At 37.2% G+C, this 72,089-nt stretch overlaps 2 protein-coding genes across 2 annotated transcripts; one reads left to right on the forward strand and one right to left on the reverse strand.

The window, feature by feature from the left end:
• Positions 1-41,271: 41,271 nt before the first annotated feature.
• Positions 41,272-53,258, forward strand: LOC120775985 (cytochrome P450 306a1). Its single transcript, XM_040106416.1, has 7 exons — positions 41,272-41,444; positions 47,848-48,163; positions 48,494-48,642; positions 48,988-49,193; positions 49,263-49,614; positions 49,680-49,989; positions 52,982-53,258. Exons 1-7 carry the CDS (start codon positions 41,406-41,408, stop codon positions 53,245-53,247), a joined length of 1,638 nt encoding a protein of 545 aa, XP_039962350.1. The 5' UTR covers positions 41,272-41,405; the 3' UTR covers positions 53,248-53,258.
• A 1,747-nt stretch (positions 53,259-55,005) lies between these two features.
• Positions 55,006-64,246, reverse strand: LOC120775880 (cytochrome P450 18a1). The gene is made up of 5 exons (XM_040106257.1): positions 63,846-64,246; positions 59,991-60,112; positions 58,870-59,299; positions 58,473-58,737; positions 55,006-55,545 (listed from the first exon to the last, which is right to left on the reverse strand). The coding sequence occupies exons 1-5, from the start codon at positions 64,225-64,227 to the stop codon at positions 55,128-55,130; spliced, it is 1,617 nt and encodes a 538-aa protein (XP_039962191.1). The 5' UTR covers positions 64,228-64,246; the 3' UTR covers positions 55,006-55,127.
• Between the last annotated feature and the right edge of the window lie 7,843 nt (positions 64,247-72,089).

Here is a 72,089-nt window from a genome sequence, read left to right on the forward strand (position 1 = left end):
CAGTCGTTTCTTCTTTTCGCTACGTGGCGCCAATTGGATATTCCAAGCGAAGCCAGGTCCTTCTCCACTTGGTCCTTCCCACGGAGTGGAGGTCTTCCTCTTCCTCTGCTTCCCCGGGACGGGGGATTTTATTGTACATAAAATCACATTTATTTCTTACAGCATCTGATCAAATTTGACCTGGACAAACCAAAAAGCTACATTTTCAGGTATTTTAGTACAAGACTTTATTATCACCTTCGATTAGCTCCTGAGCCAGCAATATATGCGTATGTATGTATATTATATACCGAAATTTTACTTAACACCCACACACACGCAAATTTGCAATAATTACAGATAAGAAATCAATTGCGGATATGCTCGTGCACACAAAAATATAAATGTTTGCATGTTTGTACAAATGTTGAGCAAAGCGTAAGCGCCAAAAGTGTACCCATATCAAGCGCTGCGCTGTGTCAGCAGCGAATTAAAATGTAAAGTCCGTTTGCAAGCGTCAAACCATTACCCACCCTAACAAAAGCGGGATCAAAAGTCAACAACCTCCTACCCGAACGCCGAACGGCACTTAGCGATTGACCGATTACAAGCATAACTTTCACGTTTCAACTCTTGAGAGGGTCGGAAACTTTCAACGCATTTGCATTTGCCGAAAGAAGCAACCCACAAACGCACAGGAAGAGCAGAGGGAGGCATGAGAGCAGGAAGTGACTCAATAACTGACTGAAAACAACAACAAAAGAAACACATAAAACGAATGGCTCGAAAAGCGATCTACTAAAAGTGCTAAGAGCGTGCGAAATCGCCCAACAACAAGCAGCGCCGAAAAAGAGTCAATCAACTCGCGTCACTTTTGTCACAAATATACATACATACATATACGAAGTGTTTGTGTGTGTGTGTGAGCGTTTTAATAAAATTATTACATAACAACAATACCAGCTGATCGTAACGGCAATGACAACAGTAGCCGTAAAGTTTGTCAACCCCCGGCTTTGAAGTGACGCGTCGACAACAACAGCTACAACAGCAACACCAGCAGCTGAGCAGCTGTGCTGAGCGGCATAAATGTCAGGAAAGGCAAGACATTAAATTTTCGACGCTTAATCGTGTGAAGTGTGCATGCTTCTCCAATAAATTTATTTTTAAAACACATTTTTGCTCAACGCTTCTGATTGCCATTTGTATTTTTTGTATTTTGGCTTTGTTTTTTGTTTTTGTTGTGTTTGTGTATTTTCGACTCAAGCATATTGTAATTTTTTTCCGGTTGGCGCGTCCGGAAGAATGCCAAATATAAACTAAACGGTACTCTAAAAATAGTGTAACTACTTCCACAACAACAACAACAACAACAATAAGAATTATTTCAATACAACAATAAAATTTTGTTATCATTTCCTCTTGCCTTGTTGTCGCCTTATCATTGATTGTATTTAATTTAGTTGTTGTTATTATTTTCGTTGTTGTTGTTGTTTTTGCTGTTTTTTTTCTTAGGTATATCCTCGCTAAACATAAACAAACTTTTAGTTAGTTCATTGCTCTCGCACTCAAGAGTGCTGAGCAGCACACGCGCAAAAATACTACAATCCCAACAACAACACACATAACATTGGCTGCTACCACAACTACCAACGCACGGCAATCAGCTGCTGCAGAATTCTGTTTTATTGTCTTTCAATTCATACTTTATTTATATTCATCAAAAGCAGCAGCATAAAGCTTTTGTTGTTGTTGTTTTTGGTGCAAGTAGTAACTGCTTTTGTTAACAAACCCATTCGCATACGTATGTATGTGTATGTACATGTGTACAAGTGTTTGTTTTTGTTATTGTGCTTGTTTGATGACACGTTCGTTGATAAGTTTTAATCCAAGCTTGGTTAGAATACGTTGAACCCGAGCGCGTAGTTCCGCCTTCGTCTTCTGCAGTTTTGAACGATTTCGTTTGCGTTGAGTGCAAAGAACTCGGTAGCGCACAAACATAATTTTTAATGAGTAATAAATGAATTACTTATTGAGAGAACACCCCAAGCAATTAAACAGTTTTGATTGAGGTGAGCAGCATACGTCATAAAGATAGTCTTTAATGGGGGTATTCCAGGCTGGAAATTTAAAAAATCGAATTTGTTGTTATACTATTTCGAAAGTTTAGAAATTCAAAAATGGTATTTCCCTAAAAGAAGATTCGATCCTCTAAGCTAGAATATCTTTTGCTCTACACTTGTGGAAGGCCTCTATCGCTATAACCCATAACAGGGCAATTGAAAAGCCCCCGACCTACCATAGTAAAACACATTCGGCAAAATTCGTTTTTTTTATATTTAATATGCCATAGTTCCCTTCCCCTCTAGGGTGATATATTGATCATAACGAGTCCGCAATTTTTTGATTTTTGTGTAGTATTTGCACTTTGTTTCAAAATAGGTCTCAGTTTCGACGATCGCCTGTTCATTCAATGCAAATTTTCTCCCAATGAGTTTTGTTTTGAGATCTGAGGACAGCAGATAGTGACCGGTGCATAGTCTTGACACAACAGCACTTTCTTTTTCTTCAAATGCGACCATTTTTCGGCGATTTCGTCTTTCACACCGTTCAATAATGCTATGCAGTCCATGTAAGGGTCTTTCAAGTGAGGAAAAGATGTGTTCAAAATTTCTGGTTTATATTTCAAACACTGAGCGATTGACATGACTAAATCGGCTCAATTCATCACTGTGATCAGTTATACATACTACATATGTATAATACAATATATATGTATACTGTGCCCAAAAAGGTGACATTGTATTTATTTTGAAAATTCTTTATTTATTCTTCCAAATCAATTTCATCCCCTTCAAAGTAATCCCCTCCCGATGCAATGCACTTATGCCAACGGATTTTCCAATCTTCGAAACACTGGTTGTAGTCACTTTCCGGGACGGCCTTCAGTTCCGTCTTCGCTGCGGCTTGAATCTCCTCTATCGTATAAAAACGGTGTCCCAAGAGCGGTCTTTTAAGCTTAGTGAACAGCCAGAAGTCGCACGGCGCCAGATCACGTGAATATGGTGGTTGCGGAACGATATGGGTTGAGTTTTTGGCGAAATGATCACGAATTACGAGGGCAGTATGGGATGGTGCATTATCGTGGTGTAAAAACCAAGAATTGTCTTTCCACAATTCCGGCCTTTTTAGGCGGATAGCGTTACGCAAACGACGCATAATGTTGAAATAATATTCCTTGATGACTTTTTGACCGGTTGGAAGCAATTCATTATGCACAACACCACGATAATCGAAGAAAACAGTCAACATGACCTTGATTTTTGAGCGACTTTGGCGCGATTTTTTTGGTCTCGGCTCTCTTTTGGCACGATATTCGCTCGATTGATCGGTTGTTTCGAGGTCGTAAGCATAGATCCAAGTCTCATCGCCAGTTACAATGCGTTTCATAACACCCTGGTAGTCGAAAAGCATCGTTTAACACTCTTCAACGCGACGCCTTTTTCCAAAAAATTCAATGTTTTCGGTACCAGTCGAGATTTGATGCGCTTGAGGCACAAAACATCCTTCAAAATGGCATTGTCTGAGCCTTTCGATATGCCAACTTCATCAGCAAGGTCTCTAATTGTTAATCGACGGTTTTTCAACACCAAATCTTTGATTTGTTGAACGTGAGCTTTTGTCGGTTGAGGTTGATGGTCGCCCTGGACGCTCTTCGTCTTCGACACGTTCACGGCCGTCTTGGAACTCACTATACCACTTGTTAACATTTTTCACACAGCCTCATCACCAAAAGCTTTCCTCAACGTATCCGCATCAGAAAATTGGTTCTGTAAACAAAACGACACGTATCTCAAACACTAATGAATATTTTGACATGAAATTTGACATAAATGTGACTGACAGTACTACCAACCTAAAAAAAAAAAATAATTCTCCAAATCCTTCGACGCGGGCAGTTAAAATTCAAATGTCACCTTATTCTTATATCATCTACATCAGAAAATTAAATGGAATACAAAGAGCAGCAGGTGTTACTGGTGCAATCAAGTCATGTCCGACTGACGCGTTAAATGTGGTCCTGCATCAACTACCCATAAACAAATATTAACAAAATAGTAGCAAGTTCTCCCAATGCTGGATTTCAATAGATACTTCCAGGTGAGAATACCTTCTAGACGGGAATGGAGAAGAAGCATAACAGGGGAGGAAGATACTATATCAGTCTATACCGACGGGTCCAAAGGCACGGGCGTATATTCCGATGATCTGGACATTTCTCTCTCTATTCGACCAACGAACTCGGCTAGCATCTTCCAAGCGGAAGTACTGGGAATAGAGAAGGTCTGCGAAGCTGTATTGAATAACTACGAGAGGATACATAAAAAGAAATATACACGGATAGCCAGACGGCGCTTCTGGCCCTGTCGTCGTCCATGACTAATTCCAGCATAGTTCTTGACTGCTAGAAAGCATTGAGCTCACTAGAAGACAAACTGCAACTAGATTCGATATCGGCTCCCGGCCACAGGAGCATTTTCGGCAATGAAAAATCAGACGAGTTGGCAAAGGCAAGAGCTTTCCTAAACGAAACCGAGGCAGAGAAATACCAAGCGCGCTAGGATCAATCAGGCTCAATATACAATTTCAACAAGTTGCAAATAGCATATGGAAATATATGGAAATGCGTCCAAAATGGGTATGCCCTACAACAACATCTGCCGAGGCTGAGAACTAGTAGGGAATAAGGAAATAATTTTCCACTTTCTCTGTGAATGCCCAACCCTATCGCAGATCCGACACAGAATATTTGGAATCCATCAAACACCAAACCTTGAATGGATGTCTACAAAAAGCATATTGGACATTAGTAACTTCCTCGAAACCACAAAATGGTTTACAAGAGAAGGTGAAACATGGTAGGAATAATAAAAAGGTTTGCGACTACTGCACCAAAATGGCACAGCTAGTGCTAATTGGGCCCGAAATACAACAGGACTGCACTCCTACCTACCTATCTTATAGGGTCTCCAATGTTTTCTTTTGGGTGTTACAAACATATTGTCAAATTTAATTTAATAAAAATAGTTACTGCAAGTCAAGATCATGTAAAAATAATTATCTCAAAAATGGTTCACAAATATCTCGCTTTGCGAAATCTCCGTGAAGGATGAGGCCATGAGGGCTGTCAATCGACCAATTCAATCTGTCACTGATGAATGAAAATGATTGTGAAGTGCGAGTGTTTTTCGGATCAGGCATTCAGCGCCTTCTTTCTATTCTCTGACTGCATTTTCAAGCCAAGTACCAATCGCACTATAAAGGTGGCATCGAAAAGCTTAAAGATCGCTATAACCGGTGTTTCGTAATATAAAAGTATGAAATAATTGAAATGAAAATTAAAAAATAATTTTCTCTTATTGATTAAATCTTTAAAGATTGTCATCAATTAAGCTAAATTTGAAAATTAATATTTTTTCGTTTCGCAACTAATGCAGAAATCTTCAATAGCAAAACCTGTGCCTTACAATTTGTGTGAATACTTATATTGGTCGAAAGTTTAAAGAAAATTTTAAATCATCAAAATTAGTTTTCCTCAAGCAAAAGTATAAAAAAACATATCGTCAGTTGGCCCTCTCAAAGTTCATCAGCTGACGCGATGTCTGCCGTGTGAGTGCCTCCAAAAGTACACTTCACCTCTATCTACTCACTCAATTTGAACAGAAATCTTTAAAATATATTTTGTGTGTATTTCCCCATTTCGTGTTCCACCGTTAAACGTGTTCGTTAATCTAGTATTTGATCAAGTTGCTGTTAATAATTTGGTATTTGTGTATTTTTTTTGTTGCTTCATTTTTTTATGAATTCTTTTCTACGCTCATTTTAGTTTGGCATACAAATTTATGAAGTCACGTTTTAGTTCAACTTATTATAATGTTCGACGTGGTTATTGTTGTTGTTGTTATTGGCACTTAAGTTTATTTTAAGTTAGTAAGTATAAATTATTATTATCACCGCTTTGTGTGCTCTTCGATAATGTTGGTTCCTGGTTGCATATTTGGCCGTACAAGTCGACGCACTCGGCGAGCAACTTCGACGGTCAATGAACTCCAACTCAAACTCAAACTTGGAGTCAGACTCGGAGTCAGAATCAACGAAAAGCATACAAATATATGTAGATACTATAGGCGTATGTAGTTATGCTGGTATAACTGATTTTAAAGTTAGTTTTTCGCTGAACAAATGATCATATGATGCTTTTTTGAGTAAAATAATTGATTACCGTTGCGTATACGGCATAATGTAGTAAGTATGTACATGTGAGTATGTTTTTCGAATTGTTAGAGCGAGTTCCTTAGATTTTTCATTCCAAGAAACAAAGTCCTTCATCTAACAGTACCAGAGCTCCGAAACCAATAAGTCACCAAACCTAATATCTATCAAATCTGATCAAATTTGATCCGGACTGATCTGATAAATTTGCAAGAACTTACATATTTTCTAACCTAACCTAATTTTTGAAATTTCTAATACATAAAACAAAATTATTTTTTACACCACCTGATCAAAATTGACCCGGACTGATCTGATAAATTTACAAAAACTTTAAATCTTTCTCACTTAACCAAATATTTGATATTTCAAGTACATAAGAGCACAATTGTTTTTACACCATCTGATCAAATTTGACCCGGACTGGCCTGATAAATTTGCAAGAACTTACATTTTTTTCTAACCTAACTTAATTTTTGAAATTTCTAATATATATTTTTTACACCACCTGATCAAAAATGACCCGGACTGGCCTGATAAAGTTGCAAAATCTTTAAATTTTTTCTAACCTAACCAAATTTTTAAAGTTTCAAACACATAAAATCAAACTTATTTGATATACCATCTGATCAAATTTGAACCGGACAGACCAAAATCCACATTTCATGTATTTTAGTTCAAACCTTTATAACAAATAAGTCGCCAACATATGCTTGTCGAACACAGTTTAAGAAGTGTGAATTTGTCAAATAATAACGGGCAGCCAAGGCCCATATATTGTATAATCAGTTAGTATCTCCTGAACCTAAGAACGAAAATTGTCTTTTTAAAGATCATTGCTCCAAATGACCATTAGAAGTATCAACTTTATATTTGGAATGATTGTCAAGGTCCAACCCAGCAGAATTACTAGAGTAAGATATACCATACAATATACTCGTGGTCTCCTTAATAACTCTAGAGTTCTACTTAGAGACCTCTAGTTATTAAAAACTGCTTTTTGTGAGAAAATACCTTCGAACAGAGAGCGTTATCTGTGAATTTAAAATACGTGCCGTCGAGTGGCGCATCGAGCAAACAACTACCTTAAATTAAAGAGACTTTTGATACAAAAACTTTTTTTTTACGGTCAATTTGCATGGTTTATGCTATTGTGTTCCGGTTTGAAACATTTTTTCACATATTGTACCGTTGTCTTTAGCAATAATCCATTTCTAATTTGTGAAACTATCTCGTCAAATCAACGTTCCATACAAAGATTTCATTTGATCGTTTAGTTTGTACGGAGGCTATATGCTTAAGTGGTCCAATATCGGCGGTTCCGACAAATAAATGGTTTCTTGGGAAGCAAACGATGTGTGCAATATTTGGAGTGATGTATCAAAAACTTAGAAATCAGGGACTGATATGTATATAAATCATATGGATAAATCGGGTCAGCTAGTTACCAGCTCATTTTATAGAGTCTTCGACGTTCCCCTATTTGTGCTACGAATTTCGTGACAAGCTTCATTAGCCTAACAGATTTGTTATAGATTCTGGACGTTTTTGACGATAGCTGAGATCGAAATGCAGGGGCTTTTTTTCGTTTGGCTTCATAAAGGAATGACCATAAGAGTATACATATCTATCAGTGATCACCCGCCACGTTGAGGCATCAATCATATTACCTAACCAACATAATACATATACATATGGTACTCTGTACATGGCACAACTGGAAATTGGAGGGTACAATTCTGGTATATTTGGTATTTGTTGTAGAGTTGGGGGTGAAAAATTCCAAAAAATGGTCTCAGATGAAGAGAACTTAACTATACGCTTAATCACATCTCTTTTAGCTAACGGACCTTATGTAAAAAGTATTTTCGTGAGACTAGGTTTGATATAATATAATCTTATTTGATTCGATCAATCCACACAATTACATTTAAGGTACCAGTCTTTTGTTAAAATAACTAATTTACAGCGTTTCCTTGCCTTGAGCACAGAAGCACATAACTTAACGGATTCCCACGAGAGTCTGAAGCGAAAATTGTACAAATCTTATTACCGAATAACTGCTTTTATGCTGTTATTGACGCTTTTATTTTACCATCTTTTGGGCATTTGGACTTGCGTACCTTTTCTTTGAGCTAAAAGCGTTAAAACGTTTGTTGCTAATACGATTTTGTTGTTGTTGTCGCTGCCACTACCGCATATTGCTTGCATACAACAACACTTCCGTCAACAATGGCCAACACGACGTCAACGAACGCGCCGCGTACACACCTCTGAACGGCATTCCCGTTATCGCTGTGTGTTGCGTGTGTGTGTTTGGGCAACACTCAGTTAACTTTCAAATATTATACCGTTCTGTGTGTGTGTGCTTGTGTGTGAATGAGTGATCGCGCATTGCATGCATTGCCTACCTCGGTGGCTCGCGAGTGTGCGAGCCATGAGTGAGTGTGCGTGTGCGTATGCGCGTGTGTGAATGCCGCGCGCAAAACCCGATCGTGCGTTGGTATATGTAGGTCTACGTCCGATTTTGCTTTCACTTTCAAAGGTGTACGAACTTTTCTGTTTACAAGCGACGGTTCAAATCGCTCGTTGCGAGCTCTTCTTGCGCTTAACGCTCTTTCGCGCTCTCCTGCTGCTTACTTTCTTTCTCTCTGTAAGTTTGAAAATTTTTCTTCTACAATTTCTTACACATTGCTTTTGTTTTTGGTTTTGTTTCGGCCTTTGCCTCTGCCATAGTTTTGGGGAATGATTGCTTAGCTGTTTGGCTGAGTAATATTTGGTATTGTTGTTGCTCTGGTTGCTAGCTGAAATGAAGTCCGGATTGCATGGCGGGAATGTGAGCGAGCTTACGCTGAATTTTCGGGCTATTTTCAAGCGTAAGCTTCATAATGAGGCGCGCAACGCTTGTGCTAATGAGTATAAATTGGCTGGATGCAAAATTTTTAGTGCGCTAAGCGGTGGCAATATCTTTTGGATACCAAAATCGGTTATTGGCAATTTACAATAACAACAAATTTCTCATAAAATTTCTTTATAATTATTATTTTTATACATATTTCTTTCAAGTTGCGGCAAACGTTATCAGCGAAATTCCTCCAACGCCTACACAACCCAATAATTCCAACACACACACACACCATACATACCTACACACAAACCTACATATAATCGTAAGCCAAGTGAACAAGCGTTTTGCCATGACTGACTCTTGACATAATCACTGCGGCAGCGCGTTTGGCGCTTTGGGCTTTAAGGTTTTCCAAGTCTGCGCTCTCGCGTTAGTTATTTTGGAGCGCTTGTACATACATACATATATATGTACATATTTATATTTTTATGAATTTATGTATGCACATACATACTTACATGCGAGCAATATTTTAGTCGGTCGGTCAATGACCGTTGCTGCGGCACATTGGAGACTGCACGGCTGCGTTTGCTGTTCGCCGTCGTGTTGGCTGTGACCGTTAGCGCTGACGTTAACGCCAAATCCGAAGCGGTTCATGCAGTTTTTTCGATATTATGCAGCAATTAATTGTTGTTGCTGTTGGCATGTTGCATTCATGACAACGACTTTGATTTTATTTTATTGCTCTACTACCGTTACATACCTCATTTGCATAAGCATACATTGAAAATCGCTTACGATCTGTCAGTGTACGAATTTAGCGTTCTTTTAGTGGATCGGATTATAGAGTTGTAAAATCGATTGTGATAAATATTTAAGATATATTTTAGATATCATTATAAACTATTTTAAGGCATGTAGAATATCGTGAAATACGCCAAATATTAGTGAGAAAGTAAGAAAGATAGAAAATAATTGATGTTTTTGCACTGTGACCTATAATCTATTGTGCCCTCTCCTATATCGCATATGGTCACAAAGGTACAGCAATCTAAATAATTCCAGGAGCTTGTTGGGTGCGACTGAGTTGATGTGATTCTGCTTCTACAAACTGGTAGAATCAGGTGTTCTGGAGTTTCCTATTCCATGTCGCAAAACCGGCAGTTTGCGTAAGAGACTATAGACCCTGAATAGAGCGAGACAAGGAGACAGAATTTGACTCGACGGAGGTTTAGCATATCTCTAAACCTTGCCCTATATCCTCCGAGAAGTGGATTGGCGTAGGGCATTCTTGTTGCCTGCTGCCAGTGACATTCTCTACCTACTCTCTCCTCCGTGAGAAGTAACTTGATCGCATCATCCTGGAAGCCTGAGAACAATAACTTGTATTTTACTTCGCTTTAAATGAAGGCAATACTCATTTAAATTTTTTAAATTTGATGTGATTATTAGCAATTATTATAAGTCTACTTATACATTGGAGACCAAACAACGAGCTAAAACAGGCCCTGCTTTCTTTTTGAAAATTTTACTGTATCCAGTTAAATTATTTTAACAGAGTACGTGTATATGTTGTCTTCTATTTCAATCTTTGAATAACTTAACGAGGTTTGTGTTCGATTCGCCACCATATTGAAATACTTTTATCAAATTTAATGTAATTCAAGTTAAAGTTTCGATTTTCGAACTTTCAAAGCTGGAGTGTTTTCATTTATACGTACGACATGGCCTAGCCTGCACAGCCGCTCTCTCTTAATTCGCTGAACTTTGTCAATCTCGTCGTATATCTCGGACAGCTAATCGTCCCAGCGAGTGCGATATTCGCCGTGGGCAATGCCCAAAGGACCATAAATCTTCCGCAAAACCTTTCTCTCGAAAAATCGCATCGCCGACTAATCAGATGCTGTCATCGTTCCTGCCTCTGCACCATATAGCTGGACGAAGATGATGAGTAATTTGTAGAGTTTGGTCTTTGTTCGTCGAGAGAGGACTTTACTTCTCAATTACCTACTCAATCCGAAGTGGCACCTGTAGACAAGAGTTATTCTGCGTTGGATTTCGAGGCCGACGTTGTTGTTGGTGTTAATGCCGGTTCCAAGATAGACGAAATTATCTACGACTTTACGAAGTTATGATTGTCAACAGTGAGGAGGGAGAGTGCGACGACTGTTTGTTTGATGACAGGAGATATTTCGTCTTGCCCTCGTTCAGTCCCAGATCCTTTTGCTTTTCTTCTTTCTCCAACCTAAGATTGCCAACCGAAGATTGCTTCTTCTCTATTCAACTCTAAAGCTCATATATTGTTGTCCAGCATTAGATTAAAGAAGTCACACAATGGAGAGTCTCCTGGTTTGAAACCTCGCTTGGTATTGAACGACTCGGAAAGCTCCTTCCCGATCCGGACGAAGCGTTTGGTATTGCTCAATGTCAGTTTACACAGCCGTATTACTTTTACGGGGATAACAAATTCAGAAATAGCGATATAAAGGCAGCGTCTTTTCGTGCTGTCAAAAGCAGTTTTGAAATCTGCAAAGAGATGGTGTGTGTCGATCCTCTTTTCATCTGGTCAGTTGTTAATTTTCCAGTCCTGGAGCCACACTAATAAGGTCCAATCAATTTGTTGACGGCGTGCTTGAGTCTTTCGCGCACTACGATCGATAGAACCTTATATGCGATATTGTGGGGGCTTATTCTACGATAGTAGGTGTGGATCGGGCAGAATTCCAATCGTCAGGCATGCTTTCGTCTGACCATATTCTGCAAAGAAGCTTATGCATACTGCTTATCAGTTTTTCGCCCCGTATTAGAATAGCTCGGTCGGCAATCCATCGGTCCCCGCCCGCTTTGCTGTTCTTCAGACGGGTAATTGCTATTCGAACTTCATCATGGTCGGGCAATGGAACGTCTGCTCCATCTTCATCGATTTGTAAATCGGGTCCACCATCTTCTGTTGTTATGCTCTCACAGTCATTTAGCAGGCAGGAAAAGTGTTCCATCCACAATTTAAGAATGCTCTGGGCATCATTCACTAGATCTCCTCCGGTGGTTTTACAAGAGTATGCTCTGGTCTTGAAACCTTCTGTTAGATGTCGCATCTTTTCGTAGAATTTTTTAGCATAATCCCTGTCGGCTAACTTTTCAATCTCTTCGTACTCACCCATTTCGGCTTCTCTCTTTTTTGTCTGCAAATGTGTCTCGCTTCTCTCTTCATCTCTCGGTATCCATCTCATCCCGCACGTGTTGTGGTCGATTGTAACTTCCCTAACTGGAGAATCATGTACTTAGTAGTATTCAAACATAGGGTGTCATTTATTTTTCAATGAAACTATGCAAATTTCAGTGACGACATTCAGCTCTTTTTTGCATCATTTATCATTTTTCCTATCAATTTTAGTCCCAAGCAGCCAACTTCAAGTTGTAACGAAATAGCTTTGGCGTGACGATTATGATACAAAGTTTAGGACTGATTTTCTTCCGCCGCGACTGTACTTTGGAGCGTGCGCGCACCGACTGGATTCGATAAAGGTTCCTAGTTAACGATCGAGTGGCTGGTCAGTTGTCTCCGAGCACGTGGAGAGTCAGAACAAACATTTTCGCGCGACGTGTTTCTGTGAGTGGTGCAAGCCGAAAATGATATACATATTAATGAGATCTTAAATTTATCAAAATCTGTGAAGCGCAAGGTGTGCGCGAAGATGGTCCCAAAAGTGTTCACTGACGAACAGAAATCGCGGCGAGTGGAAGTAAGCCCAGAACATTTGAACATGTGTGAAAGTGAGTCCCGATTTTTGAATAACTTAATCACAGGTTACGAGTCATGGATCTTTGAGTATGATCCCGAGACAAAGAGTCAATCTTCCGAGTGGCACATGCCGGCAGAGGAGATCTAAGCAGCATGCACTTCGACCCTTAAGGCTATGCCGGAGAATGCCTTTCATGACGCCTTCAATGATTGGAAATAGTGATGGCAGCGCTGCAACGACGCAGAGGGAGCCTATTTTGAAAGTTTTGAATGATTTGTAACGATTGGTTCAATACATTTTTTTAATCGACTCAGTCCTATTACTTTCCGGCAAACCCTGTATATATATTTGTGAAGCGCTCTTCATTACTGTGAGAGGTAAATTGAGAAGGAAAAATTTTCAAAGAGGTTTTAACATTGGTTATTGTAGAATATATCCCACATATTATACTTAGTGGGTTTTTACAGCATAATTTTACTTTTTTGTAAAATTTGTCTTTGGCAGTTTCAACATTTTTAATTTTTTCGTTGAAACTATTTCACATTTTGTACATTAATTAAAATCGGAAAATTCTTAGAAATTGCGCTGTAAAATTCTAGCAAGACAAACTTGTTGCTGTAGATAAATCAAGACATTTACACGCGAAATAATTGCATTTATTTTTGGAATACCAGCGCAAATTGGTTTGCTCCTGCTAATCTAATCAATTCGGTAGTTGATTGACTTGGTCTAAGTGTCACGCGGCGGCATGAATGAGATGACAGCGTTGCAACAGCACAGGCGCACAGCGCGCGAAGTGCAGTGAGTCGGCTACTAATGCTCAGCTAACAGCCATTAGTGACAACTATTGCTGTTGTTGTTGGTGTAACTACAATGTTGTTGACTTAAGTACGCGGCCTCGATTAGCCAAAGTTGTTTGTGAACAAAGGCGCGCCACTGGTTTGCATGCACATAAATACCAGCGTAAATGTTGTGTGCATATGTGTACATGTTGTTGTTGTTGTTGTTGTTGTTTTCATAACTGCCTTGCTGTTGCTGCTTGCCGGCGCATTTGTCAAGCTTCTCGACAAGTTGCCGCTGCCAACGCCAAGACGCAAACGACACTGAGCCGAGCTGGGCTGGGCTGGGTAGACGTGGAGGCTTGCCTGCGCGCAGTAATCGAAGTCAATGAACTTTAAGCCACAGCGCCAGCCTCTTAGTCGCTACACGCTACGTACATATGTGCATATGTAGCACATGTATCAACAACGCGCTACACGTGCGCTCCAGTGGCACAGACACACACGCGCGCACGCACAAGCAAGTGAAGGCACATAAATGAGCATAAGCGCACTCACGACACTGTTCGCCAAATAAACAGAGGTTTAAGCCAACAAAGCAAGTTGCAAGTGGGGTGTGTGGGACTTCCACGCTGCGTCCACGTCGACGCCGACGCCGACGCCGACGTCGACAGGAAAGTGCGGCGCGGCGGCTTTGATTAGTTTAAGGTTTTCCACAGCGCTGGCTTGGCGAGAGGCTTGCGCGCAGGCGTCGCTGCCTCAAGCCACACACACACACACACATGCACGCAAAAAGCGTTGCAGTAACAGCTTAGAGTGAGCACCATTGGTGCTTGGACACTCTTGCTGCTGCAAATACTCAAACAGCGCTAGGCGTAAAAGAGCATTTGAATAGTGTAACAAATATACTCGATTTTGCGTGTGCTTGTGTGTGTGTGTGTGTGTGAATTGTGGTGGCGCGTAAAGTGCATTGACTTCTGCATGGCCATGTTGGGCTGGCGGTGAGGCGACGCTCGGCACAGTTGGCACAGTGACTTAATGACTGACTTTCTGTTGATGACGTTTTTCCACTTGACTATTTCCTTTTTTTTGTTGTTGCCGTTGATGAAATTGCATGCAGCACACTTTTCATGCGCGCTCTCTCATGCTCTCCTGCATTTCTCTCTCACTCTCTTCTATGCGGCTTTAGTTCGCTATTTAGATCCATACTATCATCATGTGCATCGATCGGGATGAGCAATCGCTGCATCTCTTGCATTTCACAGAGCTGAGAGGGATTGTGCGGGTGTGTGTGAATACCTGTGCATTCAAAGATAAGTATTAATCACTACACGGAATTAGAAGCGGATAGGAGTTTATCGGCCTTATTATTTATTTGCCGCAAAATATTTACTTGGGCTTAGACTTAATAGTCTTCAGTGCCTAAAGGTCGTGCCAAGGTCTTTTTTCGCTCATTGCATAAAATATTATTATAGAGTAAGCTACAGGTTTTTATATAAGGTTTTGTAGTCAACCACACTCGTAGGGCTTTTAGATGAAAAGTCATGTATCTCCTTTGCAACATGCCGTGAAAATTTTTTTAATTCGGCGATCGGATATATCGGATTTAATCCTTATGGTCAAAATTCGATGAAATGTTCCATCAAGTTGAAATAGTGCAAAGGCCATGCGGAAAGCGGTAGATGAAAAATGCACAAAGTTCCTGCTCATTCTTGATAGAAGAACCGGTAAGAACATCTTTCTTTTACTCACTGGTAACATTCTAGTTGTTGTTGTTGTAAAGGGTAGCTAATACTCTTATGATGGTAGGATTAAATAAATTGTCGTTGACGTCTTTCAATGGTAGGACCAGAAAACGTGCTGTTTCGATAGGGTCGGACCAAAGGAAGAAGGATGTCAGGTGAGTAGGGTTAGCAAGGCATGCAAAGAGGGGGCCAGTGTAATGCGGGGATCTGCTTGGAGAGGAATTCATTATTCCTTAACTGGGAGCATACTGTCGTAGTTCGGAGTGCAATGTTATGACAAGCTTGGAGCTTCCTCGTCTCCGTTTCACTCCATCTAAGCGACGATATTGGTGCGGCGTAGATAAGATAACATTCTAGTAGCGGCACACGCCTGCAGAATGGGACTGATGGAGATGATGCAGAAAACGGAAAAATCAAGGCACCATGTAAGCAATAGAGCATCTCTAGTCTACATGTCCCCCAGTAGCAAGCCATCGTTTCAAACATTTGGGGAAGGAAAAGGTGATGGTCGTGCCTCAAAGCCTTTTAAAATTCCCGTCAAGCGAACTGTCGAAAACTGGTCCATGCGTAGATTACGAGCCTACCAGATCAACCTAACCTAAGTCTGTTGTTTCCTAAGTTCCGCGCCTTATTTAATCAGGAACTAACCTAAGGCTCTGGTCTCTTATTACCAAAGTTTCGCACCTCATTTTATCAAGTTTTTTTTTTTAATCGCTACACCGCTTACAATGAATGCAATTTATAGGTGATCATTGCCTGACTAATCGTTTATTAGGTGCAGTTAATGAATGTCTTGCGATATATGCAAGACAGATCTGAGCACCGAATATTATATGGCATTATCGTGCTCCTACCATTATCCTTGAAAAGATCGCTTTCTATGAGAGCACAATTCCGCTACTCGCTCTAAAATGTGATCTTATAATCTGAGGGAACTGTTGTGAAATCTAACAATCTAAACATCGCCTGCAAATAAAGCACACCGTTGACAAGATGATTAACATAGTATGGTTTTAAACCATACAGGAAGTAAACAACTGACCAAATCAAAAAAACGTATGCGGTTAAAAAATGAATATTGAGAAACACCGACGATAGTAGCGGTAGATCTACTGCTCCGTAGCGCAGTCTCTTTCAGAGTAGGGCGTCGATAACGATTTCGGGTTATTTCTTGATTAAACTGTTATGGGCGCCTGACCATTTCGGAATTGCAGGAAACAGCAAGGCTCATGAGCTTCATAAGCCAGGTGCCACTGTTCCACTAGCTGCATATTGTGAACGGTCTATCTTCTTGTCAACTATCGCATGGTTGGACATCATGACATTAAGTACCTTACAGATGTGATAGGTTTAAGACGTTTTGTCGAGAATTAATACTCAAATTAAGGAGTATTTTATGTAGCTTCACAAAGTGCTGTTTTTCGTATACATATGTATATAGTATGTACAACAAGTTTCGAATCGAAAAGTCGACTGGTGTGTTTCTGTGAAATCACTTAGAACATTACAAACGATTCAAGATGAATCGCGGCAAATTTGATGAAAAAGGCCTATATACATTTTACTCATTAATTACTTTAATGGAAAAAAAATATTTTTTCTAAAAAAAAATTTTATTTTCAACAAATTTTTTTTCTTTTATTTTTTTCTGGTCATTATGAAAACTAAAACCAAAAATTTTAAACTTCTTCAAAAAAAAAAATTTTTTTTCACAATTTCAAAATTTCAAAATTTTTTTTTCAAAATTTTTTTTTTCAAAATTTTATTTTTTTTCAAAATGATCGTTATAAAAACTAAAACCACCAAACTAAAAGAAAAGAAGTAAGGTAAAATTGTTTTTTTTTTATTTTTTTTTTAATTTTTTTTCTGGTCATTATGAAAACTAAAACCAAAAAATTTAAAATTTCTGAAAATTTTTTTTTTCAAAATAATCATTATGAAAACTAAAAACCACCACAATGAAAGAAAAGAAGTCAGGTAAAATTGTTTTCAGTCCCATTGCTTCTGCTGCAACATGAGTGTATGTTTATGTACATATGTACATATACATATATGCTACAAGCATATAACCATCGTAAAGTGCATTATTTTACAGCGTCACGCTGCACATAAAATGGCAATTACATTAACTTAAACGTATTAAGGTCGCAAAAAATACAAAAACAAAAAAAACAAAAACAAATTGTGAAAAAATATGAAAGCTGTGGCAAGCAGAAATAAAAGCACAACAACAGACGGATTAAATTCTATATGAATGCACTTACTTGCGTACAGACCATAAAAAGCGGCATATAAGTATGTAAGTAACTAAGTAAAAGTGCATATGTAAATTTGTATTTAATTATGTTGCACATTTGGCTTAACGGCAACTAGCGTGGAGCACGGCGTGGCTCAGCGCTCCTCCACATCAGCCAACAACGGCAAAGCGAGTTCTGGGAGCGCTCCTTGCTGCTGATTCCTCGCCAGCAGAATCAGCAACGGAGGCTTTGATTGCCACATTTCACTACGCGCCTGCACTTTCGCAAGCAATTGACATCATTTCGCATTTGCAGTGTATGTTGCACGTGATTTTGAGATGCTTTCTTTCTTGTGGCACTCCTTTAGTTGGAGGGGTTCTTATAAAAAATGCACACTCAAGCACATGGTTACATTACAGTTTTACAGTTTTTTGTGGTAACAATAAAATGTTGCAATAAAAACCACAGACACTAAAGTTGGTACTAAAGTACTTTTTGCCAAAAAACCGAAAATCATAAACAGCTCCATTCAAACAAAAAAAAAAGAAAAAGCGTTTCTCAAAATATCTTCAAAAATAAGCGACCGTGACTCTTCAAATATGAGAATTTTCGCTCACACACTCGCGCATAGCAAACGAATACATACATATTTAAATATTTAATGTTATGACTGCTTCGTCGATAGTTTGGTGAAATGCAGCACTTTGGTGGGGCGCAAGCTGTTGCCGTCTGCCGCCTTCATTTGTCATTACATCTGCTTGCTGCCCCGCTGCGGCGCATTTTCAAATTACTTATGGCAGTTGCCACTAGTCCTGGGGCCACTGCCAGCGTCGTACCACCGCTAGCTGATGAATTGGTGAAACACAATTATGTTGCGTGTTGGTGTTAATGTGGCGCATCTGATGGCTTGCCACGGCAGTGGCGGTTAATGGTGTCACTGAATTGCCAAATAACGGTACCAAGTCGTTTTTCGTCTCGTTTTTATGTGGCAATTGCAGCTGTTCTTTACAGCCTTGCGTTGCAGCGGTTCATTAAGCGCATACAGCTGACAGCGGCATTCACAAATTTTCGGAATTACAAAAAAAAAAAAAAAAATATATGAAAAAGTCCTAAAATAAAAATGAAATAAGCAATAATAATAAAATATGTAAGAGCGTCTTAAATGTAGGTGCGTCCAAATAAATAAAATTCTCAGCAAGACCAAGAGTGGTCGGCCTATAATTCCGACCTCTTTTACGAATATCGACGCATAACACTCAAGTAGTATTCCTTGTTGACATTTTGGTCGATCGGAAGAAATTTAGAGTGCACCACACCTCGTTAATCGAAGAAAACTGGCAACATAGCCTTGAATTTTGAATTGGTTTTTTCGGCTTCGGCTTACCTTTGCCACGGAATTCGGTCCAAAATGGGCTTTCAAAATGGTTTTCATCTATTCTTACGATTTTCATTGATGCTAGTAAGATCTCCGACTGTTTATCCAGTACCAATTCTTTTATTTATATTGAGGTGTTGATCATTATCAGTTGATATTGATGGCCGTCCTGAACGTAGTTCGTCCGCCGTGTTCTCGACCCTCTTTAAATAATTTGGTCCAACCAAAAATACTTGCTCGCGACAAGTAACTATCACGGAAGACCTTTTACAACATTCTGAATTTCTGATGCCGAGAAATTTGATTCCGCACACAAAATTTAATGGAACTTCTTTGTTGAATAATTTGACACATCTAAAAAATCGCCGAATGCACTTTATGTACGTCAGAAAGACAAGCGGATACTAAACACTAATGATTATTTTGATCTGATAATTGGCACAGGTTTCACTGACAGTCATAGCAACCTAAATAATTCAACGAATGGGTTTTCCCATGAAATTTATATCAAAAGGTCTCACTATTTTTTTGCCCACAGTAGCACCTCGCGGTCTGGCTGATATGTACAATATACAGCAGTTCAAAGAGTGTAAACTTTAACATTGTGGATATGGGGATATGAAAAAGCGTTCACCGACTTCATTATTTACTGGCACCAGACCAAAATATGCTGAAAGCTACTTTCATCTCAGTTAAAATACACTCCACATTTGTAAATAGACGCAGTTTGAAGCAATATCCTTCATTCATGAAAACCATTTTGAAACAACATTTGGGACCGAATATCGTGGTAAAGGTAAGCCGAAGCCGAAAAAACCAATTCAAAAATCAAGGCTATGTTGACAGTTTTCTTCGATTATCGAGGTGTGGTGCACTTCAAATTTCTTCCGATCGACAAAAATGTCAACAAGGAATTCTACTTGAGTGTTATGCGTCGATATTCGTAAAAAGAGTTCGGAATTATAGGCCGACAACTCTTGGTCTTGCTGAGAATTTTTTATATTTCGACGCACTTACATAATTTATTACTTTAATAAAGGTTTGTGAAACAAAATTTCGTTATTAAAGTATTAGAATAAGTTTAGTTAGGCCATTGATACTAATCAGTGGATCTTACTTGAACCGATACGGACACGTCCTTTGTGTATATGCTCTTAAAGTAGATCACCAGATTCTCAAAGATGTGTCTACCAAAATATTTCCATCTTTGCCTGACGAAAGCCGAGCAATCACCTTCCTCCATACAGCAAAGGGCATCTGACACAAATATACCATAGTAGCGAGATTGACTGAGGCAAGAGCAAGTGTTTCGGAGAGCATCTTATTGCTCACTCTGTACCTGAAGTATCTCGCAATCGCACCAGCTCGGCTTGTTGGCCAGCGCTTACCGTGTTCACTACAGATCGTAGGTCCAGCGCTAGAACTCAAGAGCAATTCGGTAAACCAACTCACTTCCAATGCGATGTAATTGGTATAAAATGCCCTCCTAAGTAAGTCCGGTCGTATTTTTAGATACAAGTATAAGATGGAAAAAACTTGAACCTATTGCTAACGGGTCATGAACTCCTCGGTTAATTTAGAAGTACACATTCATCGAGCTCAAAGCCGGTAGTAGTCACTGCACATCTTTTCCAACGACTTCGCTCCGCCCACAGATCCCTCGCAGGATTGTGAGCAGTGAAGGCACAGCCAGAAGAAGGTTCCACAGATCCCTCGCAGAAGTGTGAGCAGTGAATGCACCGCCAGAAGAAGGTTCCACAATGCAGTGGTCTAGATTTTAAGGAATAAAAACGAAGTAGCGTGGAATTTCGGTGTCTTTCTGGCCGGAGCTCCTCATATACCCAGCTTCCCTGAGAAACTACTTTAATATTATTTTTATGAATCATCTCTCGAAAAAATTAGTTTAGTTCAGTACCCAGCCGAGTACTGTAGATCTACTGGAAGTCTGAAATCATTATAAAAAAAATCCAAAAACACGAAACTTGTAAACCCGGTTAATATGTCTAATGAAAACAACGACCACGATAACATATAAAGAAAATTGAGACCAAAACATATCTCGTGTTGACTTCGCACTGCTTTATATGGCATCATATGATGGGAACATTATGTCACATAATATCATTTGTGGCTTCAACTCGTTATGTTTCAGAATGTTTGGTTTTTAAAATAGAACAAAAAATGTTTGATATTGTATCACACACATTATATCGCATGATGTTACATCGCGTGATGTGACGTGCATGCTTATTTTAGAATGCCAATTGTTGAATTTCCCCACAACACTAGAAATAATTTTTCGGAAATTCTTAATTGAACCACCAATCAACATTTTCCAACATTATTTAAGCAAACAAATTGTAAAATTTCCCACTAAAATGGTATTTCCATAGCTCAGCTCAAAAATCGTGACATCACAAGCAAGTAAATTCGAGTAACAGCCCCTCCACCCTTATCCAGCAAGACGAAACTAAAGTCGCGCTGGCCTCGCACCAACAGCTAACTGGGCGTCGTCAAACGCTAAACGCTGCCCAGCCGCACTTCGCGCTCATGCACGCTCGTAGCTATTGCGCAGCCGGCAAAGCGACGGAACGTAGTTCAATGGCTTTTGCACCACTTGGAGATCAATGCACCTGAGTGGCAACCAGCGAGTACGTTGCGGTCGCAGCAGCCGCCGCCACACGGCGAATAAACAAATAAAACACCAACAACAACAGCAGGCGCAAAACATTGCAATTCGTCGGCGTGTGGCGACTTGACAGCGCCAGTTATGCAGCTCAGCCGCTCAGCGTTGGCATTGCGTCAAAAGCGTTGCACTGCGATAGCGTTTAGCACTTTGCGACTTTGTTTACTTATTGGCTCGTTCGGATTTTGGACAAATCTAGTTTTCGCGTAAACATTAGAATGGAATTTGGCGTTGCAAGTATTTTTTTTTTTCGCACTTTTTTTTTAAATTTTTGTAATCTCACATTTGGTTGTTGCTGCAACGCGCCCATTTAACTGTTGTCGCTGCGCAAAATGTGACTTTTTGAAGGTAGCAATAGCGGTTGCGTTTGATTGGCAATAGCAATAACAATAACAACAACGGCAACGACAATCAACAAACAAACAACATTCGAATCACAACGACACTGTGCGCTCAGATCGGGTTGCAGTCGATGCCATGGCAGCAGAAACCTTGCGCATGAACGATTCCATGGACATCGTGCGGCAGCCACGCGCTGCTACAAGTAACAACAACCCCACGCGCCCGCTAACGAAGCGAATGCCGCTGCGCGCCACCGCAGCAACGCTCGGCGCTGCAAGCTGCAATCATTTGTGTGCGCGGCTGTCTATTTTTGCGTGTGAATTACATACGGTTGTGAGGGGATTTTGATCGCCAACTTTTTGGCGCTTTTGAGGAACAAAACAAATAGTTGTTGGCAGCTATTTCTTGTAGTTTTTCGTTGGTAATCGAAAATTGAAAATCGAGTTTTGTTTACAAATTTGGATTTTCCATTAGGCGCCCACTCCGCTTGCCTGCCTAAGTTATTAGAACGTTCTGAGTAATGAGTTTGTGTAGTTTACAAGCAAGTATTGCAGTGCAGTGCTTAGCTCACCCGCAGCTAAGTGTCTGTGAGTTGGCCGCGTGCCGGTGAATTGGCCGGCCGGCCGGTTTGTGAAGTCATTAGCGCGAACTGGCATTTTGAAATGCGCGCCAACATGATTGCGACACCTGCCGCAGTGGGTTGACTATCGATTTCGTCATGCACTTAGTATTCATGTAAGACATTATGTGCTTATTGCATAATTTGTTGAGATTGTTCTGCCGATTCGTGGAAGACATGATAGTGTCATGAAATATATACTTATTACAAGTTGTCTTGGAAAGATAGATAATTGAATGGTTGGTTCAATTAGCACTTGATTTTACAGGCCAAAAGTTTTAGGCAATAAATAAATAATTAGGAAGCGCTGTCATACAGGGTTCGTCCGGAAAGTAATAGGACTGAGTCGATTTCAAAAAAGGTACATGCTGCTTGGATGCCCTCTGTCGTCTCAAAATGCTTGACTTTCATCCGCATCATACTCAATGATCCATGACTGATCACCTGTGATAACGTTATTCCAAAATTGAGGGTCACTTTCACACATCTTGAAATTTTCTTGCCACACTTCCACTCGCCGCAATTTCTGGTCGTCAGTGAGCACTTTTAGGATCATCTTCGCGCACACTTTGCGCATGTTCAAGTGCTTCGACACGATGTCATGAACCACACATTGTGATACATTTAACATCTGGGCAATTAAACGAATACTTAGTCGACGGTCTGAGTTCAAAACTTTCTTGCTAAAGCAACATCTAGGTAAGCCTGCTTGATCATATCAAACGGCTCTGCCGCAGATTTACCGAGCTTAACACAGAATTTAATCGCGTACCTCTGCCCTAACGAACGCCGCATTTTCGGCTTGCACCACTCACAGAAACATGTCGAAAATGTTTGTCCTGACTCTCCAGATGCTCAGAAACAACTGACCGGCCTCTCGTTCGTTAGCTAGGAACGCCCTCTACTGAATCCAGTCGGTGTACGCACGCTCCAAAGTTCAGTTCAGGCGGAAGAAAATCAGTCCTATTACTTTCCTGACAAATCCCGTGACTATCTTTCCAGGTCTCCAATAATAAGTTAGGAAGCTTAATAAAACTTGAATCAGAGGAGTTATGTTATGTTTGGTCAAAACAAACGAGGCTGCGGTTGATTTCAGAATCGAGAGCTCTTCCTACATATTTGACAAGAACCTCATTGTGGATTAAGATCTGGTACTACAGTAGTGAAAACTTTACGGTTATCTACATCCTGTAGAATTCTTACAAAGCCGCATGTGAAATTATTACGACGTTTCGAAGCTCTTTTCTCTTTCGCCGAAAATCCAATCACTATTTTTGACAAGAAGTAATAGAAAACTAGTACTGGAATTACCAGGGTCCCTACGTAGCGTTGTTGTTGTAGCGGCATAAAATGTAGGAAAAAGGGTTTTAAGGATTTCTGCCTAATTGATACCACTTGATCGCAGTAGCTCGGCTACCTGAACGTCGTCTGAACCATGTAGTTGTTGTTGTTGTTGTTGCACCATTTATCCAGTACGTTAACTGTCTCAAATCATTTAACAGTAGGCCCAGAAACGAGCTGTTACAACAGGTTCGGACCAAAGGGAGGGGGAGTTACCAAAAGTGAGTTCGTTTGTGTATCCGTTGCATGCAGAACATAGGTTTTGTAAGTCAGGATCTAATCTGGATTAGTAGGATTTAAACCTGCTATAATACCCTGAACAAAGTTGATCAAGGGTCACTCTGGTTTCACGCTGCAATTCGAGTTCTTGTTCTACTAAGGGTCGTGTTTGAACTCCAAGTGCGCCATTCACTGAGAGAAAGTCAATGAACGTGTAATAGCGCCACTGTGAATAATGTTCAGTACCTGTCGGAAGTGGGCCGCGTGCGAAATTTGGTGGTCGACATGTTGGAGGAATGTTCTCCTTATATTCCTATGAGGCGGCTCCGCTGCAAGCAGGTGACTGCAGGGATGGTGTCTGCCAAAGCCAACGATTAAAAACAGCTTAGAAGGGAAAGGAAAGGGGGAAAAATGTATTATTATGCTTAACTGGGAGCATGCGTGCCTTGCTATGAAGATTTTCGAAGAGCGACATCGGGGGATATCCTGTTGTAGTGCAGAGTGCCTTGTTTTGGCACGTCTCCATCATCCATCTACAACCTGTGGCATTCAGGTGACCATTTTCGGGAGGCGTAGTTTATGACCAGCTGTGCGATTGCCTTGTATGTTTCCAACAATGTCTCTTTGTGCTTGCGCTAAGTGCTGCGCCCAGAGACTTGAGAATATTGTAGCCGGCAATTGTTCTCACGTTCGTTTAAATCGAAACTTCTACTAGAGAAAATCGTTGTCCTCTGCGATGACATTCATCATATAATATGCAAAAATACTTAATGAAATTGATTTTCATTTTTGAGTAAGAAATTAATGCAGCTTTCATATAAATGAAAATAATTAATAAATAAAACTAATTTAATTTATAAAACTTAAAAATATTTAATGAGAAAATTAACTGAAGACACTTATGTAGCTTAGGGGCATCATTATATGGTACGAGCAAACAATTAATTGCATTTAACAGGTTTTCTTGTTCATATAACTGAAACTGAACTTTGTGTCCACACATTCATACATACAAACAGACATATAGTATACCGCATGTCGACGCTTTTGCCCGCTCTGCGCAAAGCATAATTATAACTTCGTTTCTTTTGTCCATTCAATTTTGGCATTTGAACTCGTTTGATCGCTAAATCTGCACCGTTTGCTTTGTTGCTGCATCGCACCGATTAGCTGCCATTATGCGTTGCTGGTTATTCTCTGCAGCTAATGGATGTTGTTGCTACATTTTGAATTCCCTTTGTCTTTCGAGTGCGTTTTACCGTCGCTTTGGGACGGGTTTAATGAACGCTTGCTATGACTATGAAAGATGTCAAGGTATTTAAAAGTGCTTATACAAGCTTATACATAAATGCATGTCTGTATGTATACTCTATCGCTTGTATGTCGATATGGATTATTTTCAGTTATGAACGCAAATCTCTGCGTCATTTAACAAACTAAAAAGACAAAATTAATTTACAACAGCTTACTAGGGTCAAGTGCCAGTCAACTGCCATAGATAAAGACCGTATGGGAAATATTTTGCACTGAAAATGAAACAATTTTTAGTTGGTAATTTTTGACTTGGACTTGCTATATATTTAAAAACATGTTGTACTCTAGTATTTAAATACATTTTCTGCTCTATTTTGTAACACTTCTTTCTACTCCATTTAGGGGAAACTCTAACTAGTTTTTCTCGTCTTAGGGCAATCTCTTGTAGAAATGACTGACCTTGAGGAACTCTCTCCTTTTACAAAACTGAGCTATAGACCTTTCTCAGTCTCAACTGAATGCATAAATATTTCCGCGTATCTCTGTCAGTTCCGGTGTATTTTATCTCGGTAGCATTCTGGAAATTTATTTAGAAAGACTTTGGTCTGAATTCATTCCGCCTAAGGCCTTGAAACCTTGATACATTCATTCCAAGAACAAGAGTTATTAAAATCAATGGATCCCAGAAAAACCACAAGAATTATACTGTTGCGGGAGAAGGATTTGGTCATTGTGTCACATATCATTGATTTGCACTGATGTGCAATGTGTCTAATGGAAAAATGGTCGACCAAAATGATATGCATTTGTTTATTTATTTATTAGTATAAATATAACCAAAAATAAGTTGAAATTTGATTAGAAATACGAAAAGACTTTTTCGACTACCCAATATTTTAACACAAATTTTTATTATCGTCTACAAAACAGGCTCCTGAGACTATACAAGCATGCCAACGTTTAATACTATTTTCCACACACTTGTTGTTGTTGTTGAAGAGGCAGAATTTTGTCGACATCAAGTCTTTGACCTGATAAAAAATTCGAGTCCGTTTCAGTTACATAGACCCGACTGTCGTGGGAACGTTGTAAGCCACGGCTTGGATAGCATTCAGGGCCTTCAATTTTTGGAGGGCCACTCATAGATTGTTGGACAGTTCCAACGTCATATTCATAAACCCACGTCTCGTCACTAATAACGATGCGTTCGATGAATGTAGACTTCTCAGCTACGTTGTCAAACATCGCTTTATTGATCTCTATTCGACGTGGTTTTTGCAAAATAATCAGGCCTTTTTGTACGAATTGACACGCTTCACACCCAAAACCTTAACCAAATTATGTTGAGTCGATCTAAAGGGTTTTTCAATAGCGGTGCTACAAAAGTAAACCAATAGGAACAGCAAACGACGCCATATTTTTCTCGTTCTTTCGACATTTATATTCAGAAAAATTTGCTATTTCATGATGCTGAAATATACGATTCAACAACGAGTCGAAATTAAACATAACATATATGTAATATTTACTATCGAAATTCGAAATCAGTGACCTCAACTCTAAGAGCGCTATGTCCAACTTATGGTCGTCATAATAGTCCTGTCAGATCAACAATTGCGTGTCTAGTAGAAAAATTTTAATCCGCAGTCACAGTACAAAATGTTCCCGTACAAGAGAGACACAAGAGTGCCCATAGTGTCGAGAATATTACTGCCGCTAGAGCATCAATTGAGGAAGTCCGAAAGCAGTCTCTGTGTCATCGTTGTGGCAAATTTTGCGAAAATATCATGGCCTACATCCCTACAAGATCCATTTGACGCAAAAACTAAAGCCGCTTGACCACCAGAACCTCGTATGTTCGTGAATTGGGCTAAGTAACAACTTGGAAATGATCCAGATATTCATCGAAAAATCATCTTCAGCGATGAGGCTCATTTCTGGCAAAATGGCCTCGTCAATAAGTAAATTATGCCACGTTACTGTGAATAAGAATCACTACCGTTCAATGAAAACCGAATATTTGTGGCCCGAATTGAGTGATATGGATTTGGATAATATGTAGTACTAACAGGACGGCGCCACAAGCCATGCAGCGAATGTCACGATCGATTTATTGAAAACCATGCGATTTGACGCCGTGAACGTACCCTGTGAGGCTACGTCAAGTCTATGATCTATGCCAACAAGCCAACGACGATTGTTGAACTTCGTACGAATATCGAACTTGAAATTGCAGCAGTATTGGCCGATTTATGCTTCAAAACTATCGAAAAATGGGTTCAGCGTCTGGACTTCTGCAAGCGTGCCCGTGGTGACCATGCAAAGGAAGTCGAGTTCAATACATAATGGCATCGAATGTACTTTCACAGGAATAAAGAATTTCATTGATACTCCAAACCGTTTTGTAGCCCTTTTATTGAAACACCCGTTATTAGAGATTCTGAGATCTTATGCTACCTCTCTGATGTCAACAACGATTTTATCATCATTGTTAAATTTTCGATGACTTTCTGAAGGAGGTCTTAAGTTCATGACAGACTGCAAACTCATTGTTACATCGTCATCGTTAAATCGTGAGAGAAACCTTTAGCGTCGTAAACAAAAAGCTGCCAAATACACGAATTGAATTTTGGAGATCACACGAACATAAAAAAGATTGTACCAATCGCATAGGAAATGTATCGATTCAACTTTGTTCTGTTCAGATGGTAGATAAACAATTTGCTTTGTCATTTATAACATCTATGCTAGGCGCCTAGGAAGTCTATCAAAACTTGTAACCGAAGAAGTATTTGTAATAGTGGAAAACCACAAAATATTATATAATTTAGACATAAAAAATATGACATTTCCTTGCAAATAATTTTGGTGGCGCCAACCAATTAACTAATATGTATTCTAATAGACGGCGCCAAATGGACGAAATTTACTTTTTTTTTTCTTCAAACTAGATGTTGATGTAAGCAGACAAAGATTTTATCTATGAAATTTAAATATTTTACACAAATTGTTATTTATTAATAAATATGCAGCCAAAGTCAAGTAAATTCAAGTAAAATAAATGCTTGTTTACCAAAAGCTAATTTTAATATATTAAATAAAATTGAATATGATACTAAAAAACAAAACAGAATTGAACTTGTAAAGGCCTTGACACTATAAAAACTTCTAAAAATTGGTTTAAAAATTAACTTGTTGCCGACAAGGACTAAAAACCAAAAAAAACTGCATTAACTGGGTTGAGTTGACAAGATCTACAAACTGTTACAAGGTGATCGGAAGTCCAAATACTACAAACATATAAATATTGCTATAAATAAGTATTTCTATGAATAAATATTTGCTCATATTACATATACATATTTATATTGAATATTTATGTGTATGTCCAGCCTCAATGCATACGTCTCAAAGATAACAAGTCGAAATTCTATTAATTACATGTCATTTGTAAACAAATTACAAATTACAAAACCCACAACAAAGCACCGTTCATTGACCGTCCTTCGATTTGGTTGTGTAACAACCTTCATTCACTCGACACAATTTCCATATGAACTTCATAGTTTTTTCAGTACGATGGACTATGGCCCTTTTGTGGCGTTGAAACAATAAATAATTACTTTCAAATTACAGATTGTATACAAGTGTGCGTGGCTACATATATAAAACATATGTATGTGTTCTGTTAGGTCACTATTTGTTGAGAGCAATGATCTGCAAAGGGCTTAGACCGATTAAAGTTCGATTACAGAATTCATAAATATACTGATGTCTATTTATTTTTTATACTCTTGCAATATGTTGCTACAGAGTATTATAGTTTTGTTCTCCTAACGATTGTACCGATCACCTAAAAGTAATCGAGATATAGTATTATATATAAATAAATGATGAGGATGAAGAGACGAATTGAAATCCGGTGACTGTCTCTTTGTCCGTCCGTCCATGCAAACTGTAACTTGAATAAAAATTGAGATTTCTCTGATGAAACTTGGAATGTGCCATGAAAAAATATACGAGTTCGGCATAATCGGAGCACTGCCACGCCCACAAATCTTCTTCTTCTTCTTAATTGGCGTAGACACCGCTTACGCGATTAAAGCCGAGCTAACAACAGCGCGCCAGTCGTTTCTTCTTTTCGCTACGTGGCGCCAATTGGATATTCCAAGCGAAGCCAGGTCCTTCTCCTTCCAACGGAGTGGAGGTCTTCCTCTTCCTCTGCTTCACCCGGCGGGTATTGCGTCGAATACTTTCAGAGCTGGAGTGTTTTCATCCATTCGGACAACTTGACCTGGCCAGCGTAGCCGCTGTCTTTTAATTCGCTGAACTATGTCAATGTCGTCGTATATCTCGTACAGCTCATCGCTCGATCGAATGCGATATTCGTCGTGGCCAATGCGCAAAGGACCATAAATCTTTCGCAGAATTTTTCTCTCTAAAACTCGTAACGTCGACTGATCGGTTGCTGTCATCGCCCAAGCCTCTGTGACGACTGTTTGTTTGATGACAGGAGATATTTCGTTTTGCCCTCGTTCACTGCCATACCCATTTTCTGTGCTTCCTTGTCCAGCCTGGAGAAAGCAGAACTAACGTCGCGGGTGTTGAGGCCGACGTTATCAATATCATCGGCATACGCCGATAGAAGATGGTACCTTCTCTATTTAGTTCTGCAGCTCGAACTATTTTCTCCAGAAGCAGGTTGTAGAAGTCGCCCGATAGGGAGTCGCCTTGTCTGAAACCTCGTTTGGTATCAAACGGCTCGGAGAGGTCCTTCCCGATCCTGACGGAGCTTTTGGTGTTACTCAACGTCAGCTTGCACAGCCGTATTAGTTTTGCGGGGATACCAAATTCAGACATCGCGGCATAACGGCAGCTCCTTTTCGTGCTGTCGAAAGCAGCTTTGAAATCGACGAAGAGGTGGTGTGTGTCGATTCTTCTTTCACGGGTCTTTTCCAAGATTTGGCGCCCACAAATCACCATTGACCTAAAACCAATAAAGTGCCATACCTAAGCACTCAATTAAGATATAAAACTCAAATTTGGCACTGGTGATCGCAGAAGCAAGGAGCATCTATAGGAACAAAAATTGGAAAAGTGGGAGTGGCCCTGCCCTCAAATATGTTTTATGTAAATATCGTCTAAACAACTAAAGCTACAAAAACCATATTTGCTAGGCATAAATACTACAAGAATTCTTACCGACAGTGTGAAAATAGATGAAATCAGAAGATAAACCCGCTCACTCCGCATTGACCGTTTCTGTTCCAAACTACTAAAAGCGCTATAAATCAAGAGCAAATTACGACAGAGTCATTAAATTTCATTTCTTAGAAGATATGAGAGGGCTTTATGTGAGCTAATGTGAAAATTGGCCGATGGGTGTGGCACCGCCTACTCTTTGGTGAAATCACATATATCACTTCACTAAATTTAGTACGTAACTTTCTTCTTGTATTCCTATGTCACAGTCCAAAAATTGGCGAAATCGGACTCCAACCACGCTATTTGATTCTTTTACTTTCCAGTACTCAAATCAAGAATTTATTAATATAACGGGATAAACTTTTGCATTATTAAATTCTTTAAAGTATGCCACCTTATAACCAAAAATTGCCCAAATCCAACCACAACTGCTCAAGGCTCTAGATACCAAATATGCTGACCCCAGTATCTATAGTTGACTTTTGACCGAAAATACTTGTATGTGTGAGATATACAATTGAAATTTAGATGGAATAGTTTCCTGACAATAGTATTTCTGTGTGTCAAAAATAGGTTGAATCGGATAAATATTTCCCTGAGCCCTATATTCCTAATATAAAGATTTTCGAACAACCGGCTGACTTTGCTCCTTGTGATTGGTGAGTGAATGTGAGGTAACTTAGTGAAACACAGTGAACTTTTTTAGTATGTGGCATGATAATAGTTAATAGAAAAATCGGATCGGTACTACTCCAATATACTACCTATATACTACATCTTTTGATTTTCGTTTTTCTAACAAACCTTATGCTGAATATGTCGGTCAGTTTAGATTCCGATCCTCTGGTTGACGTTTTACATCTTAAGATATTTCCCTGGTTTTAATTTCTGTAAGTTGCAAGAGTATTAAAAGTTCGGCTGCACTCGAATTCAGCCCTCTATTTGTTGCACTATGCAAAGCAGATATTTTCTAAATAATGCATTTTATATGTAAGGGTTCACTAATAGACATTTTTTAATAAAAACAACAATATATTCCATAGCAATCAGATTTGCATAACGAAAATTGCAAAAAAAAAACTATATAATGGTTAGGGTAAAAAGGTTAGTCTAGAAGGGAATCTCCGGTGATATTTCAAGAAACCGACTTTGATCTTTAAGCATCAAGACACAAACACCCGTGGCTCAAATCAATTTTTAATCTTGATAAACGATACTGAAAATAAAGTATCCGTGGCATGTACATAATGTATAACTATAAAGTACAATATAATTTCATTTGAATCGCTACATTTGCTTGGTGTGATCCACACCATACTTTTGTGCAAATAAAAGTAAAAACATTTGTTTATTGTGTTCTGTTTCAATTTCATTTTGTCTAGTGAGTTTTTCTGCGCTCCTAGACTAAGAAAATATAGCGCACCCATTTATATTGATTTTGCGTCTAGTATTCTTGCATATCAATTTACTTTACCTTATCTATAAAGCAAACATGGCGGAAGTTACTTCAAAGTGATTTTATTTTCGTTAACAAATAAAATTCATAAATTTACGGAATTTGAAATGCAATGGATTCAATTCATAGTTATTATGGGTATAGCAAAACTTTGGGTTAGCTGTATAGAACTATAGAATGCTATAAGTACAAGTATTTCTTAGCTGAATGAAAATCCATTAAAGATTTCGAATGCGCTCGGTCTTATAGAATAGATTAATGGTTCTTCCATTCATCTTCAAACCAACCCAATCCACGAATTTCAAATATTTCAATTCTTACTACAATTGCTAAATACAACAGCAAATCGTAACTGGTGCCTAATGGAGGTATAAGGGGTTACATGGGTTCACCTCTTTTAAAAAAATCGAACTTTTTTATTATCTTATTAAATAATACAACACCTATAGAATATTGTCCTAAATTTTCAAGTTAATCCAAGTAATAGTTTCGGAGATACAGTCTTGAGACCTTGTGCGTTCGAGGCTAGCTATACTAAGTGCGCCGTCTTTAAACGCGTTTTTCTCGAAACTATGTTTTTGAAGTCGGTTGGCAAGATTTCTCGAGAACTACTAAGCCGATCTTCATGAAATTTTACACAGAACCTTGAGATACAATACTTAAAGAGAATTTTCTTTCGTTTACAACTATTTAAAACAAAAAAAGTCGAAAACTTTCACTGAAATTTTAATTTTTTTGTAAAAATATCCAAAAATTAAGCTTAGTTTTTTTCTTCCGTCCAGGTTCTAAGTTAAAGTTTTAGCTAAAACACATATTTATTTCACTTTAGATAATCTTAAATAAGAAGTTAACCTGCCAACGCGGCGCATCTTCTTTCCGAGGGGTCACCGAAAATGACGTCGCAATGGGAGAGTTTAAATATTTTTTTCCAAAAGTTTCAGGATTTATTTGTTAATAGTATAATAATTAATTTTAGTAAAATATTTCATTTTATATGAGAAGAAAATGTTCAAAAAAGCCTGTTTTTTAACCGATGAAACCCATATAACCCCTTTCGAAAATATTTAAAGCTGACATTGAACTCTGATACCTAAACATTTCCACTTTGCCTTCAGATACAAAGGGTGTTTTTTAACGTGTGGTTTTCAATGAGGTAATACTTTTTCCGAATCAGTCATTTTGACAGCTGTCACTTGATTTACACTCAGTTCAACTTGCCATTTCATAATGGGCAGATTTCCTCTGGAACAACGTTTGCATCTCGTGAATTTATTACCAATATAATGAAACAAAATTGTCACATTTGTAGTGATGATTATGCAGAGGCCATTGTTGAGACGACGTTACATGCTCAAGAAACCACTGTTTGGAGCGGGTTTATAAACGTGGCTATGACTATGAAAAATGTTAAGGGGGGGTAAGACTTGAAAGGCAAAAAAAATGATGTATTTATTTTTTTTTTTTTGCGGCTATATGAGTAATATAATTTTATTAAGTTTATTGTACAACTTTTGAAGTATATTAGAAAAAAATATTATTAAATAGCCTGTGACGGTGAATCTCCAAAAGCGCCTTGAAAAAAGTGGTTTAGGGGTGAACATTATAACTCGTTACCGGATCATCTGAAACAAAAACATCGATATGTGTTTTAAAGGTGATGTATTACTCAAGTTAAAAAATATATGTTTTTTCTATATTTTGCAGCACTTGGAAGTAAAAAATAGAAAAAAAATCCATCCATCGATTACCTGTTGATTTATGTGAAGAAGTAATATTCAAATTTTCAAAAGGATCGGTTTAGTAGATTTTGAATTCTAATGTTCACGAACTTCAAAAATAACGTTTTCGGGAGAATCGATTTGAAGTTTTTTATACATCAAAGTCAGGTATCACGGCCGGTCGCTTATTTAAACATATATCAAAAGGCACTGTTTGGTGTGATACATGCACAGAGAGAACATTGAACCATATTTCTTTGAAAATGAAGCCGGTCATAATACTGTAGTCAATGGGGAATGATATATGATCATGATTAAAGAGTTTTTCATGTCTGAATTGGAGCATAGACGACCTTTGGTTCCAAACAACCATTCCACATACCAAATACCCTATGAAACAATCAACTAGTTGAAGGGAACTTTTGGTGAACCCATTATCTCGCGTTGTGGTTCTGCGGCGTGGCCTTCAAGCTCCTGCGATGTAACACCGCTAAACAATTTTTATAGTGTTATGTCAAGTCACTTATCTGTGCAGATAAGCCTGAAACGATTGACGCCTTACAAAAGAATATTCGGCGCGTTTTTGTTGACATTCGACTCGCATTGCCGCGAAACGTGGTCGAAAATTGAGTCTCTCGGATAAAATATTTTCGATCATGTCGATCACTTGCCCGAAATCATTTTTAAAGCATAATAACAAACCCCTATCTTTATAATAAAGCTAAATTCTTGGCCACAATATTAAATTATATGCGTTTTATTTCGTGCGGAAACCTGTGCTAACAAATTTATTATTTAGTAGTCCATTTAAGTGCTTCCAATCGGGATAACCTATAAAATAACCAATGAGCCGTGTGTGCCTGCAGCTTAGCGCATACATATGTAAGAACGAAGATTGCATGACTTAAATCAAATTTAGTAGCTACCATCATAACGCTGCAAGTCAATTAATAGCACACGCTGCAAGTTTGTTCTGCGCAAGCGCGCCTCACACATCCTGTACAGTTTGTTAACGTATACATAGGTATATGTATGTGCGAGCCTGCGCACATGTAATGTAGTGGAAATCTCACAGTTTATTGACCACAAATTACCAGAACGCCCTTTATTAATACCTCAGCAGCACACACACACACTACACACGTGATCGCAACAACTTGTCATCGCACAACAATGCAGTAGCATCCAGCGTTCGAAAGCGAAAGAATTAATAATACATTAATTGTATATTAACGCGCTGTGATAAAAATAAAACCGATCTTATTCTGATAAAAATAATCCACCATAAACGCAGTTCGGAGAAAAAACGTCAGCAGAATGCATTGAACCCAGCAGTTGGGTAGCAGTAGTGGAAGTAAAGTACATTGACAGCTAGCAGAAGTGCAAACCCGTCTTATTAGTTGGCTGCAGGTCCATGTCCTTTGGACTGCCTATTAACCGCTGCTTGGCAACAGCAAAACGTCGCGCTGGCGAATGTAAGTATGTAGCCGACATAGTGCCAATAATAGCAGCGCTAGCTGCCGGACGACTCTGCACAGCGCTACGCAGGCGCATGCGCGAACCTCAGTGAGGGGCTATTGAACTTGACATATTTCAAGAACGTTCAATGATCCTGCGAAGCGGCAGTAAAAGCTAAAACCACAACGACCGCTTAAATGATGAGGTGATGCGCCGGCTCACAAGCACAGCCGTTCGGCTAGACACTGGCGCAATCGCGCACGAAATGCGCAGACGACAATTGGCGGGGGGCGACGCACGAACAAAGGGATGCCAAGTGAGACGCAAATATACAGACATGCAGCATGTGAACACAAGTTGAGCGGAAAGTCATTGACTTTGCGGCGCATGCGCGTGTGCGATTAGAAGGAATGTACGGCTAAGATATTTTTTAGGCAGACACGCAGGATGTGGTACCTGCTGGTACGAGTCATGTGTTGCTAAACAGTTCACTAACTTCGTTGGTCAGCTTCAACGACCGACTACGACCGTGTTTTGTGAACGAATCAAGCTCAGCGGGGCTGCTAAATACTGTTGCTTGCTTAACGTTTTATTTGATGCTATATTTTGCGGAGCTGTTTAAAGTTTTTTAGTCACAACTTTTTGCTATAGTACAAATCAGAGGGATTTTGGAAAAGCAGATTTTTAAGATTTTTTACACTTTCGACTTAGTTTCTTGGGATTCTGTAGCCAAGTCTTCTTTTATAATAAGATAAGTCCACAACCTCGTTTAGCCTTAATTTTTTGTATTCGATACCCTGGTCTTCTTTTATACAGGATTTGTCCGGAAAGTTATAGGACGGAGTCGATTTAAAAAAACCAATCCTTATATTTCTTTAAAAACTTTCAAAATAGGCTCCTTCTGCGTCGAAGCAGCGCTGCCAGCGCGATTTCCAAGCATTGAAGGCATGACGGAAGGTATTCTCAGGAATAGCCTTGAGAGCCGAGGTGCATGCAGCTTGGATCCCCTCTGTTATCTCAACATGCTTGCGTTTCATCGGCCTTTTCTGGCAAGGAAACAAAAAAAGTCCGGTCGGCCACATCTGGGCTGTAGGGCTGCTGCGGAAGCGTTGAGTTGTCGGCCGTGGTTAGGTAGCTGTTCACATGAAAGGCGGTATGAGCCGAAGCGTTGTCGTGGTGCAACTTCCAATCTCTTGAGGACTTCAACGTAAAACTTGGCGTTGATGGTTTGTTAAGGAGGAACAGATTCATGGTGGATGATGCCTTTGATGTCAAAAAAGACACTGAACATCGTTTTCACTTTGGATTTGCTCGTTCATCAATCACCTCTTCCCGACCCTCCCTGGCCTAGTGCCACGGAAACACACCACTTCTTGCTAAAGCAACATCTGAGTCTGTTTGATCATATCAAACGTCTCTGTCGCAGATTTACCAAGTTTCCCACAGAATTTCGCGTCCCTAACGAACGCTGCATTTTCGGCTTGCACCACTCACAGAAACACGTCCGAGAAAATTTTTGTCCTGACTCTCCAAGTGCGCGAAGACAACTGACCAGCCGCTCGTTCGTTAGCTAGGAACGCCCTCTACAGAATCCAGTCGCGAAGTACAGTCGCGGCTGAAGAAAATCAGTCCTATTACTTTCTGGACAAGCCCTGTAGGATAAGTTTGTCGAAGCTCCAACTCCGCTAACCCATTTGTCCGCCGGTCCGGTTGTCCGCGGTTACCCAGGACCTCGTAGTGGCTGAGTTGGAGCTTCGGTGGATCAATTGGAAGGAGCTAAAAGTAAACTATGTTGAGAAAGAAATCGTAATTTTTCCAAGCTTTTCGTTTTTCGTTTCCGACTAAGAACTTTCCGGACCGCCCAATTCACGTCAACGCGATTTTTATGTTTTTAAAGGAGTTGCCACTTGTCTGAATAGTATTATTTAAGTTAAAATAATACTTTTTTTTTTGAAAGTGTCACACTGGTATAGCCCCTTAAGGTAAATAATATAAGTTTTGAAAAATATCACAATCACATCCAATTGCTGCACAATGAATACCGAATAAAAAATATAAATAACAAAACTCTGACTTTCTGCATTTTCCTTGCTTGCCACACTGTGCCAACAGTTGAAATCGAAGCATAACAAAAAGTATGCAACTACTATTACATTGACGGCCAGCCTATTCGTCTGTTCTGAATTCGCTGTTATTACTGAGCCATCATCGCCACTGATCATTTAATTTCTGTATTATTCCACAGGCCAATAAACTATACATGCAACATAGCACCTTACTTGACTCCGATTGAACCTTTCCTCTGAAGTCCTGTGCGTTGGCATGCAGCCGACAGCGCTCGCACTCCTCCCAACCGTCATGTAGTTACAAGAAATCGCTTTATTGTCATAAAACAAAGAAAAGATCTGGCTATTTACTTAGCAAGACAATGAACCTACTAAAGATCTACAACGTTCGCATGCGCGAAATGCGCGAGATGAACCATGTAAAGCATTGCAGGGAAAAGGCACAAGTCGCGCTTATGCTTAAACACATACACACTGATCTATGTGTGGCACCAGATGATAGGTGGACGATCGTCAACTTCCAATCGCCACTAACGTGCCCCTCTCTTACTGTGCTCCAACGTTGGAGTAGTTGCACGAATGTTGCGCCTTGTGTATTGGTGTTATTGACCCTGAACTTGACAATAACTAGTGGTATGTATGTAATTTATTACACTTGACATGTCCGGCTGTATTGTTGTATTATAAACTGGATATTTGCTAGCAGTAATTGGCGTGATACACTTTATCCTTGTACGAGTTCTATAGGGAGTAATGCAACATGCGTAAACAGAATTGGGAAGTTGCATACTTCAGCTAGCAGATGTTTGGAAAAATTTTGAAAAATTTCAGAAAAACGTGCATAAACCTCTTATGTTCTTTTTTAACAAAACGACGCTAAGATATTTAAAGCTAATCTAACCTAAAATAGTCGAACTTTTACTAATCTTTATGCGTTAACCTTATACTCCAATTAACCTTAAACTTGTAGTGTGAAGCTAATATTGTAGCCTAACTCAGGTCAACATCTACCTAACTTATACGTTACAAACTTAATCCGCAATCATTTTAACTTAACTAACTTAATGCTAATCTAATCCATACTGATTTTAAATATGATCAGGATGGCACGAAAAGTTGAAATTACAGGAAACATTCTTTTAGTATGTGACATAATAGATGAAATCGGGTCTGTACTACCCAACTCCCAAATACCACATATAATAATTTTCGTTTTTCTGACAAATCTTATACCGAATTGTCGATCAGCGTAAAATTGCTTGGACTCCGATCCTCTGGTTGACGTTTTACACCTTAAGATATTTCTTGTTTTGCTTCCAGCACTTAGCCCTTGCTTACTTCTTTCTATTGTAGTCAATTGCTGTAAGGATTAAACCACGAGCATTTACTAAAATGACAAAATAGCCGTACGTGGTGAACTCAAATTCGTAGTGAGAACACCTCAAGTTCCCACAGATCTCTTGTTTGCACATTAGTTTCAAATTTCCTTCAGATTTATTGAGTATTATTTACCTAAAGTCTATTATGTTATTTATCGCTATCTAGACAAATCTTTCATAGTCATATACAAGTTCGCTTTTTAGGGAAAACATGTACGAATATTTTTTTGTAGGAATTTCCTGGTAAGAAAACTTCGGACCATAGAACTTTTACATATTTCCGAAAAAGTCTAAATTTCGCGTTTATATCTTATCCTCGTATATAGAAACGAAATGGTAGGCGAGTTGTCATTCTCGGTGGAAACTGAGAACATTATTCCCCTAAGCTTCTCCAGACCATTCAACAACTTACAAGGGTTGTTTGAAGCGGTGCATCCTGGAGGAACCCCTCAAGTCTTGGAACATAACTCTGAGCATACCGTGAAGTAACTTTATGCTAGTGATGATGGTGCTAATATTGTCAGGGTCATCATAGGACACCTTAAGATCCCACATCATCTTTGTGAATACTATAACAGACTTTAACTTGAGCACACCATTTCATCAATTTCAAACTTTACCACTTAACTTTTAATTTAATATTCATATAATACTAGTGGATGCGGCCACGCGTTGTGTGGTATACATTTTATACAATTATTTATATAAAAAACTATTCAATGCAGTGAAAATTTCATTTACGAATAAGGCCAAACCAATTTTGACGGTATAAGAATCCAGGGGATTACACTTGAGGTTTAATTATACTCTCGCAACAATGTTGCTAAGGAGAGTATTGTAGTTTTGTTCACATAACGGTTGTTTGTAAGTCTTAAAACTAAAAGAGTCCACTGAAAGACGGAATCTTGGTTATATATACCAAATTGACTCAAATGTGACGCTAGTAGAGTGAGAGAATCCGGATGTCTGTCTGTCCGTCCGTCAATAGAACGTCCATTTAATAGTCTGTCTTACTGTATTTCTTTTTATACTCTCGCCGTCCGTCCGTTGAAAGTGCATTGAGTAAAAATTGAGATATCATGATGAAACTTGGTACACGTATTCCTTGGCTCCATAAGAAGGTTAAGTTCGAAGATGGGCAAAATCAGTCCACTGCCACGCCCACAAAATGGCGAAAACCGAAAACCTATAAAGTGTCATAACTAAGCCATAAATAAAGATATTAAAGTGAAATTTGGCACAAAAGATCACATTAGGGAGGGGCATATTTGGAAGTAATTTTTTTGGAAAAGTGGGCGTGGCCCGCCCCCTACTAAGTTTTTTGTACATATCTCGGAAACTACTATAGCTATGTCAACCAAACTCTATAGAGTCGTTTCCTTCAGGCATTTCCATACACAGTTCAAAAATGGAAGAAATCGGTTAATAACCACGCCCACCTCCCATACAAAGGTTATGTTGAAAATCACTAAAAGTGCGTTAACCGACTAACAAAAAACGTCAGAAATCCTAAATTTTACGGAAGAAATTGCAGAAGGAAGCTGCACCCAGGCTTTTACTAAAAATTAAAAATAGGCGTGGCGTCGCCCATTTATGGACCAAAAACCATATCTCAGGAACTACTAGACCGATTTCAACGAAATTCGGTATATAATATTTTCTTAACACCCTGATGACATGTACGAAATATGGGTGAAATCGGTTCACAACCACGCCTTCTTCCAATATAACGCTATTTTGAATTCCAACTGATGCCATCTCTGTTTACATATATGTATGTATATACATTAGGAAATGAAAATACAATTCAATACTCAAAGTACACAAATTGATCTAATCTAATTAATTTTACAGCAAAATAAAAAAATATGTAAATGACGGATAATGAAGTCTCGATTATCACTTTATCATGCGAGAATATAAAATGTTCGGTGACACCCGAACTTAGCCCTTCCTTACTTGTTATATATAAAGATTATTAATATTTACTTTTTTTATTTTTATAATTATTTAACAATAAAATTTATTTCAAATTTCAAAATATACTAATTTCGATATATGCACTATTTGTGAAATGCCTATAAAAACATATCTACATATATAAATATATTAAGGCTTGCAAATGAAGTGGTGTGATTTACAGCTACGAGTATGCGTGGAGTATATCACTGGTGGAGGCATACTCGATGAAAACTGATCTGTGCATATAATTTCAAGAATCGCTGATGCGGCTGATTTGTTCACAAACATTTTGATTTATTTCAAATATATTCAGGTATTACAAACCTATATACGTACTTTTATACACAATTTGCACGTATGCGTATGTAAATAAAAATATAACACACAAACACATAAGCAATTACCACCTTTTGACAGGCAATTCTTTCAAATAATTCGGTTTTTTTATCGCTTGCATAAATGTTTTCAATTTGCTTCACTTTTTTTGTTTTTTCTGCGTTTCGAGTGCTTGAGGAAATTTACATTTCCCCAGAGGATGTGAGCTCTAGTTGTGGCATGAAATCGGCTTTGGTTTCAGTAAAACTTTAACTTCGGCATTGAACGTAACGAACAGTTAGGAATTTTGTAGAATTTTATAGGTTTTATGAAAAGTGGAGTGGTTATTTAGAGAACTTTTAATATTAGTTAGAAATAAATTATTTACACGGAATAGACGAATCTCATGTTGTCGATTTTGATGACGGATAAAATGTGTACATATGTGAGTATATTTGTTACAAAATTATAGAATATTATATCTTTTTATATGACACATATCCTGTCCTTCTGATGTCAAAAGCAGATTAGAACTAGACTTTTATAATATTGGTAGTCGAAAAAGTCTTTTCGTATTTTGTCAATATATGTATGTCGTTGCAGTCGTATATCATCAGTGCTACTAACAACATTATGTCATACCATATAGTATTGGGAATGGGAGATTTTAAGCTTCATTTAATTAAAAAAATTAAATTCGGAGAATTTGAAAAAAGTTACAGCTATTCGAAAATGAGTGAAAATAATAAAGAAATTCGCTATATTTTGAAATTTTTTGTATAAAAAGGGAAGAATGACACGCAAGCCACCATTGAAATTTGTGTAGCTTACAGAGACGATGCTGTATTAGTTCGTGTAGCACAACAATGGCTCGCTGGCTTTCGTTCTGGAAATTTCGAAATTTCGATTTACACTGATGGAAATATTGTCTTTAGAGGAAAAATGGCAAAAAGTGGTCGACCAAAGTGGCATATATTTATCAGTATAAATATAAAAAAAAGTAAGTTGAAGTTTGATTAGAAATACGAAAAGACTTTTTCGACTACCCAATATTAGTTAGCTGGAGAGCTTTAAAAGTTATTCTTTGATGTCGAACATTTTATTGAAGAGCTTCCGTGCACCATATGTGTAAAATTTATTTCGATTTCTTCATTGTACTTACCGCTGAAGAATCTGATGACATTTACTTTTATTTTATTTAGGAGTTAGAGTAGGTTTGTAGTGTCTGATTTCGGTGTGAGGTTCACATAGCTCTACCGTTGCGTAAACTTAATATTTTGACTTAACTGATGACTGCATTAAAATGTATTATAACAACAAATATTTCAAAAAATGTATTTTTCTAAGTTAATGGGACTGTTCTTAAATACTATGTCAATGGGACGAAGGCCTAAGCAGCCAGTTCCTTCTTTTTTTCTAGTATGTTTGTAAATTTATTTACAAGTCATATTAAAATAAATAAATAAATACCATGTCAAATATGAGGTCGATCTGTCAACCAGTTTATTAAAAGCAGCTGCTCAAGTCGGTATAGTGAATTCGAATGATTTTAGTGAATATTTTGGGCATCAAACGCGTTCTCGCTCGAGTCGTACCGATAAAGCTGATTTTTTGTCAAAAAGAGTATCTTAAACAGACCTCTTTGGGCATGCTTGATCGTGTGAATTCCGATCCCACATTCATGAAGAGCATTATAGCTGTCGATGGGACATGGGTTTATGGGTTTAACATGCAAACAAGTCAATAAACATCGAAATGTGCCGAAACCAAAATGCAACGCCAAAGCCGCTCAAAAATCAAGGTGATGCTGACTGTTTTTCCCAGTATTCGTGGTTTGGTGCATCATGAATTTGTTCCGGCGGGGCAGACGGTCAATAGCGAGTTCCATTTGGTCATATTGAGGCGTTTGTGTGAGAACACCCGTGGGAAAAGAGCGGAATTATGGAAGAACAATTCATAGATTTTACACGATGATAATGCACCATATTATCGTGTAAAATCTAAGAAACAATTCATCCATCGCATCGAGCCACGTTTGTGATCGAACTTAAAGCCAAAATTTTAAATAACTCGATGTAGTTAATTGATTTATGTTTTATGAAAAATATTTAATTCAATTTTATTTTCATAATCCGAGCCTAATGACCTCATGTAAATTGTGTTTTGTTTTTAATTTAAATATTAGTATATGCCTTTTTTTTAGCCGTCACAAAAATGCAGCAAAGCGAGGATAAACAAAATGTTAATATATAGTTATTATACAAAATTAGTTAATTAATTAATATTCACAAATAAATAATATTTATAGTTTTATGAAAATCCTTGACCCCCAGCGCTTGCTACCACAAACAAACAACATAATTAATTCTATTTAAAACAATTTGCATATAAATGTATTCAGAAACATAGACACCAATGTTTGTTGAATCGCTTTCAAATCTTTGTCGCTTCGGCTGCCAATCCGCGTAATTTTCTGAAGTCAAATTTGCTGCATAAATGAATTTAAAATTTTCAGTAAAAGTGATCACAACTAGCGGTGGAAATTTTATTGACATGCACATAATAATATTTAATCTTAGGTATTGGTGTGCTATATGTACTCTTATACTTTATGTTTATTGGGGTGCTTCATTTAAAAAAATGATTTATGATCAATCATAGTAATTAAACAGAGGACGGGATCGGTAAGATCGTACAAAAAATTTGAGGTGAAATAAAAGACATTGATTGTTTATTTTTTGAGTGGTTGTGATAGGTTCAAATAAAAAATTCATATAAAGTCATTGAATCAAGTTTTAAATACAAAAAATTCATTCAAATCTTTATATTTTTACTTTTTCTTTAATTATATCGCTTATATCACTGAAACAAAGCACTTTTATGTTATGATAGTAAATACCCTTTTTGTCCGAAATTTAATTTCCAACAACTTTTCCCTTGCAAGTTTTATCATTTGTTTTTAAAAAAATATGTAGAAATGTGAAAAATTGAAAAGTACTTAAAGTCAAAATTAAGGGCATAAATTTTCAGGGAATTTTTTTTTAAATAAAAAAACAAAATTTTTATATATCTACGAAGAAATAAAAAAGTTTTAAAGGAAACACCTAATGTATATACACTCAGTCCTTTTTTTACGCGATCTCTTTTTACCCTATTTCACTTTAACGCGGTTATTTTTGCAGCGCAAATTCCTTTTTTTACGCGAATTTTTCACTTTAACGCGATTGCTTTTTTTCGTTTTTTGCTTGTTTACATATTTTTAAGCGTAATAATTTTTGAATATGTCGGCGCACCCTAATAGTGTGTGGATATTGGTATGCGTGTGTGAGTGTATGGGTATGCAGTTTCGGGTATTTCGTTAAAAGACTAAAGGCCTAACTATAATAAGGTCTTAAGCTTGCAGCAGAATTGGAAAATTATTTTGTAGCAAATGATACTGATGCCGAACGTGCACGAATTTTTCAAAAAGAATTGAGGCTCTGCATGTTAAGATATAAAGAACTACATCGGAATTTATTGGGTCCAAAAAGAAGCATTCAAACCAAATTAACTGAATTTATGGTGCAAACTCAGTCGGAGATGCTAAGTTAATTAGAACATCAATCCATAGTTCTTACTATTGATTCTGATACAAATTCTAGTGATATCAGTGCCGGCCATCAAAATAAGCGGCTAAGAATAATTTCCACTACGGATAATGACAGTGATTAAACAGCATTCAACGGTGTTTTCAATAAATCTACCTATTTTCTATTTTGTTCTCTTTTATATATGGTTTTTGTTTTGTATTTTTTATTTTGTTATGAATGAATAAATCATAAGTCTGAAATTTGAAACTTATTGTATTGTTTTTGAATATTTTTTTGCGCGTATATTTTGTTATACGCGATATTTTTCATATTCGGAACCAATTCGTCAGTTAATACTGGAAAACTAACCATTTTTACGCGATTTTTTTTTACGCTATTAGTGGCAGAACCAATAATCGCGTAAAAAAAGGACTGAGTGTACATATGTATGTATGTTGTATATTTCTTTATACTATAGCTACAATTTTGTCAAATTATAGACCGAGTTTTTTTTTAATCCACACACGAACAGTGTAGATTAAAAAAGGTTAGAAGGTTAGAAGGTCCAAAAAAGTGAACTTTACAGATTTTTCTGAGAAAATTTTTAAATATTTTTGGTCCAAAAAATTGCACACATATTGTGGCATTTACTTTTAACTGTATTCTAAGACTTGTATTAGTAAAAATATTTAATTCCAAAGGAACTACTGCTGATCTCCGGGAACTTCTCTCAAAAAAGACGATTTGCGGTAAACACTATATCTCTGAACTGGTTGCTCTGAAAACCCAACAAATTTCGTTGAGTACTGTTAAGTCTAGTAATTAATCGAAGGAATAAGGAATAATTTTTTTTTTATTTACAAAATGGCGATTTCTTAAAACAAAACTCGTTTCTTGACCAAAAATTGGGCGTTAAAATGTTTATACAAAAAATATTTAACGGTGAGAAAAAATATTCGATTAATTAATAAAAAAAATATATTTAAGGGGTCAGTAGGGTAATCTTTAAAATTTTTTTTTCCATTTTCTGTTCCCTTATATTCTTAAACTTAATGTAGAAACACACTTTGCCATTGGAAGGTTTCCAAAAAAACCCAAAAATAATAATACCGCATGACGTTCGGAGCGCTCGGAGTGCACACCTCAAACTTTAAACGCGTTTTTCTCAAAACACACTTTTTTAAGCTGGCGGACAAGATTTCGGTCGAACTACTCAACCGATTTGCTTAATTTTTTTTTTAATGTTCACAAAACGCCTGGCTATCATCCCTACTAGATTCATAATTTTTTATAGTTTATTGACAATGTTATGACAAAATTTATGTATGTAAAAAAATATGGGGAAAAATTAAGAAAAAAAAACGTCAATTACTGTTTTATTTATCAACAGTTTTTCATGATTCCAGTAGGGACGATAACCATACACGTATAGTTTAAGAATAAATTGGGTTTTCAGATGATCCAAATATAAGAAATCGTGTCCTCCAGTGAAAAACGAATCTCATTCACCCCGCCATTTCTCCGACAGATGTCATCAAAAAATTCCGAAAAAAAATTGTTTATACAGTCCACGATATAGCTCATGATATGTGAAAACAGTTCTGTTGTAGAATAAAAATTTCTATGAAAAAGAAAATGTCAAAAAACAGCCCAGGTTACCCTACTGACCTCTTAAGGAACTCATGCCAAAATATGAGACCAATCGGTTTAGCCGTTTTTGAGTAATATTGGTCTCCGACTTTGAAAACTGCTCTGTACTTCCAAGCACTCTGAAAAGCCTTTTCAAATTTTGCGTGTAACTTCGAAAATATTTACCGGAACGATAAGAAATTTTCCGTTTGTATCCTTAAATATATATACATTAAGGAAATAAAATAAAAAAAATCAATTTTTTGAAAATTCTAACTGTATATAACTCTTTCATGTCACAATTGTGCGCGGTTATCTCCATATGAAATATCAGATTGGTTTGTGACTTCGATAAATTTTCTAAGATTTTTTAATAGCAAAAACTAGATCTCAAACTTAATATTGAAGTCATTAAAACAATGATTTTGCACTTTTACTTTATGTCGAATAAAAAATCGATTAAAATGGAATTATAGTTTACATAACTGTAGAAAAAAATATGTTTAAAAGTCAATAAAAATATTGTAGCAGTTTTTGAAACTAAATTTTTCCATACACTAAATTTAATGCCGAACCAATTTGTTTATGAACTAATGTGTTAAGTAGTTTGTTATTTAAAATTAAAATTTAACAGCGAAAGAAATAATATATATTTACTATTTATTTATTACAAGGTGAAGGGAAATTGATATAAAGCGTCTTTAACAACAATTTCTTGAATTATCTTAGGTAGACTGATATATAGTGATTATTAGTCAAATGCTAAACAACCTATTCCTCTATTCTATCTTAGTTTCTAGCATACTTTTTAGGTTAGTGACCGTACTTTTAAATTTTTCGAGACTTGAATTATTTTGCTTTAATCTTTACCCTAAAAAGTAAGCTGGAAATTGCGATAAAATAGAGGCGAAATATTTGCATAACTTTTGACTATAAATTGTTACCTAAAATTGAAGCTGATTTGAGATGGTCTAGATAGGATAGAGTGTATTAAAGATTTTGAAATTTGAGCAAGGAAAGCTTTGTCCAAAAATAAAAAAATTAGACGCAATAACTGTAGATCTTCGATAATGAAATGTTTTATAAATTGAATAAAATCTCAGTTCTTGAACGTCTTAAAGTAAAAAGTAAAGCCTTAAGCTTAGAAAACCCCCTTACTGTAACTAAGTCGCAATTTTTATTAAACAAAATCTCTGTTCTGGAAAGTTTTAAGGTATTCTAAGTACTCTTACTTAAAGACGTTAAGTTATTCTAAGTATTCTACTTTAAGACATTCAAGAACAGAGATTTTATTAAAAAAAATGCTACTTAGATACATTAAGCGGATTTTCATTGAATGCCGAAGCACTCTTTCGGATTCTTCTAAGTAAAATTAAAAATTAAACACAGTCACTTAAACCGAATTCCTAAACTACACACGCCATTCAGTGGTACTCACGCTTCCTAGAAGGAAGTGAAGTCACCTATTCGCGTGAAATTACGTATCTGCCAAGGAATTTTTGCATAGCAAGTGTCTGCACAGCTTCATAAGCGTTGTATATGTATTTGAATCCTGCCACTAACGCACGAAGTTTAATTGAATGCTTTTCACACTACAACTATTTCACGTTTTTGTTGTTATTTTTCAATGCTGTCAATTCTGTTCAACAGTACACGGCGCTGTTTGGCCTGCTCGCGCTATTAGTCATCATCAGCGAGGTGCTGCGCGCATGGCGTGCACGCAAGTATCCGCGCGGACCCTGGGGCCTGCCCATACTTGGCTATTTGCCATTTCTCAATAAGCGCGAACCATACAAAACATTAACGGAATTAGCGAAGAGATACGGTCCGGTCTATTCGCTGCGGCTGGGCAATGTGGATGTGGTGGTGTTGGCCGATGCGGCGTCGGTGCGGGAATTCTTGAAGTGCGAGGAGTTCACCGCGCGCGCACCGCTCTATGTAACGCACGGCATAATGGGTGGATTCGGTGAGTCTATATATATGTATATGTATGTATGTATCTAGATAAGAGTGCGTGTTTGTTGCGACTGCGGCAGAGCAAAATTCAAAAGACTTAAGCAGCGAACTTGCGCCGCTTTCAGGTGTGCGGTGAGCGCATGTAACTGCGTGCGCGTGTGTATGTGCGCGCGCGCATTTTTTCATTGTCTCGCCAACTGGCAAGCAAATTTATATGTTCGAAGCAACGGTAACTTTCGATTTCATTAATATCCTCCTTACTTTGATGATGTTCTGATCTGGTCTGCTAAAAACTTTTCTTTTCTTTTGTGTGTGCTTTTTTCGCCATTTGGCTGCGCAGGTCTCATCTGCTCGGAAGGTGCGCTGTGGCGCAATCAACGCAAGCATGTCATCGACTGGCTGAAAGACCTGGGCATGACAAAAAAACAAGGCAACGCGCGTAAATCAATGGAGCAGAGAATAAAGAGCGGCGTTATAGAATGCATGAAGGTAGCTAACAAACACACATACAAACACATACACACATGTAGACACAAGTGCAAAAGTAAGCACGAAAAAAAACCAAAAACAAAAGCAAATTGTCATGACTCAGCTGCGCGACGTCTGGCTGCTGGCTAGTTTAGTGCTTCAAATTAATTCGCAAATTCATTGGCATGAAAGTGTGCGACGGCAGCAGCCAGAAAGCCAGACAGTCTGCAGCAACAACAACACAGGAAGCGCGCGCACACAGACAACACTTTGCCTGCTATTGAAAGTGAATGTTTGCGAAATTCGTTTTTAAAATGCTTTTTTCTCTGCTCTTTTTTGTTGTTGTTGTGGTTTTTTTTTTCGCAGTCTTTCCGAGACGATTCCAAGAAACATTCGTCTTTCGATCCACAACACGCGCTGCAGCACACATTGGGCAACATCATCAACGACTTGGTGTTTGGCGTGAAATACGCGCGCGATGACGTCACGTGGAAATATTTGCTCCAGCTGCAGGAGAAGGGTCTCAAATTAATGGGCGTCTCAGGTGCAGTGAATTTCCTGCCCTGGCTGCGGTAGCACACACTCAAACATACACAAAATATTTTCTGTTTAATTTGTGTTTTTTTTTATTTTGCTTACAGATTCCTGCCTTGGAACTTGCGCTCCATACGTTTCCTACTCGACGGCAAGGCGCGCACACATGAAATTTACAATAGCCTCATTAAGAAGCGCGAGCAGACGTGGGAACAACGCAAAGCGGTGGGCGACGAGAATTTCAATATATTGGATCATTTCATAGATGAGCGCATGCGTCGTGAGGATTCCGATATTGCCGAAGAGCGTCTGTCCACCGACATTTACTACACGCAGGAGCAGCTGCTGCATCTGCTGGCGGATATGTTTGGCGCGGGGCTGGACACCACTTTGGCGACAATGCGCTGGTTTTTGCTCTACATGTGCAAGTACCAGGAGGTGCAGGAGCAGCTCAGAGCGGTAAATGAGCTTCCAATTCGCTTGTAAATATCAGTTATTCTAAAATTGAAAGCCTGAATTTGTAGGAACTTCTAAAAATACCCGATAACGAGTTCGACTTGGAACATCTGGAGCAGTGTCACTTTTTGCGCGCTTGCATCTCCGAAACACAGCGCATACGTTCGGTGGTGCCGCTGGGTATACCGCATGGCGCTGTGGAGGATTTCACCATTCAGGGTTGTTTGATACCTAAGAATTGCATGATCATTCCACTTCAGTGGGCTGCACATATGAGTCGCCTCAAGTGGATCGAACCGGAATTGTATTGGCCCGGCCGGTTTTTGGATGACAATGACCAATACTGCCAGCCTGCGGATTTCATACCATTTCAGACGGGTAATATTCAATTCAGATGTCTAATTAAGCAGTAACATAATTTTAGCCGACATTATTTTGGTAATACAGCGACCTTGATTTTCCTTTAAGTTCTGCAGAGGCAATGGTTTTTAGTTGAACTATTCATAAGGAAGGCCCTATGGCCCTATGTTCCACCTAGGAACTACGGGAAAATATATATTCATAAGGCAGGAAGTTTGGACTTGCTCAAAAGTCAAATTCACCCTGCGAGCCTCTCAAACTCGAAAAGAGCAGTTTTTCATCATATTCTCTTTGACATTTCTAAAATATGAAGCAGTAACATCTGTACAGGAAGCGATCTAACACAGAATTATTGTTAGCTGCAAGAGCTTAAGATACTCAAAGGATGAAAGTCTAGATTTTGTTGGTCTTTAACTAAATGTACCATATCATCTGATTAATTTGACCCGGACTCGCAAAAATCACATATTTTCACTTTTTTTATTAAAAAGTTTTATTATTGCTTTCAAAACCAGTCTCCTGAGCCAATACAAGCATGCCCAAGCTTAATCCAATTGCCCACAGACTTGCCATAAACTTCGGTTGAGATGGCCTTCAATGGCTTCGACGAATTATGGTTTGCTCGGTCTAGATTTTTGCAACGTAGTTGCTTTTGTTCTAGCTGCAGAATGCTACCGGAAATCTGAGTCCATTCCGGATCCGAGTCCGTTCCGGTTACGTAAACCCGACTGTCGTGTGAACTGTTTTTTGGAGCGTCACTCGCTATGTTGTTTGTTGGACACTTTGGACCTCATATTCCAATCCACGTCTCGTCACCTGTAATAAAGCGTATGATGAATATAAGGATCTTAGCTATGTTGTCAAATATCTCTTTTGTGACCCCTACTCGACGTTGTGTTTGCAAAATATGCAGGTCTTTCAATATGAATCTAGTATTGATACGCGTCATACCTTAAATTTTAAGCAAAATATGATCCATAAGAGGTAGTGAGATCTTCTCCTATCTCTGTGCTGTTAACACGACGGATTTTAAGCGCTTTCTCAACCTTTTCGACATTAACATAGATAAGTAACAATGACTTCACGACCTTCCCTGAGTGGTTTCTGGTAATTAAATACTTTTGTTCGTGATAAAAAAGAAGAAAAAAAAGACTACCCATAATATATCTGAAACATATTCGGTGACTCTATTGCCATGATACCATTGGAAATGCAAAATTTAAATCAAACACGTTGTTCAATATTTTTCTATGGTAAAAATCGCCAGAGAAACCTTTCGCGTCGAAAACAAACGGCTGCCAAACACACACTGATTGACATATGAAGATCAAACTTCATGGGAACATAAAAAAGGTTTCCCAATTTAGGAAGAAAAAATTGTCGATTCGGTTTGCAATTCAGTGCTTCGAAATATCTATACAGGAGTAACTACCCAGTAGCTCAATTAGTTCTATTTAGCTAACAATATATGATGCTGCTTAGCTCTCGTCCAGAAACAACTCAAAGCGTACAAAAATCTATCGGTAATTACCCAGCTGTCCAGGGAATACCTACTATATTTTCTCAACTTCTTCTGATCGTATAAACATTTGTCTAAAAGCGGGTTTAGTGTTCAGAATTGGATAATCATGAATTTATCTCGTCTTCCTGTTTTGTTCAAAAATCTGATTTATACTTGAGGTTGTTGCTTTTTTCTTTCCTTTTCCACTGTTCAGCATACACTGCTCTTTGAATAAGTCAAGCACTTCCTTAAATTGAGGCATCAGTGATTAAAAATGTGCACCAAGAGTTTAGCAATTTCTTCTTAAATACTTCATAAAACCATATTTTTTAAATTTTAAATATTTGTCCAAAAACTTGAGTTTCGAGTTGTTTATTTATGAATAGCTTCTAAGTATTTAAGGAAATGTGAGATTATTCCGACAATTTTTGTACACCTTAGTGAAACCAAATTGCTGCCAAATTTTGTTGCAAATCCGCTTTAAAACTATGTTAAGGCAGACAAAGTGCATATCTGCGCCCAGTGGTTTCTATGTACTTATATCAAGCTTTAAATACACATAGAATAAATTACTTCAGTCAGAGCAAGCTGATCCTTGATTCTCACTCAACAAGATATTGCTAAATTGACAATATGATAACTGTATCGCACTCGCTTTTGAGGACAATTCTTTCATTCCACGGCAATCGGTTATACGTAACCGTTATGTGCCCGGATTTTAACCGGTCAAATCACGACAATATTTTTCTAAATTATTTGGCAAATATTTGCGGTCACTACAAGACACACTTTTAGGAAAATTTTTTCATTCCATGTCAACCGGTTATAGGTAACCGGTATGTACCCGAATTTTAACCGGTCAAATAACGACAATATTTTTCTAAATTAACTAGGAAATATTTACGGTCACTACAACACACACTTGTTAGGACAGCTTTTTCATTCCATGGCAATCGGTTATACGTAACCGTTATGTACCCGGATTTTAACCAGTCAAGTAACGACAATATTTTTGTAAATTATTTGGGAAATATTTACGGTCACTACAACACACACTTTTTAGGACAATTTTTTCATTCCATGTCAACCGGTTATAGGTAACCGTTATGTACCTGGATTTTAACCGGTCAAATAACGACAATATTTTTCTAAATTATTTGGCAAATATTTACGGTCACTACAACACACACGTTTTAGGAAAATTTTTTCCTTCCATGTCAACCGGTTATAGGTAACCGGTATGTACCTGGATTTTAACCAGTCAATTAACGACAATATTTTTCTAAATTATTTGGCAAATATTGACGGTCGCTACAACACACACTTTTTAGGACAATTTTTTCATTCCATGTCAACCGGTTATACGTAACCGTTAAGTACCCGGACTTTAACCGGTCAAGTAATGACAATATTTTTCTAAATTAACTCGGAAATATTTACGGTCGCTAAAAAAACCATCACATATATACAAATATTTTATGGTTAAAATTTTTCTTCCCACTTTTACAGGCAAACGCATGTGCCCCGGCGAGGAACTCGCTCGCATGATGCTCTTCCTTTACGCCGGCTACATAATACGCGGCTTCTACATACGCTTGTCGCAGGAGCACGAAATCATGAGTGTGCGCGGTGAAAATGGCATAACATTGGTGCCGAAATATTATGAAATCGTCGCGACACCCATGCGCAACATGAAGGATCTGGTCAAGGACGATGACGTGGGCATGTACAAAGCTGTAGCGGTGAAGAAGGACATAAAATCAAACACTATTTAAGTTTAGTTTATAAAAATCTCTTTTTTGTCTTTAATGTATTTTGTTTTATGTAATTTCTTTTCAATATGTATGTATGTGTGAGTTGCTTGTATTCTTTTCAAAATTACATATACATATATATATATTGTATAAAAATATATAAATACATAGACATGAAAATTGGTTATTTTTACTACAAAAAAGCGCATAACTAGTGAACTAATTATAAAACTGCGTGCAAATGATATTTATGTGTGCAAATACATGTGCTTGCATATGTGTGTATGTTTAACAAAAACATTAAAAAATTCAAATGAAATTGAAAATTCGTTAATTTTGTATGCAATGCTAATATGCACATACTTATGTGTGTGTGTGTGTATATGCTATAAGTGTATTTATGTTTACTGTGTGTGTGTGGTTTCGTTGTTGTTGTTTTTTGGTGTAATGCACATTGACGCGCAGCATTTGTTAGCTTGTATACTACAATTAAATGTTTGTATTACGCATAAGTCTTAGCTGCATGCTGTGGCCTACACGGCGTATACGTGACTATTTGCTGTCTATTTTGGGTTTACTATTGGGTTTTCGCTATTTGTTGCCATATTTGTGATGTAAAAAAATGCTTTTAAGTAAATTTATTTCATTTATTTACTACTTCTTTTCTATAGTTCCACACATTTTGCACACGCATGTATTGTGCGCTTAAAATTATGCTACAAAAACTGTTTGGATATAATTGTTACATTTACATGGAGTATAAAACTAAACCGCAGTTGTTTTAAACTTAAGCTGATGATTTCTTAAAACTAAATGTTTCGCTTATGAATTAACATATGTATGTATGTAGTTATGCGTTGTACATATATTCATTAATAATTTATACAAAAACAAAATATAAATAAAACTACTGAACACAGCTTCTTGGGGGTGCTAGAATAGAACTTGTTGACAAATATTTGTTGGTTGCTTGGTTACTAGGCTGCTGTAGCGTTTAAACTAATTAATATATTATATGTAAGTGCGCATTTTTACCGTTATTTCGTAACAGCTGCTTTTTCTGAAAACTTTAGCAACAAAAGCGTGATTAATAAACAGCTGCGCAAGTAACTGTAAAAACTGTAAATGCGCACTCACTGTAACTAACTATGCTCACAAGCGCTTCCAACGCTAATACAGTGTTGCACGGATAAAAAAAACACCCAGCGCTAATGCTAAAAAACATACAAATATGCGCGGAAAGCGGCAGCTTTTCTCATTTATCTGTGAAATATTGTATTAAATGCGCTTAATTTATAATTTTTTATAAACAAAATACTATGAAACAAATAAATATTGTCTGCTTCGTAGCAGACACATACTCGTAAGCGCTCGCTACTTTTTCACTTTAAAAACTAGAAAAATACATTTACTTCATTCTTCATTTTTCTGCTCTCTCTCCATCTGCGTATATGCAACAAATGCATATATTAACTATTTAGTTAACTATATATAATATATATAGCAAATTTTAAAAATCGTATAGCTCGTATTCGTTGTTGTCATTAAAAAATATGTACTAAATATTTTGTTGTTTGTTTTATCGACAATTAGAAATCGTCAATTAGGAACAAAACCGTGCTCTGGTACGCCGACTCGTCTGCCAATGTGTGCGCGCATAAATACGCGCAACATAGCGCAAGTGTGCACGCGCGCGCGCTGTCTCCAATTCACTACCGCGTTCTTTCACTCTCACGCGCGCGCTCGTTAGCATACGCGCGCTGTTGTGCGCGCACTGCTGCGCGTACGCTATTCAACTGCATGTAGTCGCCTGCAGCATACACTACTCCCACGCTCACATCTCTCTCTCTCTCGCTCTTACTTAGTTATAAGCGCGCGTGTCAAACATTTTGACATTTGACTTATAACGTGCGCGCGTCTTGTAAATCAGCTGGTGGTTTCATGGCATCAGCTTTCAGCGTGAGCGGCCGCGGCGTTAGACATACCTTGAAGGTTTCCGGTGTAATGGTGGCGCCTACATTGCCCTTCAAACTGGGCAATGGTTGTCCCTCGGGCAGCGTGATGTCGAAGCTGTGCATGAACGAGGCGAAGAAGAGAAACAGTTCCATGCGCGCCAACACATCACCCAAACACATGCGTCGGCCCACACCGAACGGTATGAAATACTCTGGTTTGCGCACTTTGCCCTCGGAGTCGAGGAAGCGACGTGGATTGAACTCTTCGGGTTTCTCCCACAAATTGGGGTCCATGTGTACGCTGTTGATGAGCGGTATAACATGTGAGCCGGCGGGGATTTTGTAACCGTTCAATTCAACATCTCTGTAAGAAAGTGAAAAAGAAATATGGTGTTGATTAATATGGTGAATATTTTCGTGGTGAGTTTTTGCAGAATAGTTGATTTTATTTATTAAAAAACAAAATATGAAATAAAAAGCCGGCAACGCTACAATGCTAACAATGTTGCTGTGACTATTATTTATAAGCAACATTGTTGATAGGCTGCTGTAAAATGTTGCTGAGCTCGCAAAATGCTTTTCGTTTGTGTTTGCTTATATTTTCGCAGTATTTAGCGCCCATACATTTATAAAATTTATAAATGAAATCGAGAATTGTGTATATTATTTAATAATATTAATTGCTTTTTGCTAAAAAGAAACGGATCAAGTGATTAGACAGCGCTTCTCAGAAGCCTTAGCTGCGATTCAATTGAAAACTGCTGCAAATGCCCGTCCATGACAGCAAGTGAAGATCATAAAGCATATATGGACGTAAGCACATACATAAATATGTATGCAGGTATATACATGGAAAGGCAAACACGCTACTGCTGCTGTTGTAATCAGTGAAGCTGCGCAATTGCTTATATTTTTTGATTGCCACACACATTTCGTGCGCGCTTATCAGGTGCAAGTTGCGCCCCTCGCCTGCCGACAGCGCTGTTGACGCGCCTGCCAACGCACACACGTACAACAAACTATAGAGCTTGTAAACTTATTTTTCTTATTTCAATCGCTTGTATGTATGTGTGTAGCAGCAGTAACTGGCACGTTTCTAGCAGCGGCTGGCTTGCCCACCACTGCCGCGCTGTCAGCCGTGAACGCGGGCAAGTGCGCGTCACAAGCAACAAGTGCCAATGGAACATCGCACAGCGGCGCTTATAACTGGTGTTGGCGTCGGCGCAACAGCTAACGTGCCAGCGGTTGCTGCGGCTGTGGCGTCCAAGTGCGTTTTTAATCAGCAACGCGCCGTGCAAAACTGGGCCAAACTACGCATCGCATCGCACCGCAGTGAATGGCGCGCGCCCATCCGAGTGCGCTTATGCATGCGTGCGTGTGTGTGCGCGCAAGTGTAGTTTTTAGATTATTGCGTATATTACATATTGACGCACAAAGCATGTGACAAGTGCTTTGCATAAAAGGATGCGCTCGCTTGACATATCAGCTGTGTTTGTCGCTGCGCGTTTGAATGTGCGCGCGAGTGTGTGTGAGTGTTCATATGCACGCAAAACGCTTTGATGCACGTCAACGTATCAATTTGACGGTTGATTGCCGTGTGTGCAACAATGAAAAATGCGTAGATAGCCGCAGAGAGCAATGAACTTTGCTGATTGCCAATGCGCTGAGGCATTAGAAATTCGTTTGGAGCAAATGCAATGAAATGACGTTATAGCTAATCTCATAAAATTGTAGATTTCATATTAGCAATAAATATGAAATAAAACTCACTAGTTAAATAAAATTAAAATTATGGGAAAAAATTAATTTAAAAAAATTTATAAAAATTTGAATTAATAAAAATGATTAATAAAAACTTAGGTTAAAATATTAATAAAAATAAAAATTTATATTAATATTTTGAATTTAATTAAATTTTTTTTTTTTTTTTTTAAGTTTTAAAAGTTAGTTTGTATTAATTAAAATTAAAAAAATAGATTAAAATATTAACGAAAATTTAAATTATTATTAATTAATATTTAATAAAAAACTTTATTTAATTTAATAATAAAAATTTATGTTAATATTTTTTAAATAAAAAAATATTTTGACTATCTTAATTTCTTTAATTTAATTAAAATTATTTTTTTTATTTTTAAGTTATTAACGAAAATTTAAATGATTATTAATTAATATTTAATAAAAACTTTATTTAAAATATTAATAAAAATTCATATTAATATTTTTTAAATAAAAAAAAAGATTTTGATTATCTTAATATCTTTAATTTAATTAAAATTATTTTTTTTTTTTTTTAAGTTTTAAAATTAATTTAAGTTATTTAATAATTTAAAAAAAATTATTTAAAATATTAACAAAAATTTAAATTAATACTTTTTCAAGTTAAAGAAAATGAATTTTTATTTTTTTTATTTTTTTTTAACTTAAAAAATTGGTTTTGAAAAAAAATTTATATTTTTTAAATTTTTTTGGAAGGAAATATTAAAATGAATAATTAATAAGAAAATTTTTTTAATATTAAAATTTCATACAATTGATTTAGAGAAAAAAATATTTGAAAATTCATGGTCGATAATAAAAATTACAAAAAAACATCTCAGCCTTTTCGTCGCGCGTTTTTATGAATGGAAAACGTTGGCAAACACCTCTAGTAGATTTTATGACCAGCAAGTACACGCACATAGACATACATCTATACATGTATGTGTGTGTGTGTGCATTCATGCCGCTGTGCAATTATTTATTAGCACTCTCATTGTTATTATTGTTGTTGTGTGGTTACGCGCATTTTTTATGAATGAATGCATTGGCATGAATGAAAAACGGGCACGGCAAAGCGCGCAATTTTCCGCCTGCAAAGTAACAAGCTACAACAATGCCAACAACAAGCAGAAATTGTAAATGGCAGCAGGCAGCAGGCAGCACAACCGGTCATTACCGTAAATATGATGAAAGAGCAGCAGCGGCAGCAGCAAACACCTCGCTAATAATGCAGCCACTTAACAATAACAAATACTACACGAAGCTATTAAATGTGGTAACTCATACAAGCGAACGCGGTGACAATATACGCTCACATACACCCATTTCTGACAGCAATGTCAAGCAAAAACAATGCCAAACACGATGAAAGCAGCAAACCAACCCACAAATATATATGTTACACCTGTCATATACATACTATATATACTATATACATACAAACATATATACACATTTAAACATTTTTGCTCACTATTCTAACAACCTGCTTTAACTTAGCGCTTAGGTGGGCGCTCTCAAACGACTTACCTTGTTGGCGAGTGTGTAGTCGCGAGCGGCACGATCGAAGAGCGACGCATCGATTCCAAAATTGTCGATTCGGTCACGGGTAAAAATTGCAAATCCTCTATGGAAGGCAAACGATGGCGCCCGACCACCTGATCGAGTTCCTCTTGTACGCGTCGCATCGCTTCGGGATTACGCAGCATGAAGACATTGATCCAGAGCAAAGTGGTTTTGATTGTCTCCATGCCAGCGGAAAAGAGATCGATGATGACTTGAACAATTTGTTCCTCTGTAGAAGCGAAAATAAAATAGGAAAAATAAAAAATAATTAGTATTGACAGCAGCAAAAATGCAACAAAATGCTTGTAAACAAAAACAAATGAACTTTTCTACAACTAACGTCTAATACCGAATTACTCACCATGATTCTTTCCATCGAACAGTTCCTCATCGCGTCCCTCGTCCTTGGCCTTCTCAATTTCAGCCAAATAGAAATCGACTAAATCGCGTATATTCGTGGGATCATAGGTTTTTTTGTGTTCATCGATGACGTCACGATAGAAACGCTGCATTTCCTCGCGATTCTTGACGATTTTCGTCTTGGCAGTCAAAATCGAGGGGAAGTACTGTACGGTGGGTATATAGTCGACGGTGTGTATCTCACCAAATAAACGCATACCCTCTTCGATGAGAAAATTGAAACGGCGGAATTTCGGATCATCAATGGAGAAACGTACGGACATCATAATATTGCAGATGACATTGCTAACGGCTACGCTGATAGCGGGCGCCATGTCCATGGGTTGGCCATCGGAGACGCGTAAATTGTGCATGTATTCGTGTACTTCAGTCTGTGCGAAAGAAAAATTTGCGCAAAAGGATACAAATTAGAAGATTGAAGAGAATGCAATTGTAGAATGCGGTAAGGATGCAGTGTGGAGTTTGTATGCATGTAAAATTGGAATTTATAAACACGTGGATTTTATTTGCACGTAAAATTGGAAGTTATAAACAGCTCATAGCATGAAAAGTTAGGTTTATTATTTGCCTGCAATATTTTTGTGGAACGCATTCATGTACTACATATGGTATATAATAAAAGAAATTGAGTTGTAAAACGGAACTTGTGCAATTATCTATTTATTTACTTCAGAATTTTAGTTGTTAAATGTGGAACATAAGTGGAAGGTATGTGGACTATATGTGGATCGTGTGTGAAACATATTATTTTTCAAAAATTTAAATTTTAATAATTAAAAAATGTCGTTCGCTATATAATGCTTTTTGTGGAACGCATTTATGTATATAGATTTAATGTAAAACGGAAATTGTTGTAATTAACTATTTATTTACTTTCGAAAATTCGTTTTTAAGTATGGAATATAAGTGAAAGGTATGTGGAACATTTGTGGGTTATGTGTTAAACATATTTTTCTTCAAAAATTTAAAAAATTGTTAAATAATTAAAAACTAGTATGTGGGCTATATGTTGATTGTATGTTGAGCATGATATTTTTTAAAAAATAAATTGATAAAACTCACCATAATACGCTTCTCCATAACATGCTTTCCGTTGCCCATATAAGTCATGCCGAATTGACGTAGTTTTTCGTGCAAAAAACGACGCTGATCCTTCCACAATTTGCCGGTGCTATTGATAATGCCTAAAAGGTTGAAAGAAAATGAGAATAAAAGAAAATTAGATATGTTCAAAACATATATTTTTCGTAAAAATTAATAATTAATTGAAAATTAAGGTTTAAACTAATAATTAAATTAATGAAAAATTTAATTTCCTTCATGTAGTTAGTTTTCTGAGCACTTGACATTTTTTATACAAGTATATTTTCATTTTTAGGCATATTTTCTCAACATTTAATTATACCGTTATTCTTGCTTACTATAAAATTCCATGTCGAAAGTTTCACGCGCCTCAGTTTCGACGCTTTGCTTGGTGAAATTTTAATAAAATTCCATGCGGAACCCTTTTATCGCAGAGAAAATGGAATTTTTACCAAAGTAATTTGTCGCCAAACAAATCGCGCCAAAATAATAATCCCACAAAGGATGCGAAACGGCGGTAAAATGAAGTAGAAATGCATTTCTACACAGACATACATACAGTTTTTTTCCACATTGTTATGCATGTATGCCCAGCAATTAATTTTAAAAACTTTTTCTACGTCCGTTATTGACAAATAACTTAAGGCACTGTGTTTCACGGTGTTTACAAAAACAAAAAATCGTTGTTAAAATTTTAACTCTTTTTCAGCTTTGCAGCGGTGGTAATTGAGGTAGTCTTAAGCCAAATGAGATGTGATAAAATTCAAGCAAAAATAAAATTGAAAAAGCAAAAGCAAATCACAATGAAACAAAGCGTAAAGCGAAGACGCTGAAACGGAACCATTTCATGGCAACTGGAAATCGCCGGCTCCAAAGCGTGAGGGTAGCAAAAGATGTATGCCTTTACGTTTGAGTTTGCGTATGTGTGTGTGTGTGGAAGGCTGCCTGACTGCCCTACTTAATGCTGCAGAAACACACGCACAGTTGAAAGTAAAGGAAATTTACGAAATCGCGCACGCGATAAGCCGAACATGCACGGGAGTGAGTGATAAAAGTGGTAAAAAGCCAATAAAAGAAATCCAAGCGAAATAAAGAAGACAAAAACACAAAGCAGCAGGCAATATTTACAAATGTTGCACAAGCGCAGAAAAAAAATAACAAAAAAGTCAATTGGTTTTGAAGTGAAGTGTGGAATGATAAATAAATAATGCACTTCTCGTCGCTCAAGCAAGAGCACCTGCTGTAGCCAGGCGAAAAAAAAAACAAAAACAAAAGTCAAGCAAAACAACAAAAACAAATGTCAAGCAAAACAACAAAAACAAAAGCCAAACAAAACAACAAACACAAATGTCAAGCAAGGCAACAAAATTCAGAGAAGCAAAAAAAGCAAACGCCAACGGAAATTTGCATTTACAACAAAATATTTCAGCAACAACACGAAGCGGAAGAAATGCGATATAAAAGTAAAATTATTTCAACAACCGTAGCAGGGAAAAAGGCAAACAATTTGCATATAAATTGCGCGTAAAATGCCGCGTTAAAAAACGTGATCGTCGTAAAGTGTGAAAAATTTTTCGAAAAAATTTAAAAAAGACCGCAAAAAATGCAATATTTATTGCAATATTAATTGATATGTGCACAAATGAAATTTGATTTGCTTTCCAATGCGCTTGAAATGTAAATAAAAGTCAATAATAATGAAAAAAGATAATTAAAGCCTTATTATTGTTCAATAATTTATGCCGATTTTGCGCTTTTCTGTTGTGTGGCTCCCACAATTTGTCTTGTTCTTGCTTGTTTATCAATTATTCATGATTTCGGGTTTTTCAAACGCTCATATTACCGTGAAATATATATACATATGTATATAATTTTGGGATTAAATATTTAATATTTGGTGACTTTTTTTTTGCTGTTTTTGTAAATTGATATTTTTGGCGTATTTTTTTCAATAACAAACGGCTTATCATTACAGAAAATGTCTGAAATAAAATTTTTTTTTTGCAAAAAAGATACTTTTTGAATTTTATAACTTTTTGTTTAGTTTTGTAATTTTTATATTTTTTAGTATAGAATTTATTTTTCTTTCATTGATTAATTTTACAAAATGCGTTTACTTTTTAATTTTACTACTAAAAAATTTAAACAAAAAAATATTTCATAATATAAATTAACTCAATTTTTCACATTGTTTGTTAAGTGTTTTTCTAGAAATCACACCTTCCATTTAATGAGTTTGAAGTCAATATTGAGTTAATTTATATTACGAAATATTTCTTTGTTTAAATTTTTTTTAAATGTCAAATAAATTTTATTTCGTTTTAAAACCAGCAAAAAATCAATTTTTTTATTAATACTAAAATATTGGCACACAATACTTGAAATAACAACTTAAACACAATTAATTTTCAAAACCAAAAATATAAATATTTAAACCAAAAACTTATTTGTTTTTTTTATTTTAACATATAATGTATATTAAAATTAATTTAAAATATAAGAAAAAAATTTTAAATAAATATATATTTATATTGAAATTAGTTTTAAAATAAAAATATTAAAATTTAATAAACTTTTTAATTTTTTTTTATTTCATTTTAATTTTTAAAATAAAAAAATTTATTTTAGAATATAAATACTTATAGCAAAAATATATTCAGAGAAAATATAACTTTTTGCACGGTGTGCAAATTTCGATTTTTTTAATTCACAAAAAAAAAATACTTTATATTTGTTGAACAGAAATTTTGAACAATGTTGTAAAGAAAAAATATTTTAATAGCAAAAAATTTATAAATTTTACTTAAAACAATTTTAAAGAAATCAAAAACTATTTTTTTCAAAAACCTAATTAAGAGCATATAAATTTATAAATTTTACTTAAAACAATTTTAATGAAAAAATTATTAATTATGTCAAAAACTTTTAATAGACAAAATTAATATTTTTAGTGAACGAATTTTATTTTTCGAGCTTCAAATTTTAATCGATTTTTTAAAACTATAATAATTGTACTTTAGAAAAAAATTAATATGATTATTTTCCTTAAAAAAAATAATAATTACCATTTTTTATAAACAAGATATATGTACATATCTTATTGATTTTTCAAAAACTTTTTCGATTTTCAATTTTTAAACGATTTCTTAAAGACATAATTTTTCATTTTAGATATTTTTTAAAAAATAATATTTCTTTTTAATTTTTCAAAAACGTTTTCGATTTTCAAATTTTATTAATTTTAAGACATAATTTTTCATTTCAGATATTTCAAAAAAAAAATCATAATATTTTGTAAATTTTCAAAAACCTTTGTAATTTTCAAAATTTATACGGTTTATACATTTATTAAAACCGTAATTTTTCATTTTAGATATTTTTAATAAAATAATATATTGTTTTTTAATTTTTCAAACACTTTTCAATTTTCAAATTTTATTAATTTTTAAGACATAATTTTTAATTTCAGATATTTCAAAAAAAAAACAATATTTTTTAAATTTTCAAAAACCTTTACAATTTTCAAAATTTATACGTTTTTTTAAAGATATAATTTTTCATTTCAGATATTTATGTAAAAATTCAAAACTTTCAAAACTTTTTCGATTTTCGAATTTATTCCATTTTTTGAAGAAATTATTTCTTGTTTCAGATATTTTTTATAAACCGAACTTTTATTTAATTTTCTAAATTCAATCACTTTTTTCAAAACCAATTTTACTCAACATTTCTGTGATTAGAAAATACAACTTCATTGCTTATAATTTTTCTATTGTTAAAAATCAATAAGTTTACTACCACACTTCACGGTCTATTTAATAGGCATTTACTTACCAAATCCATTCAGGGTTTGCATGAACGGCGTGTCCGGCCTGCCGGTGAACTCCTCACGCCTGAAGCATTCACGTATCATTTTATAATCACTCATCACTACGGTCAATTGATTGCCCAGACGCGTGGAGAAGAGCGAGCCATATTGCTTGGCCAACTCCATGAAGCGCGTGTGCTTCTCGTTGCCCATGAAGAAGAGGTAACCGATAACGGGGAAACCCCATGGACCCGGTGGCAGCTTGCGCAGCTCCCGATAGGCGTTCAAGAGCCTCTGCAGGAAGCAGATCACTGTCAGCACTGTGAAGAAGACGAGCAACAGGTGCTGCAGATCGTTGGTTGTGCATTGTCGCGTTAGCAATTTTATAAAATATGAATTGGCGAACATTTTGTGTGTTTAAATTTAATTTTTTCAAAAAAGTTTTCTTTACTAAATTTTTTACTGCAAAACCGCTGCAGTTTTAGTCTTTGATTGCAATATTTTTAACGCTTTTGTTTTAAGCAATTTTATTGAAAATATTTGCTCTTAAACTCTCAGCTTCAACACATTGAAAATATTTTAACACTTTACTTTGTTGATAATTTTTATAAACATATTTTGCTTAAATGTCTCTTAATTCATTTAATTACTTCTATTTATTTTTACAAACTCTTAAAGCCGTTGCTTATTTACCGTGTTGTATTCATTGAAAATGTTTAAAAAGATTAAACATAATTTTATTTCACGTTACTGTATTTAAATATATTTTTTTAATTGATTATAAAGCGCGTTTATATAATTTATTTGATTTTTTTTTTTTTGAGTTGTTAATTAATGAATGAATTGTTTTCAAAACTCGCCAACGCCAAATTCAGACGACTTCGCGTTGTGCGTTAATAGATTTCGACTAATGGCCCAGACGTATGTCCTTGCTACTTTTATAAGCGTCAGAGCTCATAGCCGACCTCACGAACGAACCAGCGACCGTGCGAGCGAACGAGCGATCAGCGAAGCGACGTTCTACGCTCTACGATCGTGTTAAGTGTTTGAGCCAGTCAAAAATCAATCTTGCCGAAGCGCTAGTCAAACTAAAGCGAAGCGAAAACGAGGTGTGCAAAGCGTAACGCAGCGCAGCGCTGCAAACCGAAACGAACGAACAACAAAAGCCGAAGGCAGCACTACAACACAGTGGGGTTCACACCCCCGCTGCTGTTGCCAGCGCCGCCAACTCCACGAATACCACCACCACCACTGCTATTGCTGCCAATGCTGCGCTAATCAAGCGGCAAACCGTACGGTACGACTGTATCGAGCGAGCGTTCGAGCACAGCTACTTGAGTACGTATTGCAGCATGGCCCCAAAGCGAGTGTATAAGCGTTGAAAGAGCTTATAATCCAGCTGTGCGGCCACTCAAACACTGAACGAGCTTGATTCACAAGCAAAGCTTAATTCTCGCTGTTTACACGCTAGCGCATGCTCGCGTTGCTGATAAGCATGATTTGTAGCCGGCTTTTTTGGCAGCTCAGAACGTTGCCATGTCATTCGCTTGAGTGCATTTGCGGCGCGCAACATGTTTGAGTGATATGAAAAGAGCAAAAAAACAAAAAAAAAAATAAAATCACTCGAACGCGATCGAAGCGTGATCATTTCTGCTCAAACGCACTCACTCACGGTGTTCGAGCTAAATAACGTTGCTCTCCGCGCATTGGCGCTGCGGCTCTCTGTTTATGTTTTGCTGTGCCTCTTCGTTATCGCGCTTATCAATTTGTTCGTTGGTTCGAGCACATGTGGGTGTTATCAGTAGCACAACAAGGGGCGCAATGCGTTCGGCATATGGCGGGCGCTCACAACGCGCATGTTGCTAAGCTCATTATGAGCTCAATTATGGCAATAAGTGTGTGAGTGTGTACGCATGTGCGTCAGCAACTGCCATGGATAAATTTTTTTTTATTTGATAATTTTAAATAAGTAATTATAAAACAAATTTAACTAATTAGTGACGACCTTTTGCAGCGCGGAACTATTTTATCATCCGCTTCATGGAATGCAATCTGCAGAAAGGTCATATACACATAATAAATATATCATGCACCACGCGGAAGTGGCGCGCTGCTTGTAAATATTTATCAATTTTTTTCCAACTCAAATACGCACAATATCTGTTGTTATTGCCGAGGCCTCGAATAACTGCACTCAGCGCGCCGCACTGCAGCTCCGCGGCATACACAAAGAAAAAGCGAATTTTTTAATTTTTTCTAGCCGAAAAGTCAGCGCCGACTAAGCGCTAAAACAAATTGACAACAATTTGCATTTCAGGTCAATGGCATAGCCTTCGTTGAAATATAGCAAGAAGAAGAAGAAGAAAACAATAAAGTGACATAAAATATTTGCAAATAAGAAATTGAAAAAATGTATAATTAAAATTATAACAAATCGTTGACTCAAATAAGTTAATCATAGGTGAGGTACCGAGTTGAATGGAATTATCAGCGCCGCACTTGTATTTGAATAAAAATACTTATTATTTGCTATTTGTGTATGCGCATCGGCGGAATGCAAAGCTAATAAACAAGCACTTGTTTAATGACCCCAGATTGAGTATTTATGCAATTTCACCTGACTTTATTTGATTCAAAGGTGTTGATGAGCGGCTAAAGGCTTTATTTATAACCAAACCGAGGAGTTTTATAGTTTGTCTCAATTTGCACTCTCCAAAACTTTTAGAAGAGTCATAATTTAATTGCAATGAAAATTGTTACCAAACTTTAATAAATGAGGAATGCACCGCGACCTTAGGTCTATTGTTTCCTCTCCTAAATCACAAGGACTCACCTAGCCCCAGTATATTGATAAAGTCCAAAATTCTTCTGGATGCTAGTGAGGCGGGCGAGCTCGTCAGCCAGTTCGGTTACTGACTATACCTCTGTGACCAGGCACCCAGATTAGGTGCACCTGGTTACGTTCCGCTAGGCTGTTCAGCCGTTCTCTACACTACCGCACTAGTAGCGATTTGATCTCGTAGGAGGAGATCGCTTTTAGTGCCGCTTGATATGAAAGTTGGGGAGTATCGAGACGATTTTATCTATTAACTATTGTTATGCCACATCTTCTTCTTCTTACGCTGGTATAGCCGAGTTAACAACAGCGCGTCAGTCGTTTCTGCTTTTCGCTACGTGGCGCCAGTTGTATATTCCAACCGAAGCAAGGTCCTTCTCCGCCTGGTCCTTCCAACGGAGTGGAGGTCTTCCTCTTCCTCTGCTTCCCCCGGCGGGTACTACGTCGAATACTTTCAGAGCTGGAGTGTTTTCATCCATACGGACGACATGAACTAACCATAGTAGCCGCTGTCTTTTAATTTGCTGAATTACATACGTTAATGACGTCGTATATCGTTCCATCGAATGCAGTTTCGCCGTTGCCAATGCAGAAAGGACCATAAATCTTTCGCAGAACCTTTCTCTCGAAAACTCGTAACGCCGACTCATCAGATGTTGTCATCGTCCATGCCTCAGCACCATTTAACAAGACGGGGATGATGAGTAACTTGTATAATTTGGCCTTTGTTCGTCGAGAGAAGACTTTACTTCTCAATTGCCTACTCAGCCCAAAGTAGCACCTGTTGGTAAGAGTTATTCTGCGTTGAATTTCGAAGTTGACATTGTTGTTGCAGTTAATACTGGTTCCAAGATAGACGAAATATCTACGACTTCGAAGTTATGACTGTCAACAGTGACGTGGAAACGAATTCGCCACTGCGACTAGTGTTTGTTAGATGACTTGAGATATTTCGTCTTGCCCTCGTTCACCACCAGACCGATTTGCTTTGCTCCCATATCAATTCTGGATAAAGCAAAAGTAACGGCGCGGTTGTTAAGGCCAATGATATCAATATCATCGGCATGCACCAGCAGCTGTACACTCTTGTAGTAGATAGTACCTTCCCTACTTTGTTCTGCAGCTCGAATTATTTTATCCAAGAGCAGATTGAAGAGTCGCACGATAGGGAGCCGGCTTGTCTGAAGCTTCCTTTGATATCGAACGGCTGGGAGAAGTCCTTTCCGATGCTAAGGGAACTTTTGGCATTCCTCAACGTCAGCTTACACAGCCGTATTAGCTTCACGGGGATATCAAATCAGACATAGCGGCATAAAGACTGGTATTTTTCGTGCTGTCAAAAGCAGCTTCGAAATGTAAGACGTGGCGTGTGTCGATCCTCTTTCCACGAGTATTTTCCAAGGTTTGGTACTTGGTGAATATCTGTTCAGTTGTTCATTTTCCAACCCTAAAGCCGCACTAATAAAGTCCAATCAGTTTGTTCACGGTAGGCTTTAATCATTCACACAGTACGCTCAATAGAACATTATATACATATGTATATGTCACGGTATATGGCCACGGTAGTTGGCTCAGATTGAGGGGTCTCCCTTTTCTTCGATTGGGCAAAACACACTTATATTCCTATCGTCAGGCATAACTTCGTCAAACCAAATTCTACAAAGAAGCTGCTTCTTATCAGTTCTTCACCGCCGTATTTGAAAGCTCGGCCTGCAATCCATCGGCCCCCACCGTTTTGTTGTGCTTCAGACGAGTAATTGCTAATAAGAGCGACTTAATAGTATGCATAATAATCCCGAAAGTCAAAATACACTTTCATTTCTAGGTAATGTATGTAGAGTTAACAAAACGATTAAAAGGTTACAATATGGATATCAAAAGAAAGAGGCTTGAGAAGACTTAACATTATTATATAAATATTATTAAAACAAAAAAAAACGTTAACTTCGGCTGCGCCAAAGCTGATATACCCTTCACAGGTGCATTTCTTTTATTAACTATGTGTTCAGTTTATATGGAAGCTATATGCTATAGTAATCCGATCTGAACAATTTTTTCGGAGATTACCTTGTTGCTTTAGAAAATAATTGTACCAAATTTCGTGAAGATACATTGTCAAATGTGAAAGCTTTCCATACAAGAACTTGATTCCGATCATTCAGTTTGTATGGCAGCTATATGTTATAGTGGTCCGATATCGGCAGTTCCGACAAATGAGCAGCTTCTTGAAGAGAAAATGACGTTTGCAAAATTTCAAAACGATATCTTAAAAACTGAGGGACTAGTTCGTATATGTACAGACAGACGGACACGGCTAAATCGACTCAGCTCAACATACTGATCATTTATATACATATGTATATACTTCAAAGGGTCTCCCACGCTTCCTTCTGGGTGTTAGAAACTTCGTGACAAACTTAACATACCCTGTTCAGAGTATAAATATAACTGCGGTGGTTGTGGTTTGCTACAGAACCGTTGGGCATCAGATCAAATTAGAAAGAACTAGTCGACTACCACCAGCTGCGCAGTCGCGATGTTCTTCTAGCCCAGAGCAAAAGGTTGACCTTTCAATGGTAGTAGGAGCTCTAACTGTACACAATTAAATCGGAATTCATGCTGTGTGTTTATAAAAAGATGAGAAAGAATCCTCTCAACACTTTCTCCTCGAATGTTCCACTTTTGCCTGATAAAAACAAAAACGCCTCGAAACTGAAACTGGTGAAATGGCGTATATAAAAAATAAAACACCTAAGCATATTTGAGTGTATTGTTTTTTGAAAAAATATTTCCAATTGTAAGCCTCTTAATACACTCAAATATGCTTAGGTGCATGCTGCATTGAAATTTATATTCAATTAACTTCTGAAATATTATTTCTGTTTCAGATTTGTATGAAAAGGATTGCCAACCATCAAAGAAAATGTATTTTGAAAATTCAAAATCTTAAAAAGAACCTCTGTTTCATATTTGGTACCTCAGTTTTCCCAAACAAACTCAATTATCAAAATTAAAAAGTATTTTAATTTCTATAAAATACAATCGTAAAATAACGCCGAGGCTAAACACTCACCCCGAAATTATTACCTAAAAAATTTACGGCATTTAAAACGCTTAGACTTATTGATTGTCTATATTTGTTCCATGGATTGGCATGCGGCGCCAAGTGATTGCTCATAAAAAATACTCGCATAATATAATTTAATAAATTAGCTATGAAGAGATTAATGCGAGCGCTTTATCTTCAGAAAAAGAATGCCAAATCAGCAAATATGCAAAAAAATGTGGCATTTCAATAGAATTTGAAAGATGCTCATGTCATTTGGTTATCAGCTCGTGACGCTTGGCTGTTATCATTTCAGGTATTTGGTGTTTCACCGCGTCTTCCATTGTATGGTTGCATAAATGCTCGCCTGACCGCTTTTCTCGTTTTTCTGCATTCTAGTCAGCGAGATTCTTACATTTAAATAAATACAAAGAGCGTCGTGCACATTTTTTCCACTGGATTTTGAATTGTTATTAATAATTAACCATTCAACTATTCAACAATTCTCCGGCGCACAAATCGATGTACCGCACCGGTTTCCAACACCTGATAACTTAAGAACTAGTAACTAGCATAAATTTATTTGCGCATTAACTTGTATTTAAACATCTGCTAATGTGTTAAATAACTACATAAATATGTACGCATAATAGTTTTCCATTTCCATATATAAAATAAAATTAAATTCTAAAAATATATTCATTTAGCAGGTTATTAACCCAGAATAAGCATATTATGCATAAATAAATATGTATGTTTTATAACTTTTTTATGTTGCCATTTATGTGCAAATTTTATGGTGAATTTTTTATAATAGAGTATTTGCATTTATACATATGTACTATACTATACTTAATATGTTAAAAGTTGGGTTTGAGAAATTTCTTTAGGAACATCTAAATTTTTTTATGAACTAAAATATGTAATTATCATTGTAATTCATTTTGTAATTAAATTCATAATCTAAATTCCTAAAAGTTTAATACTCCGCTTTTGATGCAAAGGCAATTCAAAATAGCTCTGTTGGTAGCACTTCGCTTCAGTCAATTAGTGCGTACAAGTTGTATTAATGCAGGCAATTAACTAATTTAATAAATTAAGGATTTTCTGAGAAGACTATATCATATACTTAAAATCTCTCTTACAAAAATTTAAGCAGTGAATAAAAATATACAAGGTCTGTCGAAAAAAGAAACAGAACTGTTTAAATATAACTGTTTCTGGTGGCGCCCTCTATTGGTAGGTATATTAAATAAAAAGTTTGATCTCTTTATGACATTTCGTAAAAATTTTAAGACAATTGGATAACTACAATCGATGTTATCGATCAAAAAGTGACAGCAGCTTTTGGTCATCGGTCGTAAAATACAAAGAGCAAATATTAAATTTTGTTTTAAACTTGGGAAAACGTTTACTGAAACATTTGAAATGATGAAAAAAGTTTATGGTAATCAGTGCCTATACCGTTGTAATGTGCATGAGTGGTTTAAGCGATTCCAAGAAGGTCGTGAGGACCTCTGTGACGATCAGAAGTCGGGCCGACCAAAATCAGTGATTATCCAAAACAATTTTGATAAAGTACAGGAATTTATTAAGAATGAGCCGAAATCTTCTTTGCGTTACATGGAAATGGAGTTAAATATCACCAAAGACTCCATTCATCGCATTTTGATAGATAAATTGGGTCTATGGAAGGTGTGCTCCAAGTTCGTTCCGCACAAATTGACTGAAGAGCAAAAATTGCTACGAATCCAACATTGTAAGGATTTGATTAAGGAGTCGAGAAAGGACATAAACTACAAATATTCGACTTTGACTGGTGACGAAACGTGGTGCTTTCAATATGATCCCGAAACCAAACGTCAAAGTGCCGAATAGAAGCATCCAGACGAGCCATCACCGAAAAAAAGTCGTCTTCAGAAGTCAAAAATAAAGACAATGCTGATTTGTTTTTACGATTCCGAGGGTATTGTACACCGAGAGTTCGTCCCACCTGGCCAAACGATTAATGCTGTGTTTTACCTTGGTGTTATGAAGCGTCTTTTGTCACGCATTCGTCGTGCTCGACCACAATACCGTGAGGCAGGGTCCTGGCGCCTGTTGCACGATAATGCGCCGTGTCATCGCTCGACGCTTCTCAATGATTGGTTGACAAAAAACTCCATATTAACCATTAATCACTCACCCTACTCACCTGATCTGGCACCCTGTGATTTTTACCTATTTGGAAAACTTCATTTGCCCATGAAAGGACACTGGTTTCAGGACATTTCAGCTATCCAAAAGGCGACGGCCGATATTCTCAAGAGCATTCCGAAAAACTACCTTAAGCACTCATTTGAAATGCTAATTGACCGGGCTAAACGCTGTATCGAAGCACAAGGAAAC

This window comes from Bactrocera tryoni, chromosome 4, assembly GCF_016617805.1.
Source record: "Bactrocera tryoni isolate S06 chromosome 4, CSIRO_BtryS06_freeze2, whole genome shotgun sequence".
In the NCBI taxonomy this organism is placed as follows: Eukaryota; Metazoa; Arthropoda; class Insecta; order Diptera; family Tephritidae; genus Bactrocera; species Bactrocera tryoni.

Excerpts from the sequence above, each read along its gene's own strand:
- LOC120775880 (XM_040106257.1), bottom strand. The coding sequence starts at position 64,227 with ATGTTCGCCAATTCATATTTTATAAAATTGCTAACGCGACAATGCACA. Across the intron at positions 59,300-59,990 it reads TTATGGAGAAGCGTATTATG|ACTGAAGTACACGAATACAT; the intron begins GTGAGTTTTATC and ends TCTTTCGCACAG. Across the intron at positions 55,546-58,472 it reads ACTACACACTCGCCAACAAG|AGATGTTGAATTGAACGGTT; the intron begins GTAAGTCGTTTG and ends ACTTTCTTACAG.
- LOC120775985 (XM_040106416.1), top strand. The coding sequence starts at position 41,406 with ATGTTGTCGATTTTGATGACGGATAAAATGTGTACATAT. Across the intron at positions 41,445-47,847 it reads CGGATAAAATGTGTACATAT|TACACGGCGCTGTTTGGCCT; the intron begins GTGAGTATATTT and ends TCTGTTCAACAG. Across the intron at positions 48,164-48,493 it reads CGGCATAATGGGTGGATTCG|GTCTCATCTGCTCGGAAGGT; the intron begins GTGAGTCTATAT and ends TTGGCTGCGCAG.